At 43.7% G+C, this 72,089-nt stretch overlaps 1 protein-coding gene across 1 annotated transcript; it reads left to right on the top strand.

The window, feature by feature from the left end:
- Positions 1-34,219: 34,219 nt before the first annotated feature.
- TNFSF8 (TNF superfamily member 8) lies at positions 34,220-56,097 on the top strand. The gene is made up of 4 exons (XM_030535564.1): positions 34,220-34,755; positions 42,981-43,026; positions 53,689-53,760; positions 54,298-56,097. Exons 1-4 carry the CDS (start codon positions 34,561-34,563, stop codon positions 54,756-54,758), a joined length of 774 nt encoding a protein of 257 aa, XP_030391424.1. The 5' UTR covers positions 34,220-34,560; the 3' UTR covers positions 54,759-56,097.
- Positions 56,098-72,089: the final 15,992 nt, after the last annotated feature.

Genomic DNA, 72,089 nt, shown 5'->3' with positions numbered 1-72,089 from the left:
TTCCTTAAGCAAGCTGTAACCGAAGGGGGAGGGTGGTTGCTTACAGGGAAGGAGTCAATAAATGGGGGGAGGTTCATGAAGGGGAAACAAACACAGCAGTCACACCCTACCCTAGCCCCTGATGAAACTCATTTTCAAGGCTTCTCTGATGCGCACCGCTTCCTGGTGAGCTCTTCTAATCGCCCTGGTGTCTGGCTGCACGTAATCAGCGGCCAGGTGATTTGCCTCAGCCTCCCACCCCGCCATAAAGGTCTCCCCCTTACTTTCACAGAGATTGTGGAGCACACAGCAAGCAGCAATAACAAAGGGGACATTGGTTTGGCTGAGGTCTGAGCGAGTGAGTAATGTGCGCCAGTGAGCCTTTAAACGGCCAAATGCATATTCTACCACCATCCTGCACTTGCTCAGCCTGTAGTTGAACAGCTCCTGACCACTGTCCAGGCTGCCTGTGTATGGCTTCATGAGCCATGGCATCAAGGGGTAGGCTGGGTCACCCAGGATAACGACAGGCATTTCAACATCCCCAACTGTTATTTTCTGGTCCGGGAAGTAAGTCCCTTGCTGCAGCCGTTTAAACAGAGTAGTGCTTCTGAAGATGCAAGCGTCATGAACCCTTCCTGACCATCCCACATGGATGTTGGTGAAATGTCCCTTGTGATCCACCAGTGCTTGCAGCACCATTGAAAAGTACTCCTTGCTTTTTATGTACTGGGTGCCCTGGTGCTCCGGTGCCAAGATAGGGATATGGGTTCCATCCATCACCCCACCAGAGTTAGGGAATCCCATTGCAGCAAAGCCATCCACTATGACCTGCACGTTTCCCAGAGTCACAGCCTTTCGTAGCAGCAGCTTAATAATTGCTTTGACTACTTGCAGCACAGCAGCCTCCACAGTAGATTTTCCCACTCCAAATTGATTCCCGACTGACCAGCAGCTGTCTGGCGTTGCAAGTTTCCAGAGGGCTATTGCCACTCGCTTCTCCACTGTGAGGGCTGCTCTCATCTTGGTATTATGGCGTTTCAGGGCAGGGGAAAGCAAGTCACAAAGTTCAAAGAAAGTGCTCTTACGCATGCGTAAGTTTTGCAGCCACTGCGAATCGTCCCACACCTGCAAAACTATGGTCCCACCAGTCTGTGCTTGTTTCCCGGGCCCAAAATCGGTGTTCAATGGGGTAGAACCTCCCCCATTACCAGCAGGAGCTCCAAAGCGCAGGGGCCCGCTGTTAGGGAGAATTCAGTGTCCATGTCCTCATCACTCTTGTCACCGCGCTGCCGTAGCTGCCTCCTCCTCACCTGCCTTTGCAGTTCATGGTTCACCATAGACTGCATGAGAATGCGCGAGGTGTTTACAAAGTCCACGATTGCGCTATTGATCTGAGCAGGGTCCATGCTTGCTGTGCTATGACGTTTGCTCAGTTCACCCAGGAAAAAAGGCGCGAAATGGTTGTCTGCTGCTTTCAGGAAGGGAGGGGTGAGGCTGTACCCAGAACCACCCGCGACAATGATTTTTGCCCCATCAGGCACTGGGATCTCAACCCAGAATTCCAAGGGGCAGGGGAGACTGCGGGAACTATGAGATAGCTATGGAATAGCTACCCACAGTGCAACGCTCCGGAAATCGATGCTAGCCTCGGACCATGGATGCACACCACCGAATTAATGTGCCTAGTGTGGCCGCTTGCAATCGACTTTATAATATCTGTTTTTATAAAACCGGTTTATGTTAATTCGAAATTATCCTGTAGTGTAGACATAGCCTTAGAAGTTTTGGGTGTACTCAGTGGCGTATGAAGAGCATGGCAGTAACAGCAAAAATGAAGGCCTCGGTGTTTGTGCAAGGCAATACTCATGGGACTGTGGGTACTATAATCTTCAGGGCTTCTTACTAATGTTCCTAAAGGGAGCAGAATGCACTCCTCTCTGTTACCTGCTACCTTCTGTTCCATGCACACTTGAGGAATGCCCCCGTCCCCAGCCAGCTGATGACACCCACTGCATCTAGCAATCAAGGACGCACTAGTACTATACTACCCTGGCTAGTGTGCTGAGGCAACTGATGTCTACATCTTCTTTAAACATCTGTGCAAGACAGGCCAGAATGTTTCCCAGGTGCAATAATGCAGTGACGTTACAAAAGGTTAAATGAGAGGGGGGCAGGCACAGGATTAAGAAAGCATTAGTTCAAACAGAATAGCCAAATATTGGGGAAGGTGACACATTCCCTCTTTTTACCCAGTGGTTGGACCTATACCATAATGTGTAAAGCACTTTGCAAATAAGAGATGTCCTCAGAATATAAATTCCTCAGTTGTTGTTGCTACTGCTATTATGACTGCTTAAAATTATCAGTACAACTTACTCCAATTCGTATTTCTTAAAAAGCATTACAGAGACAAAATTGTCCTAAATTTCAGCTTTCCTGGTTTGCCTGCTATCCTAGCCAGTACATGACCATGAACCAAAATAGAAGAGCAGGTAGAGTTTACTCATTATTGGAGCTCAGTGGGAAACAGTTTTCCCTGCATAGATTTTTATTTTTTTGAGATATCCAACCATTTTCCTGTCAAGAATTAGGATAAAAATTCAAAATCCCCAAAATATTCATCAACTGAAATTAAAATAAAATAATTTTGGGCCATTTCAATAATTTTAAAAACATTTCCTTATAATTCTGACCCTTTTAATTTTTTGTTGGTTGGTTGGTTACTACACGTAGCTCAAAATTCAAAATGAAACATTGCTTCAAACCGGAAAACCAGATTTTTCTTGTTTGTTTCAGAATGTAAATATGAAACTTTTCAACAATTTCAAAACTTTTCCCCTCAAACAATCTTCAAGTTGAAAAAGTTGTCAAAACCAACCCTGTCTTGTTAGAAGTTTTCAGTTTCGATGAATCAGCATTTTCTGACCAAAAAACTGTTTCATTAAAAAATTCCCAACCAGCTCTGCTTACTATGTCTCTTTCGTTTCCCAGCTTGGAAAGTTCTTCTCCTAATCAAGGATCTACGATAACTCTGACCATTTACCTGATAGGTCTGGCTCTTTGTTACTTTGGAAATGCTTATATAACTTGTCGTGCCAATAAGTCTCACTGCATTGGCACACATTGCCGAACTGTCTCTTTTGACAAATGCTGTGTAGCTGTAGCCGTTTTGGTCCTGGGATATGAGAGAATCCAGGTGGGTGAGGTCATATCTTCTATTGAACCAATCTCTGATGGTTAAAGGGATATGCGTTCAGGTCTGGGAACTGAAGAAGAGCTCTGTGTGGCTCAAAAGCTTGTCAGAAGTTGGTCCAGTAAAAGATATTACCTTACTCACCTTCTCTCTCTTATGTAGCAGTCTGTTTCATTCATCTTTGCATACCAAGCAACAGTCACCAGTTAATACATAGTGTATGTGGGCACTAGAGGGAGCATTTCTGCAGAGCAAATGCTGAAGGACAGATGATGCCTTTGGGAAAGGATTCACGTGTGTTTTTTCTTTTAAAAGCAAGGAAATGAAATTGAAAATGTCCAGCCTGACCTTTTCATCTCAAAGCAACAAAGTCAGGTACAGACAATATTCTAGCTGGAGAAGAAATAATAGGAAGGATAAGCATGGCTGGAAAGCAGATTTTTCTTGATTTTTTTAATAGAAAAGCAGAGACTGAACAAATCATAGCAGCCAGAGTTACTGCTCATATGACCACTGAGATCAAATTCATTCTGGCAAAAATCAGGGCCGCCCGGGGGGGGGCAAGTGGGGCAAATTTGCCCCGGGCCCCATAGGGGCCCCCACTAGAGTTTTTCAGGGCCCCTGGAGCAGGGTCCTTCACTCACTCCGGGGGCCCTGGAAAACTCTTGCGGGGCCCGGGCCCCTGGAGCTTCTTCCGCTCTGGGTCTTTGGCGGCAATTTGGCTGCAGGGGGTCCTTCCGCTCTGGCACCCACTGCCGAAGACCCCAGGGCCCCTGAATCCTCTGGGCAGTCCTGACAAAAGTAGTCTCAGTTACATTATTCAGTGGAGTTGCATGCACCTGCTTGCTGTAGTATTGAACTTTGTTCTGAACCTTACAGATTACAGGACATAACCAACTCTGGCCAAGATTTACAAAAGTAGAAAGTGAAAGTTACGCTTCTAGGCCCAAAAACTCAAAGGTATTTAGACCCCTTACTCCCACTGGTTTCAAATGGGAGTTAGGTGCCTAAATACCTGTAAGGATTGGAGCTCTAGACCCATACTTAAGCACCTAAATCAATAATCCAATTTTCAAAAGTGCTAAACACCCAGTAGGTTCCTTTGGTCTGTTGTGTGCTCAGCACTTTTTAGCTGCCAAACAATGGATTTAGAAACCTAACTGTGACAGAAAGTAACTCTGTGTTCACACCCTACACACGATTGTAATTTTTTTTGTACAAGGAATGTCTTGTAAAGTATCATTTGAAAACTCGTAATTTACTGGTCAGTATCATCCGAATAAAATACATGTGGCAACATTGTATGTAAAATTGTAAGAGTTCCATGTATGATAGTATTAACACGTTCCAAACTCCACAGACTTGCCCAAATAGGGGATGGCAAACTGGTCTATTGTAGACAAAGGAATGTGTGGGCTGCTTAATTTGCATTTAAGCAGTAAACAAAGTCATCAAGCAGGAAGGGGAACAAAGAAAACCCAAAGAGGTGAGAAAAAGCCATCAGGGAACATTCTTTCGTATAGACTCTTTGGCCTTTAGTGCTCTGCTGAAAATATTTTTCAAAAGAGTGACTGAAACTATAAAAAGGAGGGACAAACACACTGAGGCATCCTGCTTTCTTTCCCTGACCATTGCTTTCACTACACTGAAGACATAAAGGAAGCATTTGTTGGACCCTGGAGGAGGAGTCCTGGCCTATAAAGGCTGGTCAATAAAACTGCTGAAAGCATGTGGTGAGAAACTTTGTTTGACTCTAACACAGCGATAGGGAGAAACAGCTGCATTTAAGAGAATGGAGCAGGGAGCAATTATTGCTAAAGCTTGTCTTTTTAATAGTGAATGATGTGTGTGTAAAAATTCCAAAAAGACATCATCTCCTTCAGACACTATAAAAGCAGCAGAGAGTCCTGTGGCACCTTATAGACTAACAGATGTTTTGGAACATGAGCTTTTGTGCATGAATACCCACTTCATCGGATGCATGTAGTGGAAATTTCCAGGGGCAGGTATATATATGCAAGCAACCTAGAGATAACCAGGTTAGTTCAATCAGGGAGGATGAGGCCCTGTTCTAGCAGTTGAGGTGTGAAAACCAAGGGAGGAGAAACTGCTTTTGTAGTTGGCAAGCCATTCACAGTCTTTGTTTAATCCTGAGCTGATGGTGTCAAATTTGCAGATGAACTGAAGCTCAGCAGTTTCTCTTTGAAGTCTGGTCCTGAAGTTTTCTAGCTTGCTTGCATATATATACCTGCCCCTGGAAATTTCCACTACATGCATCCGACGAAGTGGGTATTCACCCATGAAAGCTCATGCTCCAAAACGTCTGTTAGTCTATAAGGTGCCTCAGGACTCTTTGCTGCTTTTACAGATCCAGACTAACACGGCTACCCCTCTGATACTTCAGACACTATGACAAGAAAATGGCAGCCCTTTAACAGAGATGTACTTCTGACAATCCTGGTGCCTATTTCTGAGCTTGTAGTTTGAGGTTCTTAGCAAACATTTCCCACAAATCTATAAGTATTAGTTTTCATTTGTATTGCAGCATTTTTTCAGCCAAGATCAGGGTTATACAAACAGATAATGAAATCCTGGAGTTTAACTCTGGTCTCCTGATTCCCAGGCCAATGCCTTATATAGGTCTGATTGTGATGAATACCCTGTATCCTTAATACACCATCCTTAGGAATACTTGTGCCTATGTTGTTTATATTTCTGTTCACTGGCAACTTTACTGGCCATTGAATCAGCTGTGTAGCTACTGTAGCTCTTAAAAACCATAAAATCAGCCAACGGTTTATGAGGAGGAGGCAAGATTAATGTTGTAAGATACAACCACTAAACAAGCCAACACGGTAGGCACAAAGGCATAAACATGGACATAGAAGGATTCTGAAGTATTACCACACTTGAAGCAAGAACGGCTATCTTTTGCGGTCATCGCACTTTGCCCACAAGAGAAATAAGCTCAGAAAAACAGACAGGCAGGAGCTTACGTAATGGGTCAGGCAAAGAAATAATAAAGGAAGACAGGCAGTCAAAGAGGATTTTAACCACCAGTACTCACTAATCCTCTGACCTAGTTTCTGAAAGGCCTATATAAGGAAGAATATTCTCCACTCAGCAAGCTGCTAATAAGCAGTGCCAGCGTTTGAGATTTGGAGCATATAGATTCTGAGAAGCTTGCTCTCCCTGGAAAATAAAGCTATGCAGGAGAACCCTCTTCAAAGAAAATTTCACCCTACATCTGTAACAAAAGCAACATTGTCTCCCTCCATGGCAACCATGGTTAATGCAACAACCTCATGTGCTTTATTCTGTTCGCCTGTTTTTGGCTGAACCTTAAAATGGATTTCACTGGCAGGGCCGGCCTTAGGGCCCATGCCCAGGGTGCCGTAGCCAGGGGGCGTGCCAGAAGGGGCTCGGGCTTCCCCAGGCTGGCTGTGGACTCCTCTCTTCTCCGGCCTATCCCTTGCACTGGGCCGCGGGCTTCTCCCCACCCTGCCCCACTGGCCCCTCCCTCACTCGCTCCTCAGTAGACTCACTGTCCCTCAAACTTCCCTAACACACAGAGACAGTTTCACACTCCCCAACACACACAATCCCCCAACACACCGTCACACATACACTGTCTCTCTCACACACCGACTGGCTCTCACACCCACATATCCTCTGCCTCTCACAGTCCCTCAACACTGACTGTCTCACACACAAACATACACACACACACACACAGTCTCACACTCCCCAACACACAGTCACACACACACACAGGCTCTCTCTCTGGCTCTCTGTCACACAGTGGCTCTCTTTCTAAGAGTGGCAAGGGGCTGCAGGAGGGCCGTTGGCTCTGGCAAGATGCAGCCCCCATGGGACAGCACAAAGCCTGCCCTGAGCTGCAGGCCAAGTGCCAGGCACCACAAGCCACCACAGCAACACAAAATTAAATGTGGCAGTACACAATATGTCATGCCCCCTTACTTCTGCGCTTCTGCTGACAGTGGCCTAGGAATTTGCTAGTTGTAGCAGTTACTCATTCTGATGCTATCTGATTAAAACATGACCATGTAGGTCATTTTTGCAACCACTGTTATATATTTGCAACAAATCTTGTACATGTGGCATGTAAAATGTCTCTGAAAAGTTAGGATTTGCTGAATATGTTTATGCTATTTGTATGCATGTATCATTTTTGTATTTGAAGTCATGAGTATTGTCTCTATACTTTTATTTCAAATGTTTGCTCCTGGGGTAATGCCTGCAAGGTAGTTACCCAGCACATCTTGAAGGGACTAGTCAAAGTAAATGGCTCATCAAGTGACACTTAACTCACAGTGGATCATGGGAGACGCCCATCTACATTGAATGGACTTTCCTGTGGACATTCCATATGAAGTATAGGTAATGGCCCGGCGGTGATGGGGGTTGGGCAATCCTAGGGTGCCCATAGGATCCAGGGCTAATGCGGAGAGGTAACCAAAATACAAGTTCCCCCAGGGCATCATTTTCACTAAGGCCGGCCCTGTTCCCTGGTGAGTCTCTCATCCATGGTTATTGATCTGCATTGTGCATGTTAGTACAATTCTTACAGCTATATATCCTAGGTGTTTGTACAGCCATCCATCACTATATGATCTGAGAAAATCCCTCCATGTAAAATCAATAGCAATAATGAAGTCCTTAGTCTCCTTCATTGAGTCTCTGGGTCTTCTCAGTTAAAAGAAAGCTCAGGCTGGAGTCGAGAGAGACCCAAACTAGGACCCTCATGGGATCTTCATCCTGTCCAAACTAAAAAGAGCACTTCTGGGCCTTTCACAGTTGGAAGCCACTACAGCCTAAATTTTGAAAAGTGGCCACTGGTTTGGGGTCCTTAGTTTTTGGGTGGTCAATGTAAGATATACTAGAAGTGTCAGTTTTCAGAGGTGCTGGGCACCTCTCATTGACTTCAAATGGAGTTGTAGGTGCTCAGCTCTTCTGAAAATCAGTCCAAATGTGTCTCAGGGTGGGCTCCCAAAACCTGAGGAACCCAAAACTATTATTCAATTTTGAAAAATCTGGCCAGTGTTCACATCTTACAGATCCAACTTCTCCTTTAACTTATATTGGTCCCATCTTTGTATGACTCAATTAATATCAATGGGGCTACTCCTGATTCCTAGTGTACCAAGAGAGAGGAAAAATGAGCTTTCTATATAAGCTGTGAGATTTCTTTTGCATCTTTTTCTCCTCTCCAGAAACACTGTGGATACACCACAGGGTCATAGAGGATACTGTCCTGTTGGTATTTCCCCGTGGACCAGAAATGAGGCAGACCAGAAAATACGCAACACAGCCTCCCCTGATGAGAGTCACAGCCCCTTTTTGCAGACCCAGGTGTGATCCTTGTCTCAGGAAGAAAGTCCACTCCTCAAAACAATGAGATTCAAGATACAGTTGGAGGATGTCCAATAGTGAGGCTTCAGAGGAAGGTAAAAAACCTCCTAGCTAACTGTGTAGTGCTGTGGGTCGCGGGAACAGGGGATATGAACAGAGAAGCCTCTCTGCCTTGGCAGACAGAGGGGCAGGATGATCTAACATCTCTGATTCTCTCCAGCCCCAGGCCCTCTCCAGCCCCAGTCCCACCCCATCCCCTGGTGATCAGCTTATAAAAGAGGCGTAACCTTACATTTTACTTGCATAGCTCCATATATACTGCTCATAGATTTAATCAGGGCTAAAAAAATCCACAGGCACAGTATTTCACTTACTGAGGCAGCGAATCTTTGAGCAGCTCTTGGTTTACGTGGTCTAGGAAAGAATATGTGGGAGAGATTGCTGAGCTTTCACTACAGCCTTCATAGCATTGCTTATCATAATTAGGTCCCCTTAAATCTTCTCCTTTCCAGATTAAAATAATCTCAGTCTTTACAACCTCTTCTCCTACAGAAATCCCATTTATAACACTTTCTACTGGAACATCTCAAAGGCATTTACAAACAGCAGTAAATTAAGCCTCATGAGATAAGTAAGCTATGCATCCATATTTTATCCATGTAAGAACTAAAGCGCGGAGAGGTTAAATGACGTGCCCAAGTCCACAATGCAAATCAGTGTCAGAGCCAGGAATCTAGCCTGCCTTTCTTGACTGCCAGCCCTGCTAACTGTGAAACTGGCTTTAAGCTTTCATCCCTCTGTTTGGGCTCTTTTCAATTACAGCTTTGTCCTGCTTGAGACCAAAATGAACTCTGCACTCCAGCCTCCCATTGATCTCATATAACGCTGCTGTAATAATTTCCATACTATTTTCTGTCCCCTTTAAAAAAAAATCTATCTAATGTTCTTTAAAAATAAAACAGCCAGCCCCAGGGGAACATATGACACCACTGTCCTCCCCCCTTTTCTTTTATCACTGTCTCATACAGAATGTGTTGGCTGTGGGAGGACCTCTGAGAGGAATTTGCCACAAGTGCTAGTAAAAACTAACCACATTTTTCCTGCAGCTTCATAACCTCCTCGGTACATTGAAATTGTTCAGTGCAGCATGTTCGGCACATCCACAAATTACCTCCAAGCAGCTTCAGGGGCACTGGAGAGAGGCCAGGAGACTAATCTGCCCTCTTTCCCCCTCTCTAACCTTTCACAACACCTACCTGTTTATTAGGTCTTCAATGTACTTCAGTACATATGTGGGTTTATGTAACATTGAAAAACAAGCACTGCCCACTGATTCTCAGGAAATCTTACCAAACCACAGTTGAAATATGTTAGTTCTTGTGCAATGTGTTCTGACACTCCTGGCCTAAGCGAGCAGTGGTGGAACTAAAGCAGGCCAGAATAAGAACTGACCTGAAACGTTGCCCAACCCTCCAAAGGAACTGAACATAAACCTTGGCTTAGCTCTGAAAAACTCAACGGATTGTTTTTTTCTTCACGTTGGAGGTGGAACTCTCAAAACGAGGCAAGAAGAGCTCGAAGTTTCACGTACTACGTGGTGGGTATAACGCGAGAGGACTCCATGTGCCCAAAGGTGAACTGATGGAATCGTTCCATTCCAAGAAGCACAGACAGTAACGCCTTTCCACTCGGTGCATATCTTTCTGTGTGTCACGGATCTATTAGCAAGTGGTATGGGCTGCTGGCTTTGCATCTGTGTTCCTTCTGACTCTTTCTGAGGCATCACACTGCAGCTCTAGCTGCTTTTCAGGGTTGTGGTACTTCAGGCCTGGTGCCTCATTTCTGAGTCTCTTAATCTTTCAAATGCCTGTTCTTAGGTCTATGACCATTCCCACGCTGTGTCATTGTATGTTAACTATTCAAGGGTTCCCAGGCTTCTGATAGGTAGGTACAGTAACAGGAAAAGTTAGTCGGCCGTCCTTATGAATTGCTAGACTCCCTTCACATCCTTTGGTCCGGGACTGGCCAGACTCCCTCAGAAGTCACCAGATGTCCAGTGTAGGTGTTTTGTGGGTTCCTTATCAATAGCTTGCATTTACCTAATGGCCTCAGAATGGTTTTATTGTTTGTCACAGCATTTGGGCATATTTGTCCAGTCTTGTATCGCTACTTATCAGGGTTACAGGGATAGTATTGCATAGGGTGACCATATTTCCCTATGCTGAATATAGGACATCTGGTAAAATGACTCATAGTCAAGCGAGTTCAACGGCAATCAATCGTGCAAACATTCAAATTAACATCAAGCCCCTATTAAAAAGAAAGACTGCATGATTGGATTCTTTTTATTTGCCTTCTTATCTTTAAGGCTTTAGAGTTCATATGGGAAGAGATGACACATACACCCCTACTCCCCCCCACACACACATACACGGGAGGGGTGAGAGACATGCACTCCCAGACACCTCTCTCACACAGAGAGAGTGATTGACTGACCCAACCCTTCCTGCCCGGTGCTCCTTGCCTGTCTGGGTCCTCTGGACGGACCCGCATCTCCTGGTATTTGGCATCGCATCTTCCCGAGGCAACACGTGGGAGGAAGGGGTCAGGGTCACTTGCCTCTCCCCAGATTTCTGCCACGGTTCACACCGGAATGTGGCCAGCAGAGCCTTTTGGCACTGTGCGAGAGGGAAGGGATACAAGGAAGAAGGAGGAGGGGAAGGAATGACCTGGCCGGTGTCTTTGCAGAGCTCATCTCTTCCCATTCCCCACCCCCACCACTCCTGTGTGGCTGGATGCAGCTTGTCCCTTCCTCCAGAAGAGTGTCAAAAGGCAGCTAACACCTCCAGGCTGCTGCTGGCCACCAACATAATCCAGCTGCCTCCTGTTGCCAGGCTACTGCATAGGCAGAATGGGAGGAAGCCCTAAAGATGCATTGTGCACCAGGGACCTGGGAACCTGACGCCAGGCCAGGGGTGGGCAAACGACGGTCCATGGGCTAGATCCGGCCCATTAGGGCTTTGGATCTGGCCCACGGGACTGCCCCTCCGTGACGCGGTGGGCCCCACGCCACTCTCAGCAGTGACCCATGGACAGGGGGAAGAGGGCTCAGTGCATTGCCCTGGCCTCCAGCACCATCCCCTGCAGCTCCCACTGGCTGAGGTTGAGGCCAGCCCCATGCACTCCATCTTTGCTCCACCACTAGCCTTGCACACTCACCCCCATCGTCGCTGGTGGGAAAGCGACTGGAGAGCAGAGATTCGGCCAGCTGCAGGACCTGCCAGTACTGATGAGAAGGGAGATGGAAAATACAGAACAATTTGCCTGTGTTTAAGAAAAAGTTGGGATATCTGCAGGATGACTTAAATATGGAACTGTCTCTTTAAAAACGGGAATCTCACAAACAATCCTGTCTCTAACTAGGGAATCTTTTCTGTCTCCAAAATTACATGTGGATGTCAGATTTCTCAGCTCTGGTATGTAATGTATCTACTACTACTTCTTAGTTCTGAGGTAGAGAAACAGAGTATCTCTCTACACATTCTTTCTTTCTAAGGTCACAGACCTCATCAAACACTTTAATCAGCAGCTGTTCCAACATTTCAGGCATTACTCTTGGCAACAGTGTCTCACTGATGTATCATCCTTTCCCTCCCAACAAGATAGTAAAAAACTGTTACTTACGTTTTCTCATCTTTATCCCCCACACTCAGCTCTGGATGCTGACTTCGTTCTTGTTTGCACTCCTTCCATGTTTGTGCGAGGGTTTTTTGTCTGGAAATCCTGCATTCCCAATGGCTTGAGTGCCTCCATGATACCTGTTTGCTCTGTACCTAGGTGCTTCTTTATTTGCCTGTTACTCAAACTCTCTTCCTTGTTGTGGGTCTCAGTAGCACAACCATGTTTCATGTACCAAATGCTGGGTAATAACATGAGAGGACTCCACCTTTGTAAAACTGAAGTGGCTCTTTATTAACAGAACTATTTACAGGAGTGCTGCAACTGCAGCTCGCATTCCAACCATGTGCACACCGAATGATTGCCTGGTGCTTCCTCCAAACTCTTTCCTCCTGCAATCTGTTCTCCTTGCAGGTTGCTACACTTAGGGCTGGTCTACACTACAGCTGTAAGTCGAGCTAAGTTATGTCGACTTCAGTTACGTAATTTCCAGTCCAGCAGATAGCGGAAATCCCATGTAATGTTCTACGTCAGAGATCAGCAGCCTTTGGTGCACGGCCCATCAGGAAAATCCTCTGACAGACCGGGACTGTTTGTTTACCTGCAGCGTCCGCAGGTTCAGTCAATCACAGTTTCTGCTGGCTGCAGTTCGCCATTCCAGGCCAATGGGGGCTGCGGGAAATGGCAACCAGCACATCCCTCAGCCTGCACTGATTCCCGCAGCTCCCATTGGCCGGGAATGGTGAACTGTGGCCAGCGAGAGCTGTGATTGGCTGAACCTGCAGATGCTGCAGGTAAGCAAACTGTCCCAGCCCACCAGTGGATTTCCCTGACGGGCCACGTGCCAAAGGTTGCTGATTCCTTTTCTGCATGCTCTCAATATCCTCGAAGCAGTTTCTAGTGAAAGGTTGAGGTCGCATTGCATATGCTTAAAAACATTTCACTGATGAATTTCAAAGCCTTGAAACTAGATGACTCACTGGATAGCCCTCAGGAATCAAGTGGGTTTGTGTCTTTATATCTTCATAATCACCACAACATATGTGGATATTTATAATCACCATATGTCAGACAGACAATAGCTTGTCAAACTTTCTTTCAGCCATTCCATTTTACCTGGAGGAGCTGCCTTTAATGGTGAGAGAGAATTTCTGTATCAACAGCCCATTCATTCCTCAGCCTCTGCTGAGGCTGCCGACAATGTGACCAATTAGGGTATTTCTATGCTGCAATTAAAAACCTGTAATTGGCATGTGCCAGTTGACTCAGGCGCACTGGGCTTGGGCTAAGGGGCTGTTTAATTGCAAGGTAGATGTTCAGGCTTGGGCTGGAGCCTGGATTGTAGGACCCTGTGAGGTGGGAGGATCCCAGAACTGGATTGCCAATCCTCCAGGATTGTCCTGGAGTCTCCAGATATTAAAGATTAATCTTTAATTAAAGATGATATCATATGATGAAAGCTCCAGGAATACATCCAACTAAAATTGGCAACACTAGCCCAACCATCTCCACTGCAGTTAAATAGCCCCTTAGCCCAAGCCCACATCAGTTGGCATGGGCCAGCTATTGATGTCTAATTGCAGTGTAGACAGACCCTTACTGGCAATGAGGCCTTTTGTGGTGTAGCCATTTTGTTGTGAGAGAACTGGATTTGACATAACTCTCAGCCATCTTTCGACTTAGCCCTCATAAACTAGAAGTGAGGACACCACGTAGGAATAATTTGGCCTTGCTTCGGCAGTGTAGCGAGGAGGTGGGATATCCCACAGCCCCACTGCGGGACGAACCTTTCCCAACCCCGCTGTTGGTGGGGCCACCGGGGCCTGCGCCCGACCCTCAGAGGTCACGGCGCAGACCCGGAAGTATAAAAGCTCACCGGCGGAGCTCAGTGGGGCCCCAGCCGCCAGAGAGACCAGATGTCTGTGACTGAGCTCCCGCTGGGGAGATAGCAGAAGGTTGCAGCTGGCCTGACGTCGCACCAGGCCGGCCAAGCCTATCCCTTGCTCACTACCCCGGGGAGGCCTGGCCGAGCCTGCCCCTTGTTCGTTACCCCAGGAAGGACTGGTCAAGCTTACCCTGCTCCCGCTACCCCGAGGAGGAGCTGAGCCTACCGCTTGCCCGCTACCCCGAGGAGGAGCCGAACCTGCCGCTTGCCCACTACCCCGAGGAGGAGCCGAGCCTGCCGCTTGCCTGTTACCCCAAGGAGGAGCCAAGCCTGCTGCTTGCCCGCTACCCCGAGGAGGAGCCGAGCCTGCCGCTTGCCCATTATCCCGAGGAGGAGCCGAGCCTGCCGCTTGCTCGCTACCCCGAGGAGGAACCGAGCCTGCCGCTTGCCCGCTACCCCAAGGAGGAGCCGAGCCTGCCGCTTGCCTGCTACCCCAAGGAGGAGCCGAGCCTGCCGCTTGCCCGCTACCCCGAGGAGGAGCCGAGCCTGCCGCTTGCCCGTTACCCCGAGGAGAAGCCGAGCCTGCCGCTTGCCCTTTACCCCGAGGAGAAGCCGAGCCTGCCGCTTGCCCTTTACCCCAAGGAGAAGCCAAGCCTGCCGCTTGCCTGCTACCCTGAGGAGGAGCCGAGCCTGCCGCTTGCCCGTTATCCCGAGGAGGAGCCGAGCCTGCCGCTTGCCTGCTACCCCGAGGAGGAGCCGAGCCTGCCGCTTGCCCGTTATCCCGAGGAGAAGCCGAGCCTGCCGCTTGCCTGTTATCCCGAGGAGGAGCCGAGCCTGCCGCTTGCCCGTTATCCCGAGGAGGAGCCGAGCCTGCCGCTTGCCCGCTACCCCGAGGAGGAGCCGAGCCTGCCGCTTGCCCGTTATCCTGAGGAGGAGCCGAGCCTGCCGCTTGCCCGCTACCCCGAGGAGGAGCCGAGCCTGCCTCTTGCCCGTTATCCTGAGGAGGAGCTGAGCCTGCCGCTTGCCTGCTACCCCGAGGAGGAGCCGAGCCTGCCGCTTGCCCGTTATCCCGAGGAGGAGCCGAGCCTGCCGCTTGCCCGTTACCCCGAGGAGGAGCCGAGCCTGCCGCTCGCCCGTTATCCCGAGGAGGAGCCGAGCCTGCCACTTGCCTGTTACCCCGAGGAGGAGCTGAGCCTGCCGCTTGCCTGTTACCCCGAGGAGGAGCCGAGCCTGCCGCTTGCCCGTTACCCCGAGGAGGAGCCGAGCCTGACGCTCGCCTGCTACCCCGAGGAGGAGCCGAGCCTGCCGCTCGCCCGTTACCCCGAGGAGGAGCTGAGCCTGCCGCTTGCCTGCTACCCCGAGGAGGAGCTGAGCCTGACGCTCGCCCGTTACCCCGAGGAGGAGCTGAGCCTGCCGCTTGCCTGCTACCCCGAGGAGGAGCCGAGCCTGCCGCTTGCCCGTTATCCCGAGGAGGAGCCGAGCCTGACGCTTGCCCGTTATCCCGAGGAGGAGCCGAACCTGACGCTCGCCCGTTACCCCGAGGAGGAGCCGAGCCTGCCGCTTGCCCGTTATCCCGAGGAGGAGCCGAGCCTGCCGCTTGCCCGTTATCCCGAGGAGGAGCCGAACCTGACGCTCGCCCGTTACCCCGAGGAGGAGCTGAGCCTGCCGCTTGCCTGTTATCCCGAGGAGGAGCCGAGCCTGCCGCTTGCCTGTTACCCCGAGGAGGAGCTGAGCCTGACGCTCGCCCGTTACCCCGAGGAGGAGCTGAGCCTGACGCTTGCCTGCTACCCCGAGGAGGAGCTGAGCCTGACGCTCGCCCGTTACCCTGAGGAGGAGCTGAGCCTGCCGCTTGCCCGTTACCCCGAGGAGGAGCCGAGCCTGCTGCTTGCCTGCGACCCCGAGGACCCACTGAGCCCACCAGTGAACACTTACCCCAAGGAGCCGATGGTGGTTGACCCACGACGACTCAGGTACCTGATGAGGGGCAGAGTGGAAGTGGCCTGGGGGTAGCCGACCCCAGTCTGGCTGCAACACTGCCAGAACCAATGTCAGTGTGTTGCGGCCAGGATCCCCACTGACAGCAGTGACTCCCTGCCGCTGCTAGGGCCCCGGGCTGGGACGCAGTGGAGTGGGAGGGCCTGCGTCCCCCCTGCCACCCCTCCAGGGGTGGCAGATTCCCCTTTTCCCTGGCCTGAGGAGGCCACAAAACCCCTATTGCCTGCTGTGTTTGCTGCCCCGCCCTGACCTAAGGGCCGGGCGTAGAACTGTTGCTGCTCAGCCCTACCTAAGGGCCCGAGCGTAGTGACTCACGTTGGTTGTTGCCCCGCCCTGACCAGGGCCCAGGGTTAAGGCTACTAACAGCGAGGCGGTGGGATATCCCACAGCCCCGCTGTGGGACAAACCGCGGCCTCGCCGTGTCACAGGCAAACAGAACAAAAACAGCTGCAAACCACAGTTTTACTGACTGTGATCGATAAAGGTAAAGGACAGATTCATGAGAAAGGAGCAATGGTGGATAATTGACCTTGATTTTTGTTGTCTGTGGCTGTAAGTGTGACACCCTGGCACCCCAATATACACCGCTGTCATGTAATTAGGATATGTTTTGTACAAGGTATGCCCTGTGAAGTATCAGTCTAAACGTATTGATCTGCTGGACATTAATATCTCGTTGGATTGTATGTGTTATCATCATATGTGAAATTATGAAGTTTGGCTAGGTATGTGTTACTGAAACATGTTGTGAGGTTGAAAACACCCACAAGCAGCCTTTCCAGTGCAACCGTAAAAAAGGTCAAACAATGTTAATGGATTATTGAGGGAGTGCACATAAGCACAAAGATTACCCCAGGAACCGTGTACAATAGAAACCTGTTAGATAGCACTACACAATGGTAACTGTTTGACCCAGGTCACAGCACAAGAACTTTCCAGCAAGTGGGAAGAAGATATAAAAGGGAGAAAATGCCATCCTGAGGGGACCTCACTCTCCCTACAACAACACATCTGGAAACACCTGAGGACCAAAGACTGAACAGGGCGGGGAATTGATGGTCCCAGGCTAAAGGGATTTCTAGCCTGTGTATGAAAACCTGGGAAACCCAAGCTGCAAAGTCAAGGCAGCTTGTGCCTTAAGAATCTGCCAGCCTGTTTATCACTCAGGGTGAGAATTGACTAATTCATATCCTATCTATCTAATATGTTCAGATCAGTTTGCCATTTTATTTATTTACTAGATAATTTGCTTTGATCAGTTTGCTATCACTTATAATCACTTAAAATCTATCCTTTTGTAGTTAATAAACTTATTTTATGTTTTAATCCAAACCAGTGTGCATTTGACTAAGGTATCTGGGGAAAATCTCAGTTTGGTTACCACAAGTGTGCATGGTCCTCTTCACACTGAGGGAGAGGCAGACCTGGTGTTAAACCATATACTGGCCAGATTTGACCAGGGCAGGACAGTACTGCCCTGGAGTTCTAATCTGGGATACTGGCGGTTAGGGAGCCTGCATGTGACCACAACTGAGTGTGTCCCTACCCACGTGAATGCTGGTGAAAGTGCAAGTTTGGAGGGCATTGCAACGTGTCACAGCAGCACTGTGTGAGAGGGAGCCCAGGCTGGTGGATCAGAGGGCTCAGTGGTACCCCAGTGCCAGGTGGCATCCCAGGGGAAACCCATCATAGTAAGGTTGTGTTTTTTTATTTTTTTTTGCTGAAGCTGCTTTGCTGATAAGGAGAATAATGAATTGTTACTGGCTTTTGTTATGGAAATTGTTAACCTATTAGGGACTATTTTGAATTATCTGCTTTGTTGGGAGAAAATCTAAAAAGAGTTTAGTTAGAAAATATGCTTTGGAACAGTCAGAGGAAGTGTCTCTTTGGGCAAGGATCTGACACCAAAACTCCCCAGCAGCTGAACAGAAGGAGATCCCCTGGAGGGCTGGCTGCTTATACCTTGAAACCATCTTAGACTTTGGTAAATATAAAGGATTAGGATGCTCTGAACCTGCTGTTATAGCATGTGTGTGTGTCCATGTGTACACACGGGCACTTGAGACCTAAATAAAGAGTCGTTTTAAAGGTAAAAGCACTCTTGTTTGTATCAGTCATTTTATCAGATGGAGGAGCTGTGTCCCCATTGATTTATTCCTGCAGTGCCTGGAGACAAATGGTTAATTTACCACTGCTTTGGAGTTTGAAAATTCTGGGCAACAATTTGTCCACTAGGAACTGGGCTGAGGCACCCCTACTGAATAGACTCTTGTGCTGGTACATCAGCATGTGCTCCTGTAATCTCACCAAAGATTTGATCCAGCCAGGTACTGCAAGTCCCCAGCCCCATTCAATGGTTCGACCCTGCACCTTTGATGATAGTGGACTGTGAATGAGACCACAGTGCAAGCTGAGGATTCTCAGCACTTGGCATCTCATTCTTTGTGCACAGAGGTAGACGACTATCAAAACTTATTCCGCTGGAGGCGTGTGGAAAGACTGCAATGTGGGTTACTGCAGTCTAGAACATCTCTTTCATGGCCATCGTGTTCATTTTTGGCACCTACTTCTCTTCCCTTTGATTTAAATTACAGGTGTAGTGCCCTAACATTTATTACTCGGATGCATCCAAACTAGGGCTGTCAAGTGATTAAAAAAATTAATTGCGATTAATCATGCAAATAAAAACATGAATCTCGGTTAATCATGCTGTTAATAATAGAATACCATTTATTTGAATAGTTTTTAATATTTTCTGCATTTTCAAATATATTTATTTCAACTACAGCACAGAATACAACGTGTACAGTGCTCACTTTATATTATTATTTTTATTACAAATCTTTATAATAAAAAAGAGAAATAGTATTTTTCAATTCACCTAATACAATTACTGTAGTGCAATCTCTTGGTCATGAAAGTGCAACTTACAAATATAGAATTACGTACAGAAAAATAACTGCACTCAAAAATAAAACAATGTAACACTTTAGAGCCTACAAGTCCGCTCAGCCCTATTTCCTGTTCAGCCAATTGCTCAGACAAGTTTGTTTACATGAGTTAATGCTGCCCACTTCTTTTTTACAGTGTCAACTTGAAAGTAAGAACAGGCATTCTCATGGCACTGTTGTAGCCGGCATCACGAGATATTTATGTGCCAGATGCACTAAAGATTCAGATGTCCCTTCATGCTTCAACCACCATTCCAGAGGATATGTGTCCATGCTGATGACAGGCTCTGCATGATAATGATCCAAAGCAGAGCAGACCGATGCATGTTCATTTTCATAATCTGAGTCAGATGCCACCAGCAGAAGGTTGGTTTTCTTTTTTGGTGGTTCTGGTTCTGTAATTTCTGCATCAAAGTGTTGCTCTTCTAACTCTTCTGAAAGCATGTTCCATACCTCCTCCTTCTCAGGTTTTGGAAGGCACTTCAGATTCTTAAATCTTGGGTTGAGTGCTGTACTTATCTTTAGACATCTCACATTGATTCCTTCTTTGTGTTTTGTCAAATCTGCCGTGAAAGTGTTAGTAAAATGAGCAACAATGTTCTGGGTCAGCATCCAAGACTGACATAACATGAAGTATATGGCAGAATGTGGGTAAAACAGAGCAGGAGACATGCAATTCTCCCCCAAGGAGTCCAGTCACAAATTTAATTAGTGCATTTTTTTAACGAGCATCAGCAGCATGAAGGGGCATACAAATGGGTCGAAGCATGACGGGGCATACAAATGTTCAGCATATCTGGCATGTAAATACCTTGCAATGTCGGCTACAAAAGTGCCATGCAAACACCCATTCTCACTTTCAGGTGACATTGTAAATAATAAGCAGGCAGCAGTATCCCCTGTAAATATAAACAAACTTCTTCGTCTGAGTGATTGGCTGAACAAGAAATAGGACTGAGTGGACTTAAAGGCTCTAAAGTTTTATGTTGTTTTATTTTGAGTGCTGTTATGTAGCAAACAAAAAAATCTACATTTATAAGTTACACTTTCATGATAAACAGATTGCACTACAATATTTGTATAAGGTGAATTGGAAAATACTATTTCTTTTGTTTATCATTTTACAGCACAAATATTTGTAATAAAAATAATATAAAGCGAACACTGTACACTTTGTGTTCTGCTTTGTAATTGAAATCAATATATTTGAAAATGTAGAAAAACAGCCACAAACATTTAATAAATTTCAATTGGCACTCTATTGTTTAACAGTGCAATTAAACATGTGATTAATTTTTTTAATCATGATTAATTTTTTTGAGTTAACCATGTAAGTTAACTACTATTAATCGATGGCCCTAATCTAAACCTATTAGATATTGATTTTCATGATGCATTAATGAGTTGATTTAGAAGGCTATTTACTGCCAGATTTATTTATTCATTTTCCTCTTGGGTTGTTTTATCTGCTTCAGGTCACAGTGCTCCGAATCAGGACAAAGATTTAGAATGGAAGAGAGCATAAATCATGGCAATCTCCCAGGGCAGCCTAATGGGCCTTCTCCCCTTCATAGAGAAGAACCAGTTGTCCCAAATGCTGCTTCTGTTTAGGACAATGGTTCTTGAAAGATTTATTTCCATAGACCACTTCACTTGAGAGATGTTTTCATGCAGAATTTCCCTCCCCAACTTGATGGTGTGATCCCCACATCCCTTATCTCTTATTATAGTCACTCACTTCCCTTCTAGCCCTGACCACCTTTATACCAACCCACATCTTGCACTTCCTGTCCCAGCCTCTTACTTCCCACCTCCCCTCAGCCTTCCTCAAGTACTTTAATTCAGTTCTCTTTACACAGAATTGAAACTTTCATAAGCCACCTCCACCCCTTTCATATACCTAGCTCAAAACATAGCAGAGACCTCGGGGGAGTGTCAGTAGGAGACATTTTTCCATAATTCAGAATGAAAATATTGTTGAGGTTTTGAGCCACTGATGGCCAGTGATTTTACATAGCGCTGGGCGGGAGTCAGATTTTCAGTATCACAAGATTTTTTTTTCCTCATTCAGAAATGGAACAAAATAAAAGAAATCAAATTTTCCCATAAAACAAAATTTTAAAAATGGGTCTATTGAAACATTTAATTTTGGCAAAATCAAAGCTGCCTTTCATTTCAATTTTTTTTCTATGTATGTTTTTATTTATGTGTATATATATACTATATATATATAGTATATATATACTATATATATATACTATATATATATATATAAAATGGAAGGAATTTCTAAATGACAAGTTGTTTAAAAATGAAACCATTCCATTCCAAAAATGTTGCAATAGAACATTTTGACCTTAGCAAAATGCTTCCCTCCTCCCCGGAAGATAAAATTTCCATAACATGTTTTGCTTTTGACAAATTAGCATTTTCTGGTGAAAAAATGTTCCATCAGTAAAATTTCCAGCATTGGACTGGGACTCAGGAATCCTTGATTCTGTCCCAGGATCTATTATGGATCTTCTGCATGACTTTGGGCAAGTCACTTCTCTGGGGCTTATGTTCCCCTTCCACCTTTTATCTTTCTTGACTATTTGAGACGGAAAGGAAGAATCGGGAAGGCAAACGCTGCATCTGGAAGACTCAAAAACATCTGGCAACTCAAAAACATCTCTCTCAAGAAAAAACTGAATGTGTACAAAGCAATTGTTACTGCCATCACAACATATAGCAGTGAGACATGGCAACTTACCAAGAAAGATATGGAAAAGCTGGATACATTTCATCACAAATGTCTGAGAAGAATATTGGGAATAACATAGAGAGATAGGAAGATGAATGAAGAAGTCAGAAAAATGACTGGACAGAGTACCCTCTCACAAATAATCTACAAAAGAAGGCATCAGTGGCTGGGACATGTGCTGAGAATGGAAAAAGAACGATTACCAAATACCGTCCTTGAATGGAAGCCAGCAAAAGCAAGACGAAAGAGAGGAAGACAGCAAATAACATGGAAACAAACGGTTCTGGACGACATCAAGCACCTCAACATGAAATGGGGAGATTTGGAGAGAAGAGCAGTTGATGGGCCAGGATGGCAAATGTGGGTAACTCAATGAGCAGCAAAGCGTTGGATGGACTGATGTCAAAGGGAACTGTCTCTTACTATGTCTTTTTACAGCATGTAGCACAATGGGGCTTGAGTCTCAGTTGAAGCCACTAGATGCTTCTGCAATAATAACAACTTGTAAATGCATTGTTATAGAGTTCTGAACGAAGCATCCAGGCAGCATGCTGATTATCTATTATCTATTCTATAATACTGCTTTTACAAATTATGTGTAGATAGATAGACACCTGGCTAGCTGACTGATACTGACAAGACTGAAATGTAATTGGGAGTAGTTTACAGTGCCTAGTTTTTTTTTAAAAGACATTGTATTAGCAATGGCCAAGGCTATTGTTGTATCCCTTTGCCCTATCCTCTGCCTATTTGTCTGCAGTTAGATTATTAGCTCTTTGGGACTGGGCCTGTCCTTTCTTTTCTGTATGGCAAATGTCTTGAGATGCGCATATATTACAGTAAACAAACACTAATCACACCTAGGGACTTGGTGGCAGTTCAGCTGTGCTGTGCTTCCTTTAGCATTTAGTTCTTCAGGGACAGAGACTGTTTTAGTATGTGATTGTACAGTGCCTTGCACATCAGAACCCTGGGGGCCATTTTTCATATTGACTAATAATAACTCATTTGCAAGCTCTTTAATCCCCACTACCACGCATTTGTATCCCCAAAAACCCCAGAGGAAATAAAATGAGGTAAAAAGTTGCTCCTATTTATAGCCAGAAAAGGAGGAGTCCCAGCAGTACATCAGATAGATGTTTATCTTCTGCCACAGAAATGTTGAGTCGATTTTTTAAATTACAAACTTGAAGTTTCCTTTGCTTATGTCAGAGCTTTTTTCGTTTGCTTTCACAACCTACACCACCACCTCCTCTTTCTCACTGTCTTCATCCCACTCCTCTTCCTTATTCCTTAGTCTGTCTGGTTGATGGTAAAGATATGAATTTTCAGATCCATAGAGCCCAAATGAAGTTAGAGAAGCACCATCTGCCTTGACAGACCCAGGAGTGACTTCCTGTGGAAATTTCTGTCAGTGATTACATGGCTGTGTACAAACCCAGTAAGCAGTTGGGGATGAAAATCTATCACACCTTCATGGGGAGAACTGATTTCTATTCCTGACTGTGACCTTGGCCAAGTTACTTTGCCTCAGTTTCCCCATCTGTAAAATGGAGATAATAACACTTCCTTTGTGAAATGCTAATGTTAGTTATATTACAGTAGCATCTAGTGGCCTGAGTGGACATTGAGACCCCATTGTGCTAGGTCCTGTACAAATACATAGTAACCCGACAGTCCCTGCACCCTGAAAGTTTTGAGTATACAATGATAGACAAATGAAGGAGTAAAGAATATATTATTCTTTCTCCTATGCAGATGGAGAAACCAAGACTCAGACAGGTTAAGTGACATGGGTAAAGTCACACAAGAATTCTATGGCAGATTACGCAGATCTCCTGACTCTCAGTCCTGTGGGTAACCACCTGTCTTCTCACTAGAGATAAATAGACAAACATACCAAAACAGGAAATGAGTAGGATGTGTCCTCCAACTAGCTAATTGCATTACATTGGCCACAGGGCCAGGGTTATGTTTGTGTGTGTGACCCATATTTTCAATTCTGTTGATCTTTCTTTTAGCATATCTTTATCTTGCAATTTACAGGGTTTCTAGCATTCGTGTTCTCTGGGGAAATGTTCTGTTCTTCCCCTCTAAGAAATTACAGTGGCAAGATGTGATAAAATAATTTGAGGTCTGGAAAGCACACTTTACAGTGGGAGAGTTAAGGAACTTAATCTATTTTGCTGATCAAAGAGAAATTGAAGAGGCAATTTCACCACGGTCTATATGAACATATCTAGAGAGAAGGGATATGACATTAAGGGACACTTCGATTGCTCAAGGAAGGACTTAACAAGATCCAATGGCTGGAAGCTGAAATTAGAAAAATACACATTGAAAATTAGATGAAGTTTCTTAACAGTGAAGATAGTTAATTGGGGGCAGCTTTTCAATCGTATGTGGTAAGTTCATCATCACTTGAAGTCTTTTAAATGAAGACTAGATCAATTTCTAAAATATGTCCTCAAGTTCAGTCACAGGTTCATGGGTTCATTAGTATTTAATGGGATGATTCCTATAGAATTCCACAAGAACCACTGCTGTTCATTGGCAGGCAACATTGGCTCCATTTCAATATCTGAGACCTTGTCTTCATAAATACTGTCATGTATTTACTTCCGTGCCCATTTACCTTACACTCACAATTACATAGTAATTTTGGCCAAACTGTCTACACTTAAAAAAATCCTTTTCTATCCACCAGCTGTATAGATACAGTCAACTTTTATGTTAATAGTTCTATTGTTTGAACATGCTTATACGCATGATGGATCCCTCTTTCCCACCTTGTGCTCAATCCCCAACTGCATCATGGGTCATCTGGGGCTGAAGTAGCACTTGGCCAGGCACGCTGGAACAGTTTTTATAGGGCGGGTGCTGAAGGCAGAAACCATGTATTTGAGATGTTATACTTCAAGCCAGGGGCTGCAGTAGCACTGCCAGTTCTAGCACCTATGCCTTTGGCATAAATGAGAGCAGTTACAAAGCTGCTTGCTTTCCCCCACCCCTCCATGTCCTGAGCTGCGCCCTGCACCAAGGGGGCAGAGGATGTAGAGCTGGCTACGTCACCTTAACACTGCTCGTGGTTTCCCCGGTGACAGGCGGAATCCTTCATTTACTTCCCTGGGGATAGCTCCACTTTCCGCTGCTGAGGCTGTGCAAAGCAGCCAGAGCTGAGCCCCAAGATTGAGCCTATTGTGTGATGTTCATCCCTCGCCCAAGGGCCCATTCGAGGCCTATCAGGCATGCTATTCCCATTTAGCATGTGTTTGTGAGGCGTAAATAGTACCTAGTGCTAGCTGGATGCATTTGTACTGGCCCCCCGGCAGAAGGATGAATTTTCACCCATTGCATTACAAGAAGACAAAAGCGTATATATAGCAATTCAATTTGCTTTGGCACCTGTGCTTCATGTGTTCTATTTCAGGAGCTATGCAAATATCATAGTGAAACCCCAAACTAGGTAAAATATATGGTTTGGTCTGGAAACCATGAGCAATTCTGTGGTTTTTGCTTTGGGTTTGTACTGAAACTAGGCAAAAGTAGGTAGTTGCTTAGAGGAGTTTGAATTCATTCATACCTGAAACCGAGAACAAACTTCAGGGGGCATGAACCCATACAATCTAAAGAACAAAAAAGGTTTAGTCTGAAACCGCAGGCCAGGTTTGCAAATTGAATTTCACACCACTTTGAGCCATGCTGCTGGTTGCTGAGCCTCTGTGCCCCTCTCCTCTAAACTCTGCACCTATTTCTGACTTCCTGAGCCCTTTTGATCTGAGCTCTTTGTGGACTGCTGTGGCCTTTGGTCGTGAACGTGGTGTTTGAGGCTATGTTCCTGTTGTAAAAGTAGCCCCTTCTGCCAAGTTTAGAATCTTGCAGCATGCCTTCTGCTTTTTTCCAAGCCACTAGACATTCCCATTTTAGCTGGCATGCCTCCAAGACACTGAAAGACTTTGGAGAAAATGGGGTACTAAGTAACACTGCTAGAAACACCTTGGCTGTCTGGAGCAGATGTGACTCAGGGGAGGAAACTCTTGATGGTGTTCCCCTTGACTTGACTCTGCATTCTCCTTGTGCCTTTGCCTCCAACTTTGCTGGGAACAGTGAAGTCCTTGATTTTCCATCAGAAGTGTCCTCATCCCTCTTCTTTGCCCAAAGAAGGAAGAGCTGATGCAAATCCTGAGACATTGGTCTAAAGGTGTCTAATTTAGAGCAGAATTTGGGAAAAGAAATCCCAGAATCCTCAAAACATTGAAATCGACATTATTAAGGCGCCTAAGGTTTCATTAACTCAGAAAAAGGCTAAAGTAGAAAATATCTGAAGATCAATGGAAAAGTGAAAGTCTTTGTACCCTGTGCTTGGCATCAAAGAAAGAAATAAAAAATTAGTCTTGTTAGAGTTGGTATGGCAACACCCATTTGTTCATGTTCTCTGTGTATATCTATCTTCCTACTGTATTTTCCACTGCATGCATTCGATGAAGTGGGTTTTAGCCCATGAAAGCTTATGCCCAAATAAATGTGTTAGTCTCTCAGGTGCCACAAATACTCCTCATTCCTTTTACAGAATTAAAAATAACTCATGAGAGGTTAGATTTAGTATGATTCATGTTGGATAGCTGCTTCTGGTGAATAAAGTATATGGCATTGATAAAAGCTCTGGGTGTTTCTAGAGCAGCAGTTCAAGTGAAAAATCTTGGTGAGTCAGTTCAAGGTAGTGTATTATCTGTATTTTACCTGTGCGGGCACATAGGGCTTGTCTACACTGCAAAGTTGTTGCCAAAACTTTTGTTTTTCATGGGTACTTTAAAAAGCCCCCCCGCGAAGGACAAAAGTTTTGATGACACAAGTGGCAGTATGAAAGTGGCTTTGTCAGCAGGAGGGCTAGCAGGGCTGGAAATATTTTGCCAGCAAAAATGCCAATAAAATACCAAAAAAGAGCGTTTACATATGCTGACTTTTAGCAACAAGCCTGTGTCGATACAGCCTTGTTGCTAAAAGCTGCATGGTGGAGACAAGCCTCAAGAAAGAATACTTCCAAGACAAGATTTTTTTTTTAATCTCAAACACAAGGTTCATGTGCATGGAAGGTGAGATTGCTCAGTGCTGGCTTACCTCTGCTCCATTTGGTTGTGATTTTTCAAAGGTGCCTAAGTGACGTAAAGACCCAAGTCCCATTGACCTGCAATAGAACTTGTGCACCTAAGTCACATAGCTGCTTTTGAAACTAATTGCTTGTATTAAAGTGAATGCAAGTTTTGTTACTGACTGAGTTAGGCCAGTTCTGAACATCTTTGCAAACCCAGAGCAGAATTGCTTGTCTGGCATTATAGACTGGACATATTGGAATCTGGGTAGCCTCACACAGGAGCTCAGGCAATGGAGTTCAGTGCTGCCAACCACTAGATTAACCCAGCTGTCTTGTCAATATCTCCCATTGGCTAATTTAGGTGCCTTCCACCTCTGCTTGGTGGCTTCTGTGAACACCATTTGTAGGCACCTAACTCTCCCCATGCATTGCATAGAGAGCCTGGGCTGTGAATTCCACTGGATGGCAGAGTGCTTAAAAGCCAGGCACTGCAGCATTGTAGCACCAACGTCTCTTTGTGAATCTAACCTTTAAGCCCTTTGTGCCTCAGTTCCCCAACTGTACAATGGGGATAATAGCAGTGCCAGCCTCTCAGGAGTGTTGTGAGGATTAAAAATTGAGAGTTGCTCAGTGCCCATAGTAATAGGGGCTTGATAAGTAACTTAGCTCATGATCCAGTTTTTGCAGGTTCTTTTCTTCCCCGGCTGACAGTGATGCAAGAAATAAAACAAAACAAACACGAACAAACAACAACAAAAAAAACTTCACAATCTAAAATGATATGTCTCCTCCCTCCGAAAACTTTGATTGATTTCGACCATTTTCTGAGGGTAAAACCATTTCTGCTGGCCAGATTTGTAAATAGGGATTTGTCCTGTGTCCTTTCTCCTCCCTTGATGTATAGTTTGCCTTTCACGTTAGATGTGACTTTGTCTTTTCCCTGTCTTGCATTATTTCCCAATTAGTTTAATATATTAATCCCACAGTCAGCAGATTGAGTATTTGGTTTCCTTTTTAATAAGATATTCAGAGCTTTATTAACAGTCTGTGCTGGAATGTAATTTTTTCCTGTGACCCTTTATTATAATGTGGATGCTTTACTGTATCCAGAACCCAATTCATGTCTGCAGTAACTCTGTTGCTTTGGTAAGATTAAAACAGGGCTAATTTTGGCCCTGTGTATGTTTCATTATTTGCTTTTCTGTTTACAATCTCCAGTCCAATCACATTTCTTTAACAAGTCTTTTAACAGCATTTTTAACCCAATTTGCTTGTGTGTGGAACACAGAAAAATAGAAATTGCCATACTAGAGCAGACTAATGAGTCCTCTAGCCCAGTATGCTGATTCTGCAGTGACCAATAATGGATATTTCATAGGAAGGTTCACGGAAACATAATATGATGGAATAAACTACCCGGAAGGATGTTTCTTCCTGACTCCAGGCCATTAGCTATTAACTGAAACCTGAGGGTTTGAATCCCTCATCAATATTAAGCTATCTCATTTAACTCTGACTGACCTGCCAGGTGCGCAGGTTCGGCCGATCGCAGCTCCCACTGGCCACAGTTCGCCATTCCAGGCCAATGGGGGCTGTGGGAAGCGGTAGCCAGCACATCCCTCGGACCCTGCTGCTTCCTGCAGCCCCCATATGCCTGGGACGGCGAACGGCAACCAATGGGAGCAGTAATTGGCCGAACCTGCAGATGCAGCAGGTAAACAAACCAGCCCAGCCTGCCAGGGGGCTTATTCTGGTGAGCCACGTGCCAAAGGTTGCCAATCCCTGGTCTATATAATCCCTTTTCATATCCAGCTAAGTTCTATCAGTAAATGTTATGGCAATGAGTTACACAGGTTAATAATGTATTGTGCAAAACACATGGTTTCTTTCTTCCTCTCCTCTTTCTTATTCTTATTCTTCAAATTGTATTGAGCACTTTCTGTTGTGAAAGCAAAGGGTTATCCCATTCTTTCTTTCTTTGGTCATTGATTTATTTGCCTCCAGTCATATTTTGTCATGTGTGTGACTTGCTTCAGTCAAACACAAGTTATTGGCATACTATAGGGATAACAGGATGAAATGCTAGGGGCTGTACAGGACGTCACACTAGATGATCTAATGGTCTTTAAAATCTGTAGTTGTGTCTTGCACTGTGAGCCCAAGATCTTTTTCTGTGAGTGGTTTGAGCATTGGCCTGCTAAACCCAGGGTTGAGAGTTCAATCCCTGAGGGGGCCATTTAGGGATTTGGGGCAAAAATCTGTCTGGGGATTGGTCCTGCTTTGAGCAGCAGGCTAGACTAGATACCTCCTGAGGTCCCTTCCAGCCCTGAGATTCTATGATGATTCTAATCCTTGACCAAGCAAATATTCCTTTAATCAGCAAATTCTGGGCATGCATAATACCCCTGATTTCAATGCAAGCTCACCTCATGTGGCCTCGTGTCAAGATGATGCTCTCTGTGGGGCACTTCCAAAGCCCAGTATGGTCAATGGGAACCTTCTCCATTCACTTCAGTGGGTTTGGGATGAGGGCCTTTTTTGTGTGTGAATTTGATTGTTCCTCCCAATCAGCTGAGTCAGTTTATTGTTGCCCGTATTTGACCCTCGTTCAGTGACTTGAAACCATTCCACTGACCTTCCTAGGCCAAGCTTTGCCGAAGTGTCCTGAGATTTTGGGTGACTCCAATCTTGGGTAACCAGCTGCGGAGACCCTGAAGAGGCAATTTGCAGAAAGCATTCAGCAGCCGCTCTCTGAAAATTAGCCTTCTTTCAGGTGTCTCAGATTAGGCACTCAGAAATTGAAACGCCCCAAATCACTACTAGACATCTGAAAAATCTGGTCTTGGGCTCATGCTGTATGTTAATCTTAACCTTCCCTTTTCTCTCAGCTTCATAGTTTCCCTCTCACCCTCTCCATTCCATCCTCCAGGTCACTGATGAGACTATCAAATGGTATCGGACCCAGAAAAGAACATTTCCATCTTTATTAAATCTTACCTAATGCGTCCTGCTGTGAGATACCAAAGACTGTCAAACAGCCCAGACGCATCCCCTCTTTGGAGAGGATGCTATGCAGACAGAACTATTACAGTCCATGGCAGACAATAACTCCAACTGAGGGAATGCATTACCTGAAAAATCGATGTGAGTTATTGCACTATCACCACCATTCCGTTTGTATTGGCTTATTATTGCATTTTATTATCTGCCTTAATGCCACTAGTTTCAATAGGTACTGTACTTTGAGAACGATGGATGATGCACATCCCCTACTGTTATAAAAAGATTTTTGTTCCCTACAGGCAATTTACAGCTAATTCGATATACCTGCTCTGCTATTGCCTTGAAAGGCTGACTGATGTGTTGCCTTTGAACAGGAGAGCTGGCTGCACAGCAAGAATAAACACTGTGCAGTTTCCCGGGGAGATAATCCCGCACAAATTGCTAATTTAACCTCTATTTTTTCTCCCTGTCTTATGTTTAGTTTGGTTCAGTAATTTTGATTGTTTTTTTCCTCCCATCTATCCCAAAGGAGGAAGTCTTGGACAGGAGCTCCACAGCACTCTCTGAAAAAGAACAGCGTATTGTAACAGCCCCAAATATTGTCGTAACAGTAATAGGTGTGTAACACACCCGGTATCATTAACTTTATTTATTTGCCTCAGTCACCAGCCAGGATCAGAACCATATGATACATGGGCCAGGTTCCAATTATGTCAACAGTTATTGTTACAGTAACACTTACGTTCCTATGTCCCACTGATTTTTCAACTTTGTCTCAGTTGGAATAATTGACTTTCAGTAGGACTTAGGCTCCTAAGTCACTTAGTCAGATCCTAAAAGGTATTTAGGTGTCTAACTTCCATTGATTTCCATGAGTGTTAGGTGCCACAATACCTTGGAGGATCTGGGCCTTAGGTAGTTTTTAAATTTATATTCAGTGTTTCCCAGCCTTTTCCATGTGGACACATCCATTTCTGTACTGGAAACCTGCAGCTCTGGGACTCCTCTCCCATCAAGCTGGATCAACCTGCAGCCATTTGTCAATCTGGGAAGGGTAGAGCGGATGCAACCTATTCAGCTCCCAGGGCTGAAACCCTAAGTTTTAAAGCAACAGTGCAGAATATGGTAGTATCCGCTGAGTGATGCATCAGAGCGCTCACGGTGGAAAGGTCCCTCACAACGGCATCCTTGTCCCAGAAAGGTCTGAATGCATTACTCAACCCACCCAGGCCCCGATCTAGACTATAATGTAGGCCAAAGAGAGATGCGAGAAAATGATTCACTGTGGGAATTTTAAAAGGTGTGACTCATCTTGAGCATACATATTTTCAATAACCTCAGTTTTCTGATTCTGCATTTCCGGTTTCCAATGCTTTACCAGTGTAATCGTAAGGACGTGTGGGACAGAGGTGCAGCTAAGTCTAAAATGATGGGCACTGTTTGTTGGAGGGGGCTGTCTGAGTGGTTCAATGTGGAGATGAGTCAGAGGCCCCCTCTCCTAATACCAAATATTTGCTGTGTAAGACCATTTATTCATTTTTCATCTACATTCCAGGCACCATTCTGACTCATCAAATGTATGTTATGTTTCATGACAAAAATCTGCCTGGAGATAAGTTAGTTGTTCATAAACTATGGGCCAGATTCTGGCAGGAGGGCTACAAGGGCATAAATGCAGGGGGTGAAATTTACATAAGCCATGCTGGATAGCTTGAGCCCATTCAACAAGTCTGATGTTTTTCCTTTCCACTTGAAACTAGTGCAGTGAAGTTAAGTTGAAGCTAGAGTTTTTTTGCTGTTTCCCTGTCAGAGGAGTCACTTGTGTACTCTGCAAAGAAATAATTAGCATTGCTGGTTTTGTGGTTCACTTGTTTTCTCCCTTCTTGTCCTTTCACACAAAGGCAGAGAAAAGATCTGTGCTGCAGTGTGCCACATTCCGTGTATTAAAGAGTCAGCGCAAAGACCTGGCTATACTCTGCCTTTAAGCCTCTACAGCCGCAGTGTGGGAGAATGCGTTCATATGAAGCTCCTTGAAGCTGTATGCAGCACACTGACCTGCAGCTCTGCATTCCAGTCCGTCACTAGATAACCAGGGAGATGACAGGGGAAGGACTCCAGGACTGATGACAGAATCCACGGGGTGATGGAACATCACCATGGAGATGTGTTTGAAAAAGTTTAGTTGTATCCAGGCCAGTGTTTATGGGACACATAAGCCTGTTTTTAACTGTAGTGACACCTCTCCCCGCTCTCTACACACAGCACTTGCCACTCACACCACAGGCTCACCTTGATTTGATTGGCTAATGAGGTGCAGTGTCTACTACTCAGTTATGGGGGAATTTATGAAGCATCTGTTCACCCTACAATGGAGACCATTAGAAAGTTGCTAATGGCTGTAAGATAAATGTCTATTAGGGATGGTCTAGACAGTATTTGGTCCTGCTATGAGGGCAGGGGACTGGACTAGAACCTCTCAAGGTCCCTTCCAGTCCTAGAGTCTACGAATCTATGAATAACCACACAGCTTGTTACCTCTGTAATGCAAGATATTTCCTACAGTCCATATGGGGATGCAGACAGGGCTCTGCAGACACTTTAGATAAATGGAGAGTGCTGCCTAACACAGGAATGCACTTTTCATATGAAAGGGGAAGTTGTGTTTGCCCCAATGTTTAAATTGTTGTGTCTGCTGTCTTTAAGTAACAGCCTGCACTCATGAGTGACACAGCTGTGAGACTAAGGCCACGTCTACACTACAGCATAAAATCGAAATTATTAAAACCGGTTTTATAAAACTGGTTTTATAAAATCGATTTTATGCGTCCACACTAGGGACATTAATTCGGTGGTGTGCATCCATGGTCCTAGGCTACCATCGATTTCCAGAGCGGTGCACTCTGGGTAGCTCAGTAAAAGAATGAGACCAATAACTTCGATTTCCGTCCACACTAACCCTAAATCGATATAGTAATATCGATTTTAGGGTTACTCCTCTCATTGGGGAGGAGTACAGAAATCGATTTTAAGAGCCCTTAAAATCAATTTAAAGTGCCTTGTAGTGTGGACGGTTACAGGGGTAAATCAATTTAAAGCTGTTTAAATCGATTTAACGCTGTAGTGTGGACCAGGCCTAAGAGCAGAGTTCTACAAGAAATTGCCAGAGGTTGAATGTGTACCAGGAAAAGGAACGTTCATAGAGGAAGCTGTTTCTCTTTTATTCTATTGGACAACTGCTGAAAAAATCTTGGAGACGGAATGACTTGGCCAAATAATGCAGTTGTTTAATGCCAATGTAAGGAGTGGTTTAAAAGCCAATGTTCACCTCAGCGCAGAAAACGGTGGGGAAACAATTCAATGAGCATTGCGCTTCTTTTCACCAGGGCTGAATTTGACCTAAGATGTCCCGCCATTTTCCCCACCAAACTTCATTAATCTATCTACTTATACAAGCGTCACCAGCATCAAATCTGTGTGCCCGCCTATTCGAATGATTATATGTACTACGGTACAGCTGTATTACTCTTACTCACATTTATTACAGTGGTGCCTAAAGGCCAACCAAGACTGGGGCTTCATTGTGCCAGGTCCTGTACACAGTAGTAGCAAGTCTCAGTGCAAACACCATGTAGTCTAAATAGACAGGCTAGCAAAAAGGCATTATTGTCCCCATTTTATAGCTGTATAACTGAGGCACAGATGGACTGTGTGGTGTGCCACAGCTCACTGGAATCAAAACTGGCTTTGCTGAAACACAGTCTACTTCATTCAACACAAAAATACCCTTCTTTTCTAGGCAGCCATCTTCCTACCTGAGCTATTTCTCTGGATTCCATCATGAAAGGAGTCCATCCAACAGTTCCTCCAAGCTTCTGTCAGGCCGTAGCAAAGTCTTTTCAGCTCTGAATCTGCTGTGCCACCATGCTGTAAATGCCACACTGCTATTTTTAGCATGCTAGCTCAGGCAGAGCCAGTGTGTGTGTCTCTCCAGGCTGGGAGGCACGCTTCCAACTGCAGTGTAGACATGCCTAAAGCGATTGAGGAGCCGGAATCTCACTGATTTTAATGGGGCTTGTGTTCCTAAGTCATGTAGGCACTTATGACAATCCCGCCCAATGTTTCCAATGTCAGGACTGATGTTCACCAAGCTCGTGTTGGCTCAATCACACCTGGACCCAGATTTCCAGAAGAGCAAAGGAGATCACAGTCCTACATCGCTTGACTAAGAATGAGAAGGAACTACACTGTGAAACAGGAAGATACCAGCCGGGGTGATTTACTGTACTGAACTGTCACTGTAGTTGAGTAGGAAGTGAAACAGCATTTGCCTTGCACTCAGTTTCACAGAAAGAGGATGGAAGGGGAGGGGGGGACCAACCTTGGTTACCATTCACCTTCTGACATCAGAAACCTCCGGTGCAGCATGAGAGGCTGCCTTCACAAAATCCCTGATCAAGAACATGAAACTCCTTCCCCTCTTCACAGCTGCATCCTGCCTCACGCCCCCAGGTCCCTTTTTCTTCGAACGACAAATGATGAAGCTTTTTTTCCAGATCACATGAGCCCAGGATGAAGGGGGAAAATCCTGCTAGGAGTGGAGATGGGCTGCGAATGAGAATCTGATCAAGGGGAGATACGGAGTGATACACTGAGGACTATATAAGAATGTGCTCCGCACCAGAGAAAACACTTTTCCAGGTGAATGATTCTCCTGAAGCAGCCATGACCATGACTGAAGCCAGTGTTTCCAGGAGGCTCAGTGCGAGTAACAAAACATACTTCTATTTCACCACAGCTTCCCTCACAGTGTGTCTCGTCTTTGCTCTAGCAACCATCATGGTCTTAATCATTCAGAGGAAGGTAAGTCACTGCCAGCTTTTCTCCTTCAGTCTCTTTTTCCTTCCTGCTCTCTAAAAGGGTTCTTGCAACTGGAGATTCAGTCATCACCCCACAAAAAATGTAGACTAGGAAGATAAAGGCAAAACAAACTAAGAGAAAGAGAGCAACGTTATAAAGAAATTATTTATTTTCTCTAAGTAAAATACTAATTTCTTGTGCACAATATCTTCCACACAAGAGAAATAGAACACCTCATGCTCCAGGACATAATCCATCAGGAGTGCCTAGAATGAGGTTTTTACTGTGTGGTTCTCATATTTTCCTCTAATCTTTCTGGTTCTGGCCACCATCAGAGGCAGGACACTGGGTTAGGTGGACTTGTGGTCTGATTCACCATAGCAGTTCTTATAGTACTATGATGCTTTGCCAAAATTCTTTATTGATTGACGTGATAGAAGGAACCACTGTGTATGACACCATGTATTTGCAATTAATGGTAGTTTGCAAAGTGTGTGGCGTGGGGAGAAGCAATTCTTCAAAGGCATTGCATGGTACATTCCTGCAAGCATTCAGATTTCAAGCTCATTAACGGACGGAGAGAGACATAAGGGGACATAAGTGAGGGAGGAGGATAGATGTTTTCAGATTGGCTTTGGAAAACAATTGAGAGGACATTGAGGTAGAGGGATGCAGAGAAGCCGTTCCAAACTAGCATAAGCTGCAGAGGATAAGGCTCTTGAACCTCGTGTCAAGTTTGAGGGAAGGAACAAGAAAGCAGGTTAGTGCTAAATGCAGATAAGGAGCAAGAAAAATGAGGAACTCTGAGGTAGGTTGTCAACAAGCCTGCGGAGTATTTGAAAAAAAAAGAGAACAGCTCTGAGCTGGATCTTGGAATGAATGGGGAGCCAATGGTGTATTTCAGGATGGGGCGATGGGGTTATATTTCTCTGTACAGCTGGACATAGTGAATAAAATCTTGAAGCTATTGAAATCGGTGAGAGTTTTGCCATTGCCTTCAGTGGAGCCAGGTTTGCACACAGTTGGGTTAGAAATCTTATTAAAAATCCAAGTTCTGAAGATGCCCCACTGCACCTATTAGAACGGAAACTACAGTAAGTAGCTAAAGACGCAGATTTATGGGTGAAAGCTGGACTGAAAAATGCTATCCATCTTGTTCTTGTCTCTTGATTTACTAAATTGAGTGTGTGTGGAACTATCTGGAATTTACCTAAAAATGAAACCTCAGGGTCTGTTACATCAGTGTCCATAAGATGTCACCTAGTTGAAATCAAGGTTGTTACACTATGTAAAACCAGTGTAAGCGTGGTTAGAATGAGACTCCGGTATTTTAACATAATAATCAACTAATGGGACACTAAGGAAACACCTACAATCATGGATTAGTTAATTACTGCAGAGATCCCACATAAGGTTGGTTCCAGTAGTGCTTATTACCACTAAATTTAACCCTGCTGTTACACTAAATGACAGAGGAATGATGCTGAAGGATTAAGGTTGTTCATTTTGGAAACAGAGCTTGCAAAAGGAGAAAGCAGCAAGCTGATAGCTCAGGCGTGTGATGCAGAGAATCATGATGCAATTTTGTTCTGCATAGGGGAATTAGGGAGTAAGGAATGTGTCTCCTGGTCTTGCTTTCAAGATACTGATGAACTCACATGCCTAAATCATCTCCCTGTGGTCCCTTTACTCTCCCTCTGACTAACCTTCAACCCAAATGATGAACTGTGCCATCCCATGAGCAGTTCCTCAGTGGGATGCATTTCTCCTTTGGAACATGCATCCTCCCTCGTGGTCACACTCAGTGTAAGAAGGGGCAGGAACTCCTCTGAGAGCTAAGTTTGTTGCTGTTGAGTTAGGCGATCCTCTAGTCTAGGTGTTTTCTTTAGTGCACCCCCACAATGCAAGTGTTTTTCGGAAGTTCTCATCATCGGACCCACATGGCTCACAGGGCTCAGTCCTGTGACACGCTGCACCCAACCATGCTGCTGGATCAGACCTATGAGCTGTTTTGATTTTCTCTAAAGTCTTTTTCAGCTGGCTTGATGGGTGATTGCCAAAGGCACACAGGGCAGTTAGGTAGCCAATGCCTGTTGACAATCAATGGAAGTTGGCTGCCTATCCCTCATTTATGCTGTTGAAAATCTCCCTCTTAACAAATTTCCACTAAAAATTTAAGACTTAAGGCTCTTACATAAGGTGAAATTCAATAAAAAAAGCACAGGAGCTCTGCAGACCTGAAAGCAAGATGCCCTGAACATTGATTATACAACATGGAAGATCACAATAAACAAACACCCATAAATCTAATCATCTCTCTGGAGCTAATACAAATGCCGTTAAATAATAATCCATCCTAGTGCATTTCATAGTGCACCAAAAAAAAATCATCTTCACACCCACTTCTCTAGAGGCAATGGCTTAGCAGTGTAAGTTTAGACTCCATGGAACTATGTATTGGGACAGAGTCAACTCAGTTCTTCATGCTTCTGCTAGAGATACATTGACCATCTTCCAGTTTATTGTATCTCGCTCTTTTAGGTGAGATCTTGTTTTTCATAAAAGTGGAAGGGTTTGCCATGGCAGGGCCTTGGACAAAATTTCCCTTTCTGGTTGCAGCTGTGAGAGGCTGATGCCCTGCACCTCAGAGATGTCTCCGTTTCATTGCAGCTGTAGGTATATATTCATTGATGCACACGGGCAGAGGGTGTGATGTAAACAATAATTATTATGGAGTGGCAGCCTTAAATTATGAGGTTGTAGCAAAATGTTGCCATGAACATGGCAATAGTAGACTCCATTTATCCCCACGCTTGTATTTTATCAGCCATCGTAACTACACACAGGGAGAGGACATTTCAGGGGTTTCTAAATGCTCAGGTTTCTAACCTGATAGGATTTGGTTTGGCTTTTCCCCCAGAGCTGTTCAGCCCTATTACAGCAATGATGTAAAGTTTTATACGTATATGCCCAGTAATTATACGGAATGATCTAGTTTTGAAACCTGTTATATTTAAAATTCTAGAACAATTTCACCAGCTGGAATCCAGCCCAGCTCAGTACAGACCAAAAGTCATTCCTATCCGATGGCTGTTTAGTACACTGTCCAACATGATTTCTAGAAATGTCACTCTATTTCCTACCTGGACATGTTGCAATTTGCATTAAAGAATGCCCTCTGGTGGGCAAAGTTGGCAGAGACAGCAAGAACTGCATACTATGGAAAATGAGCCATAGACTCCTAAAATAGAACCCTGCAAAACAGGACTAAGGCATCTTGACGGGAGCAAGACCCTTCTGCTCAAACCCATGCTGTAACCTTTCTATGGTTAAACAGTATCCTTCACTATCCTAGGCTGGGAGGCTGGTACCGTTCACCAGCACTAAAATCATTCCCTTGCAGTTATGCCTGCATTTGTAATGATGCCCCGTCTCAGGTCAAGTGTGAGGCTTGAGCCAGGAGATGTGGGTCATTATTCCAAGTTCTGCCATTGACTATGTGAAAGGCAGGGCAAGCTGCTTAAATTGTCCCTGCCTCAGTTTCCACATCTGTAAAATGAGAGTAATGATGCTCACCCACTTTGAGGTCCTCAGATGATAAGTATGAAGAATTATGATGCTGGTGCAGCCAGGATGCAGATTTTACAGCCTCTGCTGTAACAAGTATATCCAAATATTAAGAATTAGGTAGCTGTTTATAGGCCCTGTGGGAATATAGGGGCTAGCTGTAATGGCTGGGACTCATTCATTAATTTTCCTATCAAGGCAGAAAAATGCGGAACTGTTGTTGTTTTAATAATAGATTGTTTAAGTAGGGTGGCATCCTAGGGCAAAACTCCCACTGATGTTGATAAGCCCAAGATTTCCCCCCGGAGCCTGGTTTTCAGAGCTGCTGAGTGTGCATGACTCCAGTGGCGTAGGCTCAGCACCCCACTCCTGATGCTGTCCTGATGTCTCTGTATAGCACTATGTTAGTTAAGTGCCTTTACATGGATTTTATAAGACCAATCCCACACTTCAGTGAATGCAGGTAAAATGGCCTTTCAATCCTAAGGGGGCTAAAGATATTCAGCCTGTATTTTCACAATTCAAGGGTGAATCTCAAATGGGGCTTCAACGCATGGCTTCAGCTAAATCAATAGCAAACCATCCCACTAAGGTCGAATGCTCAGGATTTCATCCTGGGGATTTTGGAGTTAGGGTGAATACCACACCTGTAAATAGGGATGCTTAGCTGAATCTTAGCCCAAGTACTGAATTCAAACAACTTGGGTCTGCAAATGTAGGCCAAATTGCTTATAACAATAGATTTTCTCTCCAAGTGTGGGCCCAGATGGGAGATTTTGGTGACAGTTCAGTGTGGTAGGTTCTGGTTGGCAGGAGCAGCGCCAGGGTTTTTGGCGCCCTAGGCGGGGGTCCTTCCGCGCTCCCGGTCTTCGGGGCACTTCGGCGACGGGTCCCAGATTGAGTGAAGGACCTGCCGCAGAATTGCCGACGATGACCCAGAGCACGGAAGGACTCCTCCGCCGCCGAATTGCCACCGAGAGTGGCAAAATGCCACCCTCCCAAATCCTGGTGCCTTAGGCGACCACCTAGGTTGCCTAAATGGAAGTGCCGGCCCTGCTGGTTGGAGTCTGGATGTTGAGATATTCACAAGTGGCTGAAAAAAGTTATCTGAACAGAAAGAAAGAAAGAAAGAAAGAAAGAAAGAAAGAAAGAGAAAGAAAAAGGAATTTCAGAACAGGCTCATGGCAGTGCAAGTGCACTGAATTCAACAAAGTGACACCTATTTATACTAGCTGAATTTGGCCCTGCATTCAAATTCAGTTTTAAAAAGAGGCATAGAATCTGGCAAAAGAGTGCTTCTTTTTCCAAGCTCATTGGTCCATCCCTACTTATATCTTCTGCAGGCCATGTTCTGAAATCTGATGCAACAGTAAACCTCACACCTTGTTGTTTGTTATTACGTGGTTGTTTAATTATTAAGGGTATCGTTCCTTTCCAGTCAGGGGATATGTGACCTTTGCAGGTTTTCTCCCAGGGAAAGGGGTCTGCAAAAAGCCATTTATCAAGATGATTTTGATTAGATGACAAATGAGACATCAGGCGGATTTGCTTTGAGAAGGTTTTTTCTTATAAAAGCACTTTTTAAAAGCTGATTTTCCCTGGCACAGGCTTATCATTTTCTCTAATGAAGCAAATGCAAATCAGTCTGCTTGTTATGACTGAGACCATTCATCACCCGCACACACAGCCATTGAAGATTTATAATGAATTTTTCCCAAGCCTGTACAGTACAATTTCATCTCTTTGAGCACCTAGACGGGAATGCTTTAAATTTCAAATTAGAGCATTAAACTGAATCTTCTTGCTGTGGGAAAGGAAAAAAAACCTGTACCCAATAACATTTAGAAGCAAGCACTAAGTTTTATTTGAGTGTCTACTCAATTATTCTTGAAATAAAATGCATTAGTATCTGTTATTTTCCATCCATTCTGACTGCATTTTAATTTCACCCCATCTGCACAGCAAACTACGAGTTGCCAGATTTATAGACTTTTTCCCCTAACCTCCATTTCAGAGGAAGGCTTGAAAGGTGAATGGCTCGCTCTAATGCTAATGATTCAATTGCTTTGCAAAACACTTCTTTATAAACAGCTGTGGAACCGTTGCCTGATTCCATTTAGTGAAAAGGAGGATTGTCAAGCGAGTAAAAAAATTAATTTTGATTAATCGCGCAATTAAAAAACTTAATAGCGATTAATCGCACTGTTAAACAATAATAGAATACCATTTATTTAAATATTTTTGGATGTTTTCTACATTTTCAAACATATTAATTTCAGTTACAACACAGAATACAAAGTGTACAGTGCTCACTTTATATTTATTTTTATTACAAATATTTTTTAAAAACAAAAGAAATAGTATATTTCAATTCACCTAGTACAAGTACTGTAATGCAATTTCTTTATAATGAAAATTGAACTTACAAATGTAGAATTATGTACAAAAAATAACTGCATTCAAAAATAAAACAATGGAAAACTTTAGAGCCTATAAGTCCACGCAGTCCTACTTCAGCCAATTGCTCAGACAAAGGAGTTTCATTACAATTTACAGGAGATAACGCTACCCATGTCTTGTTTACAATGTCACCTGAAAGTGAGAACAGGCGTTCGCATGGCATTGTTGTAGCCGGCGTCACGAGATATTTACTTGCCAGATGCACTAAAGAATCATATGTCCCTTCATGCGTCAACCACTATTCCAGGGGACATGCGTCCATGCTGATGGTGAGGTCTGCTTGATAATGATCTAAAGCAGAGCAGACCGACGCAAGTTCATTTTCATCATCTGAGTTAGATGCCACCAGCAGAAGGTTGATTTTCTTTTTTGCTAGTTTTGGTTCTGTAGTTTCTGCATCGGAGTGCTGCTTTTTTAAGACCTCTGAAAGCATTCTCAACACCTTGTCACTCTCAGATTTTGTAAGACACTTCAGATTCTTAAATCTTGGGTTGAGGCTGTATCTATCCTTAGAAATCTCACCTTGGTACCTTCTTTGCATTTTGTCAAATCTACTGTGAAAGTGTTCTTAAAATGAACATGTGCTGGGTCATCATCCAGGACTGCTACAACATGAAATATATGGCAGAATGCAAGTAAAACAGAACAGGAGACATACAATTCTCTCCTGAGAAGTAGGCTGAAGTAGGACTGAGTGGACTTGTAGGCTTTAAAGTTTTACATTGTTTTGTTTTTGAGTGCAGTTATGTAACAAAAAAAGAATCTACATTTGTAAGTTACACTTTCACAGTAAAGAGATTGCACTACAGTACTTGCATGAGGTGAAGTGAAAAATACTATTTATTTTGTTTACCATTTTTACAGTGCAAATATTTGTAATCAAAATAATAATATAAAGTGAGCACTGTACACTTTGTATTCGGTGTTATAATAGAAATCAATATATTTGAAAATGTAGAAAAAACATCCAAAAAAATTTAATAAATTTCAATTGGTTTTCTATTGTTTAACAGTGCAATTAATTGTGATTAATTTTTTTAATCTCAGTTAATCTTTTTGAGTTAATCGTGTGAGTTAGCGGCAATTAATCGACATCCCATGTGAAATGTAATTGTAGATGCAAAGTTTCCTTCTTCACGTGGCAAAAATGCGCCCATCTCTTCTTAGAACTGAGTATATTGCACTGAGATTTAATGTTCTGACTCCTTGGTTGTGGGGTCCCATAGTGGGAAAGATGGTCTAATGGCTAGGGCCCTGGATTGAAGCACAAGAGACTTGCATTTAATTCCCAGCTCAGCCTCTCTCAGTGATCTTTGCCAAGTCACCCATTCTACCTCATGCCTCTGTTCTCCTGCTGTAAAATGGAGATAGCATTTTTCCCCGTCACACAAGGATCCTTAGAAGGTAAAATCCATTAATGGCTGTGAGTCACTCAGGCTAAGATAGTCAGAGGCATTTAGGCACCTAACTCCCACCGGTTTCCTTTGGGAATTAGGCACCTAACTACCTTTGAGGATCTGGCCCTCAGATATCACAGTATGAAGGGTCATATAAGTACCTAAATAGAGCTCTAGCTGCATAGTACAAACTTCTACCATTTGGACTAAAGGAGGAAGTGCCTTAGATGAGAGCAGTAGCAGCTGATCTGTGGGTCAGTCACAGAAGGGGGTTACAGGCACCGTTGGCCAGGGTGTTATATTAAAAACATTCATAGATATTTCGGACTAGCACCTCAGGACTTGGAGGAATGGATGGGATCACAAGGCTGATCCTTGTGCTTCAGACAGATTTACAGAATCAGACCAAGTAATACCATTTACTCTTGACCTTTCTTCCTTCTCCCCAGCTAACCATTGCAGGACTCACCAGACTTTAGCCCACTGTCAAGTATGTTCCCTTGACATTTTCAGGTATTCCCCCCTTGTGGCCACTGAGTGAAGAGCCTTTCATTTCAGCACTTCTGGTTCTAGTCGCAGCCAGAATTGGAGGACAGACAAATTAAAATTAGAAATAAACTACCTCTTGCTTGTAGGACATCATGGGACATAAGTGAAGGATAAGGCCTTGTGCTGGTCTGCTGCTCAGGTTGAATTTCACTCTTCAGGGACAGAATGTGATAGAACATAATTTGAAACCACTCTATACCTTGAACACAAATATTCAGAGGCCCTAGAATAAATATCGGCTCCCTTTTCTTTCAGGGTCTGGCTCCTCCCGAGGATGGAATTACAAGTACACTCAGGAAAGGTAAGACCTGTAACTGACTATCAGTATAATTTGCCTGTTTATAATGCAAATGCCACCCAGGGTGATGAAAAGCTGTTTACGCAACTCTTAATCATTTACCCAAACTCTCCTCTTGTTGTAAAAGCCGAGCCAGTGGAAAAAGTTTACAAGTTACTCGGTACCTCCGGAAACCAGTGCACAGCTAAGCAAATAACAAGCACATCTTGTCTTTGGTATATATTTTTTGCCAGAGGATGTGAACATTAATCTGATTATAAGGTAGCACGTGGATGGCTCAGTCCTGCATTCCTGCATGCAGAGACACATTCTACCCTGTTTTTATTAGGGATGGGTCATTGGCACTCATGTCAAAACCACTGGGACAAAACCACTGGGTTCACAGGACTGATATGACTTCAAACAATACTGGGTTCACATTCTGCTTTGGAGAGGACGCAAGAAAGAAGGAGAGTTGAGGTGGAGGTAGGTGGGAGGATGGTGAAAAATGGGGCATCAAGGGAGGCAGAGGGAGAAATACGTGGGGAAAAACAGAGCACAGAGGGGGAGACAATTCTAATGAGAATAATGTATACAGTGGTCCAAGAGTCTGCTTTCGCTCAAACCATCGTAAAACTGGAGTAATTGCTGGTTTCACTGCAATTATCCATCTGCTTAGATGGGCCCCCATCACCAAGTGTTTCAGCATCTCACAAATATTAATGAATTTATCTCCATTTCCAAGGAGAAAGAAAGCATCATTACCATTATCATTTTACACATGGGGAAACTGAGGCCCAGGTCACACAGAAAGCATGTGGCAAAGTCAAGAGTTTAACCAGGAACACCTGGGTGCTAGTCCAGTTCCTTAATTACAAGATCCTTGAAGTCCAGATTCTGCTCTCAGTCACCCCAGTACCAATCCAGAGTAATGGCTTCAGGGGAGCTACCCTGGCTTCACACCAGAGTAATTGAGGTTGATATCAGAACCTGAGTAAGCTTTACAAATGCCCTCAGAAGCTCTGCAAAACATCATCAGCCAAGGCTGGACCATTTCTAAACTTTATACCAAGAGAAGGAAAGGCAAGCCCTGGCAGTGTGAATATAGGGACTAAAAAAGACACTGAGAGGACCAGAGCCTTGGCAATTGTAAGTTGACATGGCCTCGCTGATGTCATTGGAGTGATGTTGATTTACAGCCATCTGAGGCTTTAGCCCTAATTAGTAAGAGGCAGAGGGACCTGCAATAGTGGATGCTTACCATAGACAGAGGAATTGATGAAAATCAGGTGCAACAAAACCGGCGACCAATTAATCCAAAGCTAATGGTACGATACAATTCTCTGTGGCGCAAGGTAGATTTCTCACTTATTCTTGTATTAGCAGGAGTGTTGTATGCAAGACACAAGAAGTAATTCTTCTGCTCTACTCCACGTTGATTAGCCTCAGCCGGTCTCTTGTGTCCAGTTCTGGGCACCACATTTCAGGAAGGATGTGGACAAATTGGAGAAAGTCCAGAGAAAAGCAGCAAAAATGATTGAAGGTCTAGAGAACATGACCTGGGAGGGAAGATTGAAAAAACTGGATTTGTTTAGTCTGGAGAAGAGAAAACTGAGATGGGGCATGATAACAGTTTTCAAGCACATAAATGGTTGTTACAAGGCAGAAGCAGATACATTGTTCTTGTAAATCTCTGAGGACAGGACAAGAAGTAATGGGCTTAAATTGCAGCAAGAATAGTGTAGGTTCCACATTAGGAAAAACTTCCTGTCAGGGTGGTTAAGCACTGGAATAAATTGCCTAGGGAGGTTGTGGAATCTCCATCATTGGAGATTTTTAAGAGCAGGTTAGACAAACACTTGTCAGGTAGGTAATACTTAGTCCTGCCACGAGTGCAGGGGACTGGACTAGATGACCTCTCGAGGTCCCTTCCAGTCCTATGATTCCATGATTCTAAATAAACACACTGAAACCTTGATTCCTTCCCAGCCAGCTCCTGCCAGTTGCTCTCTCTCAGCACGAATAACTGGGGGACTGTCAGACAGAAGGAATGTGCATTCTCAGGGAGCTTACAAGCTGTCATTTCATTCACTCCCATTTACTCCCTAGACATACTCAAAGTGGGATTTGTGTGCACTTTAAAGCCCCTTTCCAGGACTCAATTGGAGTAAAGTGGCTTTAGTGTAAATATACATTCTATAGAGGGGGTGAAATGCCACGTATATGTATTACATATAAAAAGCTACATTCAGATACTGTTAGTTAGGTTGTAAAGTCAAGTATTCAACAGTTAGGAAATGCCAGATTTATGGTTGTCGGTGCAACCTTAATTCTACCCCTCTGTGTCCCGAAGGAGGCAGGAGTGCAGTGGAAAAAATAGCAGATCAAGTAATTAAAAAATGTATCATCAGGCAACTTCACAATGGGATAGACATATGCTACTTTCTAGAGTTAATTGAATGATACTAAAAACATGCATTACATTTTCATCTCATGTTTCATTTAGAGTTTACATCCTATTGCATATTATTAACTAAATACCATTGGGTACTTAACAGCAAATTTATTCAGGTGTACATATTCCTTACTCAGCTGTCAATCCTCCAGGGATAGGTTTGAAATCATCTAATGGCATCTAATTGAGAGAGATGCTTTGCCAGCTAATTAAATGTTTGTTTGAAAAAGTGCCAAGGAAGCATTGCTAAATCGCTTTTCCATATTCGATGGAATGGCACAAGCAACAGAGGGAAAAATATAAGATCACCATAAAATAAATCTTTCCTGAAATGTAGTGTGTGCAGTTGTGAAATCCCTTCCACGGTTCTTGGCATGCATTTACCATTTTGCTTAACAAGTGATTTCTGCCTGTCAGAAGCTGTTCGGTGAGAGTCAGATATTGGGGCTCCACAAACCTTTCCATCTATCATTCCCCTTCAAGTTCTGTGTCTCCAGCTTGCCGATTCCTCTTGTTTTTCTCTGGATCATGAAGACACAGCACCAAACTCTGCTCTCATTGACCCTGGGGTATACCAGGAGATACCTCATTGTTTGCCTGGAAGTAAGATGTTGAAATTCATTAGCGGCTGAGTGATTAGAGACCAGAGGACATATTTTGATCTCTGCTATGCCAGAGTAAATCAGAATAAACTTGAAGTCAGTGGAATAATTCCTGATTTATACCAATAGAAGTAAGAGCACAATTTGGTCTTATGGGTTTGAATCTGGTCTCTCTTACGCCAGAGTAAATCTGGTACAACTTCACTGAAGACTCTGGAATTGCACTAGGGCAACAACAATGTAAGAGGAAGCAGAATCCAGTCTCATGATGGTAGTCAATTACTAAGGAGTCTGTCTGGACTAAGAGAGATGGAGAGACTGCAACTTTACTGATCTATCTTTGCAAGTCATAGTCAGTGACTTTGTATATGTAATGTGGGGAGGAGAAAGCTACCTTGCCAGGACTTTAGTATGGAATTTGACAGACAGGTTTGGTATTGCCCTCTGATAGCTTCCTCGTCCCCAGTTATAGGTTTTGTTTGTTCCTCTGTTTGCTTTTAGGAGAAAAAATTGGGTGGTGGCAAGTCTGGGCTTGCAAATGCTAAGCAGGTCCTACAGTTTACCTCCAAACCAGGTGTCCCTACATGACCACCAATGCAATATGTCTGGCATAACATGAACAAGTGGCTGAAAGTTAAAGCCAGACAAATTAAAATCAGAAACAAACCACCTCTTAATTGTAGTGAGGGTGATTAACTATTGGAACAAACTACCAAGGGAAGTGATGGATTCTCCATCTCCTGATATCTTGAAATCAGGACTGGATGCTTTTGCAGAAGAGATGTTTTCGTCTAAACCAAGCTACTCGGCTCAATATTTTGAATAGCCTGTGATATACAAGAAGTCCCACCAGCTGGGATGCTGAGGAGCCTGGGGAGCTAGGCAAGAAGCTCAGATAGCAGGAAACCAAGCAAACAGACTGCCTCAGCCAGCTTAGTTTCTGGTGAAAGTTTTGACTGAATCAATGTGTTCCTATGAAAAGTATCCATTCCACAAAGTCAGCATTTTCCAGCAAAAAATTGCTACACTGGAAATTTTGCCACCATCTCTCATTCGTCATGATTATTTATATTACAAGAAAGCCTAGAGATCAGGGCCCCCTCGTGCTAGGTACCACGCAGGCACATAATGAAAGGCAGTTCCTGCCCTAAAGACAGGACAAACAAAAAGGTGGGAGGGGAAACAGAGGCTGATTGAAGCAATGAGGACACCCAGCAGGTCATTATATGTAGATCTTCCTACCGTATTTTCCACTGCATGCATCTGATGAAGTGGGCTTTACCCCACAAAAGCTTATGCTTAAATAAATTTGTTAGTCTCTAAGGTGCCACAAGTACTCCTAGTTCCTTTTGCTGATACAGACTGACAGGACTATCACTCTGATACCTAATCAGGGTAAACTTCATCTGCCAAGACATCCTATTTAAGTGTCTTCTCCTGTTTACTTCTTGATCCTGTTGCCAGAGGGCTCCATCTGGTGGCTGGATTCACCATGATCTCTGTGTGTGAGACAGAGGGCTGGTCTACACTACGGGGGAAAATCGATCTTAGATACGCAACTTCAGCTACGTGAATAACTAAGATCGAATTACTCACCGTCCTCACGCCGTGGGATCAATGTCCGCGGCTCCCCCTGTCGATTCCGCAACTCCGTTCTAGTTGGTGGAGTTACGGAATCGATATAAGCGTGTTCGGGGATCGATATATCTTGTCTAGATGAGACACGATATATCGATCCCCGAGCAATCGATTGCTACTTGCCGATACGGCGGGTAGTGAAGACGTAAAGAAAGAGACTGAATGCATGCATATGGCCTTCAGATTCTTCCTGTCCTGAAGCTACAGTCCACTGAATAACATTGGGAACCTGTTATAGGCACCTTCCTTCTTGCATGACTGGTGGAATCTGAGTCAGGTTCTCAATGTTACTGCAGATGAGGCTGTTGCCTAGCTGAGACACATGTCCCACAGACATAGCAGCTCTATTGGTCATGTTAAACAGGGAGCCTCCTTTGATCTGGACCCCAAGGAGCTACACTAGGCTTGTGTGACTCTCTCCATGTCTTTCAGCATGCAGACACCACATCCCTCAGGAGAGGTTCCTTTGGGAGCCACATGTAACTTTCTCCAAGCAGCCGTGGCAATGGCATACAAATATTAAGATGCTCATGACATAAGTAGCATCTTCAGGACAGAATAGTCCGCGCACCTTCCTCCTAGGGATTCTTTCCCACTGTCAGACACTCCTCAAGTTTGCAGTGTATTTGACCTTCAGATACCACACAGCTTAGGGGACAAGAATGCAGCCAGCAAAGATTCCCTAACCCTTGTTTCCAGACTCTGGCGCTGGTTTTCCTCATACTTACTGTGGTTTAAAACTGATGGAACCCAACTGACTTCAGTGGTGTTACTCCTGATTTACACCATTGTGTGTAAGTGAATTAAGAGCTGCACACACTGATCTTCCCATGTTTATGATCACACACACACTAGTTTTACATTCATGGAACTCCTCTGATTTGCACTGGGCCAATTGCTCAGAATAACTAACTAGAGAAGCAAAACTGAAAAATGGTGATAAGCAACCCTAGTGGCAGCTTGAGCTCAGGAAATGCTTCTCTACAAGCAGATTTTTTTTTCCATGCTTGGTTTTCTCAGAAACACAGCTGATGTCACCAAATAAATGCTATTAAAACTTGCTGACGTCAATGAAAGCTAGTTCAGGCTTACAAAGGCCAGGTACACTCATGTCAGCTCAGAGCTGATCGTGGGAGATGCCTTTAATGTCCTGAGATTTTCTAGTGAGGTACTCAGCTCTTTGCAAGATCATGCTCTTTTTCTCAAGGCACCATTCTTTGCTTGATCAATAGAGCCTGCAGTGCTGGAGCTTTAAATGCTACAGGGGCTTTTCTGATGTGAAGGGTGAATTTCTCTCCATAACACTGAGTTTCCATTAAAAAAAACAAACAAAAAAAACAAACAGACTCTACCTTCCTGCAGGATAGATGAAGTTTTAAGGGGCCAGGGGTATGAATGCATCTTACCAAAACCTATTTTTCATCATGATGCAGATTTTAAGTACCTAGGATAGGTCATAAAGCTTTCTCTTCTCTTCTCTTCTCTCCTCTCTTCATCACTGTAGTCTCTAGGCAATTTCCAGTAGTGCATGAAGCAGTGTGATTAAACCTGTGCTTTGGTCTTTCTTTGACTAGGATGTTCAACAACAGAGGAGTTGGGTGCCCCACTCTCACAGACCTTCCGTGTATAACAGTCATCTACCTTTGGCCCTTTTGAAAATCTCAGCCTCAGTCCTATGTTTAGTGTTATCTAATTTCATTCATTCCTGTGTTTGTCACCTGCCTGACCAATGGTGGCATGAGTACAAAGATTGCAACATTACAAATGGCCAGCCAATAGGGTTAGCTATAGCTGCTCAACTGCTCCCCTGTTTGCCCACCACTTCTCACTTAAAAGCCAGGCTGTTCTTGTAAGCAAATGTTCTAAGACCTAGACATTAAGATCTCTTGTCTTACACTTTTACACAAAACTTTATCTGAAAATCTTAACTAGTTTTACCCAGAGGCCACATTTTGCTCTCATTTACACTGTGAAAATGAGTAACACTCTTGATCTCATTGGAGTTACTCCAGATTTAATACTGGTGTAACTGACAGCAGAAGCAGGTCCTATCATTAACAAGGCCTCATAAGAACTCTGTGAGGTAAATAAGTATTATGCCAGTTTAACACAAGGAGAAACTGAGGCACAGAAAGGTGGAAATGACTTGCATATGGCTGCATATCTTGAGCCAAATTCTTTGCTGGTATAAACTGATACAGCTCCATTAAAGCCCATTTACACCTGGAAAATTTGGCTCTGTAGTGTCAGATCCAGATACAAAACCCAGGAATTCTGACTTCCATTTCCCTGGTTTAGCCCCTAGACAACACTCCCTCCACATCTGGATTAAAGGTCAGAGGTTTTACTTACGCCCTGTGTAATTTTGTGTGACTTAGTCAATGGGGCTTTCATGTACATTGTGAAAGTAGCATTCACCCATTTGGAGGAAGTGATTAGTGGTGCACTGAAATATATTTCCTGACCTGTGTGCTCTAGTTTATAACACCCAGTTTATAAACAAAAACAGTCAGGGAAACTATGGCGGGGGGGAGGGGGACGGGACAAGGGATTTTTCTGTCTTAATAACAAAGTAAGGGTTATTATTACTATTTATTATTTGTGTTACCATAGTGTAAGGGAGACACGGAGTAAGATCCCACTGTGCTAGGGGTTATACAAACACAGAACAAAAGACATTCCCTTCCCTGAGAGTTTACAATCCCAGTGTAAAACAAGAGACAAGAAACAGTCATAGACAGAGGGGATGAGTGCAGGGAAACAATGAGACAGCATCGGCAGTGGTTCCAGCACCCCAGCTGCTGAAATTGTGTCAAGGTTTTTTGTCGATATCACAGCAAAGGAGATTTTTGAGGAGAGATTTGAAGGGGGCTAAATGAGGTAGCTTTGTAGATGTTAATGGGGAGCAATGCCCAAGCACAAGGGGTGGCATGGGAGAAAGCCTGAAGGGACTTGTTTGAAAATTGAACCAGTCCAGTGGAGGGTTCAGCATGGGTAGACTGGAGGCAATCATCCACAGTGAAGGAGAGCTGATATGTAGGGTGGAGTAAGGCTGTGAAGGCCTTTGGAAGTGAAGAAAAGTACCTTTTATTTGACGTGATAAAGAAGAGGGAGCCAGCTGAGTGATTCAAAGACAGCAGCGGCTCCCAGCACCAGCGCTCCAAGCATGTGCCTGGGGCGGCAAGCCACGGGGGAGGGGGTCGCTCTGCCGGTCCCTGAGAGGGCAGCAGTCAGGCTGCCTTCAGCGACATGCTTGCGGGAGGTCTGCCGGTCCCACAAATTCAGCGGCAATTCAGCGGCGGGTACGCTAAAGCTGCGGGACCGGCAGACCTCCCATAGGCATGCTGCCGAATCTGCAGGACCAGGGACCTCCCGCAGGAGCGCCGCCAAAGGCAGCCTGCCTGCCATGCTTGAGGCGGCAAAAAAAGCTCCAGCCGTCCCTATTCAAAGAGAAGCGTGACATGCCCAAAGCGACGGGCTAGGAAAATGGTCTTTGCAGCAGCATTCTGAATGGATAGCAGTGGGGTAAGATTGCATTTATCAAGGCTAAGGAGAAGGCTGTTGCAGTAATCAATAAAAGATGGAGAATTGGGGAACAGGTGAGTAAGAGGCTAAGAGCTGATAGGATCATTGGTTAAGAAGAGTGGAGGTTTGGCTTACAAACATCTGTATCCAAACTGTGGTAGAATGTGGAATTCACTCCCTGCTGTATTGACAGAATTCAGCTATGCTGCACTTTTTTGCCCAGTAGAGGGACCTGTTCTGCTTTTGAGCAGCGGTAAAGCAGCCACAGAAATAGATTGCCCTACTCACTGCAGCATATGGTTCACACGCAGTATGCATGAGATCACCTCTCCATTGCATAATTTGAGTCGCTCGGCTTCACGATTGCACGTCACCCATTTCTCATTGCCTCATCATCAGAGAAAAGGATGTGGGGGAAATGCTTTGTGCATAATGGAAATAAAACCTCCGGAAGGGTATATAAAAGGAGCAATTGTTTCATAACGTTCAGGGAACTATTGCAAGAGTTCATGAACCACCAAAAAAGTTTTAAATCCTCTTTATACAGTCCTTCTGTCCTCTGTCTACAGCTTGATTGTGCTGATAGGCCAGTGATTAAGGATATGACAGTGAGCAAATAGTAGTTCCAGGCTTAAGGATAGCAAAGGAGTCTGAGGAGCTAATGGTAAAATTCTCAAGTATCTTTTTTTGGGTTTTACTGACTTTCCCTGTGCCCCATTCCTCCCCAGCTTCAGTTCCTGGATTGATTGAAGGTGTTTGCATTGTGTGTACCAATTCGTCTTTCATTATTGTTATGCAGGAAGAAACATCTGCAACAATCAAATTGTTTTGTATGACGTAACCAGCAGCCTTCAGATCTAGAAGGTCATCAAACTCCCCTGAACTTCTTTGAGCCCATCTTAACGTTTCTCTAATTATAAAGAAATAGGGTAAAATCATCAAAAGTGCCTGTGTGAGCCTAAATCCCCTTTTCAAAAGCAAGGCCTTGTCTACCCTAGAAAACTGTGCCGCTTTAACTACATTGGTCTAGTTAAAGCAGTGCAACTTGCTAGGATGGTTAAATGTGCGTATACTGTTATAACGTAATCCCATGGGGGAGGGGAAAGAAGGGATACCAGTGTATGTCACCTTTATACCAGCGTACCTGGGTCCTAAGGCTTGCACCTGTATAACTATATCAGTTAAAAAAAATATATATATATGCCTAAATGAAATAGTTATACTGATATGAAATCTGTGTGTGGATCAGGTGTTAGTTGGAAAGTTAATGAGACTTAGGCTATGTCTACATTTGCAGAGTTTTTGCGCTGTCTGTTTCACTGGTGACTGGGACCCGGTGAAAGAAAAGTGCTGGTTTGTGTTCTCACTTCCACAGGCATCAGAGAGTGTTCCCATTTGCAGCACTTCCATTGCTGATAAGAGCAGCGCACGGAGAGAAGCTATCCCACAGTGCAGCTCTCTCCATTCTGAGGATAGGTCTTGTGGGAAGTGGGGGCATGATCGTGGACTATCCTGGGTCCCTGCACAGCCCCCTTTCTCCAAGCACTGATCAGCTCCAGTAGCTCAGCACTGCTCCAAGTCGGGGATCGTTTTCTCCCTGGAGCAGGTATTGTCACCTGGCCAGATTATAAGCGAGCCCTTGCCAAGAAAACAGGAAGGGGAGTTTCTAAATTCCCAGGCATTTACAGGAGGAGGGGTGGGCATCTGTTTACCTGGCATCAGAGCAGCAGAGCTGCTGGCCAGAGTGGTCACTTAAGCACTGTGGGATATCCTCCGGAGGCTAAACAGGAAGAACATATCTTCACTTGCACATCACTGCAAAAAGCATCACTGGTAAGAGCTGTACGGCTCTTGTGGAAGTGGTTTTCTTTTTGCAGTGAAACTTCTGAGTTTCACCGCAAAAAGTCACTGGCAAGTGTAGATGCTCCCACAGTTTTTCCACAAAAAAGGGACTTTTTGCATTTTAAATGGCAAGTGTAGACATGCCCATAGAGGCCGAGTCTCTTCTGAAAATGGTACTTCGGCTAAGTCACTTGCAGTACAATAGGGACAATTATTGCAAAATGTATTACAATAGGAACAATTATGTTTCCAGTACATTGAGTTATTAACTCCCAGTAAATGAATTTCTGGGATAATATTTGGCTTATTTTCCAGTTCTATCTCTGTTGTCTTTTACAGACATACTCAGCTGACAATTATTCCATCTGGGTATCAGCGGAATGAGTTTAAAGCAATACTGAGCTAAAGTCATCCCTGACTTCAGTAATGTCAAATCAGGAATGAATTTTCTCCATTCATTAAAAAGTGAAATGAAGCTAGAATAGGACTATGCTACACTGAGGACCATGGGACTTGGACTTTTTACTTGGGACAGGGAACGGTTCATGATGGTTTGGGTTGGAGATAGCAAACCCTCTAACGGAAATGAAACTGCAATGGCTGTTTATCTTTTGTTTCCTCCAGAGAACGAATTAAAAGCTGTTATTACAACCCTACAGAATGCTTCATTTATGAAAGCAGCTGCATACATGACAGGTCAGTGAATGAGTCCAGCTAATTCAAGTTTAGGCGAGCCTATATCTCAAACTGGCTGAAGATTTTCAGTCAAAAAAAAAACCTGGTGGAAAATGGCCTTTTGACTAAATTGACATTTCCATGAAAATAGTGCTTGTTTTGTGGGGAAAATGAAATAATTTTTTTAAAGTTTTCAGCAACCAAATGTTTTGTTTTTAAATGATTAAAACAAAACTTGAATGAACATATGTCTTTGTCCCACTATTTCCCACTACATGTTCCTGACAACATTTTGACTACATCTGCTTGTGCTGGGGGGGTTTCTGCCTACCTGTAGATAGCAGCCAAGTGGTTTAAGTTGAGAAGGGAGGTGTTCAAAATTCTCAGCCTCAAGTCTAGTGGGCCTAGGACAGTAGTTGGTGTCTTCTATGGAAGAATGACAGAATATTTGGCTACCATTTGCCAGCAGATAAGTCCAGCAAGCTCTCACTTGTGTGTTTAAATAGACTATACACCACATTGCTATATTGTATTAACTCATTCTCCTTTTCTTTCTAGTGTCAAAGCCAATAAATAGTCCAAAACTGAAGTGGACAAACAATCGTATTCTCCAAAACATCACATATAACAGCAAAGGCGATCCGGTGATCCACACGCCAGGCTTGTACTTGGTCTACTGCAACTTGCACTTTCATCTAACCAACTTCTCAAGCAACACAATCTTCCTAAAGATGGAACTGCTTGTGAATAACATCACCAACAAGCAAACGTTATTCACACCCTGTTCCAGCACCAACCGGCAAACAATATTCAAGCAGTGTGCATCAGTTACAGACAATGACAGGATATTTCAGGAGCTCTCCATACTCCATCTGGTGAACCTAGATGCAGATGACTGGCTATCAGTAAAAACTGAGCATTACGAATATTTGGATTTAGATTTCTTGCCCAATGACAATGTTCTTGCAGTCCTCAGGTACAGTGATAAAAGTAAGGAGTGCACCGACTGCTTCCTGTAGCTCAAAGTAACCTATCTTCAGTGACAATGCCTCTGCTGGACAATACCTGGTCTTAGTTGACATACCTTACCTCATCCTTAGGGGAAAATAAGGAACTTTCCAAGCATCCAAAAGTGAAATCTAAAACACAGTAAAACATGCACCCGACAGACACAGGGAAACACTCTGCTTTGGCTGAGAGTGGGATTGCCGTGATGCCAGAAGACTGTCTGCCAGGAACTGGGCCAGCAACTGATTCGCAGACCCGACAATGGCGCCTCAAAACAAAAACAAAACCAACCAAATTAGGAGAAGAACTTTCCATTTGAGAATGATCATTTATCTGATATCTTCCACTTACAGAAGCAACAGGGCAAGCATGACTAGCTTGGGGGGAATGGGGCCTCTTGTCATCTGAGGATTTTGGAATTATACATGATAGTATTTTGAGCTAGTTTTTCCAAAAACTAGCAGTCAAAGCTGATACCTGATGCTTTCGTTACAACTAGAGCAAGCAACTGTAAATCTGTGAGAGAGCCTGTGGGCAGCATGACTGAAAGCAGAGGTGGGAAGAAGTTAGATCATGAGAGGCAGTGTGGCCCAGTAGTTAGGGCACTGGACTAAGACTTGGGTTCTGTTCCCTGTTCTACTACTGATCTGCAGGGTGGCTTTGCCCAAGGTCTTTCACCATTGGTCCATCTTTCGTATTTAAATTGTAAGCTCTCTGGGACAGGGACTATGTATTTGTACAGTGCCCAGCATAATGGGATGCTGATCTCAATTGGGACCTTGAGGTACATGCATAATACAAATATTAAAAGTAGTAATAATAATCTAGTCCGTGTGCCATGTAACAGGATTGTCCCTTACGGTATATTTTCAAGTGCCTTGTAAAGTCAAGTTTTAAATGTAATCTGAATGTCACCACAGCATATATGCATATAAACATTGCTTTTAGGGAGCTCGGAGGAGGAAGGAATGGCCCACACTGCACTAAACACCTGCAATTTTGTGACATTTTCAATTGAACTCTGGTGTTTTAGCACCCATATTTGGGAATGTTTGCATCCGGAGTTTTGATGTGGCCCACTATCGAGCTCTGGCATTTCGCTCAGTGTCTGCTCTGTGCTTTTGGTTTGACCTTGCATCTGTTACTTCTGAGTGTAAGGGGTGGAGGATACGACAGGAGAGGATCATCCTCTAAAGTTATGAAGTTATTTATCTATAGTACAGTAAATCAGAGCATTACCTGAAATTCCAGCTTCCCAAACATGTTTAATTAAAACGTAATTCCTGTAATACCGGTGACAGCAGAAAATGTAAAATTAAAAAAGCAAGCACTAGATCATACTCTCTTTTCACCATCAAGAGCCTACTGATATAATTTTTTTTTCATGAGTACCTATATTTTGTTTTAGCCACGTGATTAGAGCTGGGCGAACTGTTCACAATGGATTTTTTTAGTGGATATAGCTCCCACTAAAAAAATCCATTTTTTTTAGTGGATATGGCCTCACATGAGAGAATGAAGGGCCACCCACCTAATTAGTGGAGCTGCGCAGGCATGGCTGCACTAATTAGATGCCTGGACCCTGGAGAAGACGCACATGTAAGGTGAGGTGGTGGCCGTGGGGGGAATAGTGGGTAGGTGAGAGCGAGCAGTGGGGTGATCAGAGGGGGTGAGGGGAATTTGGGATGTGCAGGGCTGTGGTGGCCAGAGAAAGAGGTGACTTTCCCCAGCTCCAGGGCTGTGGCTGCCAAGGAGAAACCCTCCTCCTTCTCAGTCCCAGTTCAGGGGCTGCTGCAGTGGGGAAGAGAGGGAGAGACACAGTCACACCTCGGGAGCTGTCACAGCAGGGAACAGAGGGCACATCTATCACATTAGAAAAGTAAGACTACTGGGATTAAAATATGAGTTATGTGCTTTTATTTGTAGCACAAAAAACATTAATTATTAGTAAGAGTTTTTTTTTTTATACAGCGCTTTTATCCAAAGCACTTTACAATAGTTAGCTAATGGTATAAACAACATTTGGAAAGATCATTAAGTGGTCCACCGAGACCCTCAGCCATTTTCGAGTGGTCCACAGAAAAAAAGTTTGAGAACCACTGTTTTAGATCATTCACAATAATTCCTGTTTTGGTGCCCATTTGTGTGAAAAATGTTTCACACACATATACACACTTGCAAAAAAATGAGTGAAAGGGATCACAGATGCCATGGAAACAAAACCATTATTTTTTATTTAAAGGAATATATATATATATATATATAGATATATATAGATATATATAGATATATATATATATTTTGCAGCATTCACCTAACTCTATACATTCAGATCCTCCGTAGGGTCAAATCGTCTCTCTGCACTTAAAAATCTATAATGGTCTATGAATGGCTTTCTATCCAGCATCAGCCTGCACTTGTGTGTCAGATGAGTAAAGAGGCTCATCGCTCTTAGGAACCTTTAACAAGGGCTGATTTTTCAGCGAATATGAATGCAGGAGCAGCATTGACACACAAAAAAAGGCTTTAAATTTGAAGGGCAAAATAGCTCTTTTTTAATTAAAAAAAAAAATCCCCCTGCATACAGGGCCGGTTCCAGGGTTTTTGCCACCCCAAGCAGCAAAAAGAAGAAGAAAAAAAAATTAAAAGCTGCAATCACGATCTGCAGCAGTACCGCTGCCACTTCAGTCTTCGGCGGCAATTCAACGGATGGTCCTTTGCTCCGAGAGAGAGTGTGAGACCTGCCACTAAAGAGCCGGACATGCTGCCCCTTCTCTGTTGGCCGCCCCAGGCACCTGCTCTCTGGGCTGGTGCCTGGAGCTGGTTCTGCCTGCATAGGATGATATGTCTCTATTCTTTCAGCAAATGGAAGAAATAATGGAAGAGTGGAACTTGACCGATCAGCCCCTGGCTTTGCATGACAGAACAATCTGGCCCTTACCATGCCACATCCAAGAAATAAGCATAAATTACAGCCAGAAAGTCGGATCATTCAGAGGGCGCACTTTGGCCGCTCAGCTAGATGTGTGTCAAATGGCTTTCATTAAAACAAAGCCCTGGGCCAGGCACCAGACTCCACACTTCATTGCAGAGTCCAAACCACTTTACTATTTCATCTTCCCACAAATTCTTCTCTTCTCCTTGTTTTTGGCCATGTTTATAGAATAATAAAAGCCCATTCCAGTCCTTTGCACTACAGCATGTCATTTCAGCATGCCATTTCAGCCTTTGGAGGACACATCATTCCATGGGCCTAGATGTCACATGTTGCAGAAGACCAAATTCTCAATGAAGGCTGCTTTTCAGAAGGTTGTTGGTCTCCTGTATTAAATCTGCCTCGCTTGGTCTTAGTCTCAGGGCACACTGGTTACACAAAGTTCATTTAGTAAGAGTGGTAGACCAATCCACAAGTTCTGGATGTACCTTCTCTGAGATTCCCTCAAACAATAGAACAACCTTGGACCATTGAAAGAGCCTATGTCACATAGACACTTTTGACTATCCCTCCCCATGTCCTTAGATGTGGCAGTCCTGTGGTTGCCTGTGTGTACGCTACATTCCTAACTTGACCAGAAATGGGAAGCAGCAGAAACCTCATGTGGAAGTCTGATCTTTCTGGGTTTCTGGTCCATTTTCAGAAACCAAAGAAACTAAATTCTCTGAATTTTTTTATGCTTTCTTGGCTGAGTCCACAGGTGTTGGAAGATTTGTCCATCACTGACAAATATAGGCGAGATTTTCAAAAGTGCTCAGCATTGGTCTAACTCTGTTCCTGTTGTTTTATTACTGATTTGAATAGGCACAGAGATGTGTGCTTTTAATAATCCCACCCTCTGATAACTGAAAATCAGAGGGCTGAGCTGGAGTTATTGATTTCAGAAGTGGACCTGAACTTCCCCAAAGGAGGAAGGCTTGGGAGCCAAGCTTTTGACTCAGACCATTATAAATCTTGGGGTCACCTATACAGTTCTGTTCTTGATCCAAACTCTCCCAAAATTCAGAGGTGGCCAGATCTGGGGGATTTAGTTGTGTTCTAACTGCTACATATTCTCAGCATAGGCAATAGGTGGTTTCTTCAGGTGACATGAAGTTTCCATCTCCATTTATGTCCAGTCTTCAGATCTTCCTGGGCGGTGCTCTGGAGGCAGATTCTAGACAATCTGGGTGAAATCTGAGGGCTGGCACAGATATATGCACCATATAAATCCCACTGATGCCATATTGTGAGGATCCAAGTTGAACATAAATGTTATATAGGCCTTGTTCTGGTCCTCCGCAAAGGAGTTCCTACAGAGGAAACAATAATAAAGATACAACTTCCACAAAAGAGACTGAACTAAGCAGTTTGAATAAGGCTACATTTACACTACAGCTTATGCTGGCATAATTTACGTCACTCAGGAATGTGAATATTCCACCCCCATGAGCAACATAAATTACACCGTCATAAGCACTCGTGTGTGCAGTGCAATGTCAGCAGCAGAGCATCTCCCGGCAACATAGTTTCTGCCACTTGTGGGTATTTTTATGCCAACAGGAGAGCTCTCTTTGATCAACATGTAGCATCTTCACTGCAGCACTGTAAGTGTAGACGTGCCTTAACGTAGTATGAGCTCTGGGGCCATAGAGACTTGGAGTATAATTTTGAAAGGAGCCTGAGAAATTTAGGTTCCTAGGCCCAGATCCTCAAAGGCATTTGGGTGCCTAACTCCCATTGAAATCAATGGGATTTTTGAGAATCTGGGCCAAAGCCCAATTTTCCAACAGGGGCTGTTTACATGGGTGCAATGCACACTACAGGGTGAGAGTTCTAAAGCGCATTAATTGGTTCATGTAGGCCCTGCTGGTGTGCAAAAAAGGTTTGAAACAGCACTATGTTAAAGCACCCTAGGGAAACTTCAGTGCACACCGGCATGGTCTACACAGACCTATTAATGTGCAACACGTTAGTGAGCTTTAGACATCACACCCCCATACTGCACATTGGCACACCATGTAGACACGCTCTAAGTTTAATATAAAGTCAGTGGGACTTGGGTGCTTTTGGAAAATATTACCTGTAGAGACCCCACCCACTCCCCATGCAAAGAAATGTCATGAAGAAATGTCCAGGGCTACATTTTCAGAAGCAGTTGATTTTGATGGCCCAACTTGACACCTCTTTGAGAGTCCTGCTTTTCAGAGGATGGGAGTTTATCACCGTCTGAAATTCATGTCTCTTTAAGGTGTTTTAATCCGGGTGCCCTTCAGAACACCTAGCACCACTGGTGACTTTTGAAAATGTATTATTATTTTGCCTAGGTGCGCTGGTCATGGACCAGAATCTCATTGCGCTAGGTACCATGCAAACACAAATGTAGACCCTGTTCTTTGATGGGACACTACTAAATCAAGACATGATCCTTCAAATGCAGAATAATGGAAACAACTTTTGATTCCAAGAGGATTACTCATGAGCATCTCATTTAAGTGAGGATAAGCACACGTGTAAGTGGCTGTAGGATCAGGGCCCATGTATTTGCAGGATTAGGCCCTTAACTAGTATCATGATAGTGTTCTACCCAACAATAGGCTCAGATATCTCTGCAGCATCATATTCCAGGGTCCTTGTCTTCTTCAGTCCTGTTTAATACAAGATTATTATGAAGTATTTAGCCCTGACATGTGATCATTTCTTACAGTAGAGGTCCAACAGAAGCTTCCTTGGCATTAAGAACATAAGAACAGCCATACTAGATCAGACCAACGGTCCATCTAGCCCAGTATCCTGTCTTTCGACAGTGGCCAATGCCAGGTGTCCCAGAGGGATCGAACAGAACAAATAATCATCAAGTGATCCATCCTCTGTCTCCCATTTCCAGCTTCTGGCAAACAGAGCCTAGGGCACCATCCCTGTCCATCCTGACTAATAGCCATTGATGGACCCATCCTCCATGAATTTATCTAGGGAAAATATGACATTTCAGAGCAGCGGACAGTCCCACATCTCCCCAATGGCATCCACTTGTGCAGCAAATCATTGATGCCAAGTGCAGTGCAGTGCTGGAGAATATTTAGGTAGCTGTGCTTGCATTCCTGATTAGGACATGTTTAGACTTATTTTTCCAGTACATGGAGGGGAAAAAAGGAATGAGAGTGGATCCTATTGCAGTCAGTGGCCTGAATCTGATTTCACTTTTAACAGTTTACACTCATTACCAATGGTCAAAAATGAGGGGTGCGGAGAGAGGGGTGGAGCCCAAAAATTTGAAAATGTTAATTCTCCAGATTTTGACGAGGAATAATTTATTGTTTACTCTACATTTTCTTGAATGTTTTTTGTTTCTCCAAACATTCATTTTTGAAATATTTCACCTTTTCAGATTTTTCATTTCTTTGTTTTCCCCCTTCTTCCCTCCCCCCTCCACCCGTTTCCTCCCCATTTTTTCTTTTTTCCACTGAAAAATGGGTGGGGGAAAGGTGGAAGAGAGGGAGGGGAAAGGAAAAAAACAACTAACCCTCCCCCCCATGCAGTAAAAAGCCCACTCAAAAGACTTTTTTTTTTGTTTTCCAATTTCTAAAAATACATTTTTAAAATGAAAACTTTGAAAGCCAATATTTTTTTCTTGAAAATGTTCAACAAAAAATGTTTTTGTTCAAACAATTTCAATTCTATTGCTGTTTCATCTCCACTGACTTTCATTGAAAATTAATCCCAGTTTAGGTCACTATCCTGAAAATAGGTGTCCCTGTGCTTGAACTTGATGGGACTATTCACATGTTTAGGGTTAAGTACATATGGAAATCCTTAAAGGATGAGAGTCTTGCATTGAGCTAACTCCGCTGATTTTAAAGGAGTTCATCAAGATTGATGCTGATCAGACTCAGGTCCCATTGTGAGCAGGATTGGGCCGAGTGTGTCAAAGCCTTTACAGTTAAGCGCTATTTAAACAAAATATGTATTAACATGATTGTGTTCAGTGAGATAGTGTAGCCAGGGACTTTAGCAACGAACACCAATATAGGACATCTAAATAAATGTCATGTAAACAAACTAAAATCAAGCAGACTTTTTGTAAATTGTTATCTTCATTTTAGAAATCTGAATAACTAGACCCGGTTTGTAACTCAGTGATGGCTTGTTTTTAATCTCAGTAAGTGTCATAGATAAAGATACAAGCCTCAGAGTACAAGCAAGGATTAGACATTCTGGTTCAGACAAGGTTGTGGATCTCTATTCAGCTGACTTACGCTCAGTTTTGGTTAACTCAATACATGTAAGTGGTTTGGGGGAAAAAACACATTTGTGTGCAAGTGTAATTGTCATGGCATTGATCCTAGCATTCTGTTTCCACTGATCAGAGGTCCAGAGTCAATGGAACTCACAAGAACGGCCATACTGGGTGAGACCAAAGGTCCATCAAGCCCCGTATCCTGTCCTCTGACAGTGGCCAATGGCAGGTCCCCCAAAGGGAATGAACAGACAGGTTATCATCAAAAACAACAAAGAATCCGGTGGCACCTTAAAGACTACCAGATGTGTTTGGGCATAAGCTTTCCTGGGTAAAAAACCTACTTCTTCAGATGCAGGAGTGAAAGTTACAGATGCAGGCATTATTATACTGACACATGAAGAGAAGGGCATTACCTCATGAGTGGAGACCCAGCGTTGACAAGGATAATTCAATCAGAGTGGATGTAGTACACTCCCAATAATAGATGAGGAGATGTCAATTTCAGGAGAGGCAAAGCTGCTTTGGTAATGAGCCAGCCACTATTCAAGCCCAAATTAATGGTGTTAAATTTGCAAATGAATTTTAGTTCTGCTGTTTCTTTTTGAAGTCTGTTTCTGAAGTTTTTTTGTCATGAGGTTACCATCAAGTGATCCACGCCCTGTTACCCAATCCCAGCTTCTGGCAAACATAGGCTAGGGACACCATTCCTGCCCATCCTGGCTAATAGCCTTTGATGGACCTATCCTCCATGAACTTATCTAGTTCCCTTTTGAACCCCGTTATAGTATTGACCTTCACAACACCCTCTGGCAAGGAGTTCCAGAGGTTAACAGTGTGCATTGCATGAAAAAATACTTTCCTGTGTTTATTTTAAACATGTTACCTCTTAATTTCATTTGGTGGACCCCTTGTTCTTGTATTATGAGGAGGAGTAAATAACACTTCCTTATTTACTTTCTCTATATCACTCATGATTTTATAGACCTCTATGATATCCCCCTTTAGTCGCCTCTTTTCCAAGCTGAAAAGTCCCAATCTTATTAATCTCTCCTCAGAAGCCATTCTATACCACTAATCATTTTTGTTGCCCTTTTCTTAACTTTTTCCAATTCCAATATATCTTTTTTGAGATGGGGCTACCACATCTGCATGTGGTATTCAAGATGTGAGTGTACCATGGATTTATATAGAGGCAATATTATATTTTCTGTCTTATTATCTATCCCTTTCTTGATTCCCAACATTCTGTTCACTTTTTTGACTGCCGCTGCACACTGAGTGGATGATTTCAGAGAACTATCCACAATGCCTCCAAGATCTCTTTCTTGAGTGGTAATAGCTAATATAGACCCCATCATTGTATATGTATGGCTGGGGATTGTTTTCCAATGTGCATTACTTTGCATTCATCAACATTAAATTACATCTGCCATTTTGTTGCCCAGTCACCCAGTTTTGTGAAATCCTTCTGTAGCTCTTTGCAGTCAGCCTGGGACTTTACTATCTTGAATAGTTTTGTATCATCTGCAAATTTTGCCATCTCACTGTTTACCCCTTTTTCCAGGTCATTTATGAATATGTTAAATAGGATTGGCCCAAGTGCAGACAACTGGAGGGGCACCACTATTTACCTCTCTCCATTCTGAAAACTGACCATTTATTCCTACCCTTTGTTTCCTATCTTTTAACCAGTTACCGATCCATGAGAGAACCTTCCCTCTTATCCCATGACAGCTTATTTTGCTTAAGAGCCTTTGGTAAGGGACCTTCATCAAAGGCTTTCCGAAAATCTAAATACACTATATACACTGGATCTCCTTTGTCCGCATGCTTATCGACCTCCTCAAAGAATTCTAGTAGATTGGTGAGGCATGATTTTCCTTTACAAAAACCATGTTGACTATTTCCCAACAAATTATGTTCATCCATGTGTCTGACAATTTTGTTCTTTACAATAGTTTCACCAATTTCTCCGGTACTGAAGTGAGGCTTACTGGCCTGTAGTTGCCAGGGTCACCTCTGGAGCCCTTTTTAAAAATTGGCATCACATTAGCTAGCCTACAGTCATTTGGTTTAGAAGCTGATTTAAATGATAGGTTACAGATGTCAGTTAGTAGTCCTTCAATTTCACATTTGAGTTCCGTCAGAACTCTTGGGTGAATACCATCAGGTCCTGGAGACTTATTACTATTTAATCAATTTGTTCCAAAACCTCCTCTAATGACACCTCAGTTTGGGACAGTTCCTCAGATCTGTCACCCAAAAAGAATGTCTCAGGTTTGGGAATCTTCCTCACATCCTCAACAGCGAAGACCGATGCAAAGAATTGGTTTAGTTTCTCTGCAATGACCTTATTGTCTTTGAGTGCTCTTTTAGCATCTTAATCGACCAGTGGCCTCACTGGCTGTTTAGCAGGCTTTCTGCTTCTTTTACTTTCTTGTTTAACCACAGTGGCTCTTTTCTGGTTCCCTTACTATGTTTTTTAAATTGGTGTATACATTTAAGTTGAGCCTCTATTCTGGTGTCTTTAAAAAGTTTCCATGCAGCTTGCAGGGATTTTACTTTTGGTGCTGTACCTTTTAATTTGTTTCACTAGCCTCCTCATTTTTGTGTAGTTCCCCTTTCTGAAATTAAATGCTACAGTGTTGGCTGCTGTGGAGTTTTCCCCACCACAGGGGTGTTATATTTAATTATATTATGGTCACTATTTCCAAGTGGTCGAGCTATATTCACCTCTTGGACCTGATCCTGTGCTCAATTTAGAACTAAATTAAGAATTGCCTCTCCTCATCTGGGTTCCAGGACTAGCTGCTCAAAGAAGCAGTCATTTAAGGTGTCAAGAAACTATATAAAAAGAACAGGAGTACTTGTGGCACCTTAGAAACTAACACATTTATTTCAGCATAAAAGAAACTTTATCTCAGCATCCCTTCCTGAGATGATATGTACCCTGTCAATATGGGGATAGTTGAAATCTCCCACTATTATTATCAAGTTTTTTATGTTATTAGCCTCTCTAATCTCCCTGAGCATTTCAGAGTCACTAACAACATCTTGGTCAGGTAGTCAGTAATATAGTCTTATTTTTCAAGCATGGAATTACTATCCGTAGAGATTCTATAGTACAATTTAGTTTATTTAAGATTTTTACTTCATTTGATACTATGCTTTCTTTGACATATAGTGCCACTCCCTCACTAGCACAACCTGTTCTGTCCTTCTGATATATATTGTACCCTGGTATTACTGTGACCTATTGATTTTCCTCATTCTACCAGGTTTCTGTGATGCCTATTATATCAATAGCTCATTTAATACTAGCCACTCTGGTTCACCAATCTTATTATTTAGACTTGTAGCATTGGTATATAAGCATTTTAAAAACTTGTCATTTTTTAGATGTCCTCTATTGCATGACATAATTGAATGGGACTTTTTTTCATTTGACTGTTTCTCATCAGATCCTCCCTGAATTTTTATCATTTTCCATCCTCTCCTCCTTATTAGGACATAGGGAATCTCCATGTATAGATCCTCCCCTAAGGGATGTCCAAATCATGTGCTCGTCCCCACCTGTCGGCTTTCCCCCAGCGCTTAGTTTAAAAACTGTTCTACAACCTTTTTAATTTTAAGTGCCAGCAATCTGGTTCCGTTTTGGTTTAGGTGGAGCCCGTCCTTCCTGTATAGGCTCCCCCTCTCCCAAAAGCTTCCCCAGTTTCTAATAAATCTAAACCCCTCCTCCCTACACCATCGTCTCATCCACGCATTGAGACCCTGCAGTTCTGCCTCTCTAACTGCCCCTGCACGTGGAACTGGAAGTATTTCAGCGAATGCTACCATGGAGGTCCTGGAATTCAGTCTCTTACCTAGCAGCCTAACTTTGGCCTCCAGGACCTCTCTCCTATCCTTCCCCATGTCTTTAGCACCTACGTGTACCATGACCACTGGCTCCTCCCCAGCACTGCACATAAGCCTATCTAGATGTCTCAAGAGATCCACAACTTTTGCACCAGGCAGGCAACTCACCATGCGGTTCTCCCGGACATCACAAACCCACGTATCTATGTTTCTAATGATTGAATCGCCCATTGCTAATGCCTGTCTCTTCCTAATAACTGTAGTTCCCTCCCCTGGAGAAGTATCCTCAGTGCAAGGCAAGAGTGCCCTCTAGAGACGCTCCCCATCCTGTATCCTGCAGTGCAGCACAGCACCCCCTAGCAACACACTGGAGTAATGGAAACTCTTCAGTTAGCATAAATCAAGAGACAATTGAGTTAAACTGGTATAAGGGAAGGGAAAAATCAGACCTCATGTTTCTAAAACACATAATTTGGTTCTATGGAAATGAAACAGGATTCAAAACAAATTACTCTAGTGACTCGCAGGGCCTGACTTTGCGCTCACTTACACCGGCAGAAATTTGGAGTAATATCATTGAAAGCAATGCAGTTCCATGGCTGTTACACAGGTGCAAGTGAGAGGAGAATTAGGCCCATAGAATTTAACTAACATGAGATCCCTGCTAAGGAATTTTAAAGATTGGATTAACCTTTCTGCAGAAAGGTTATACATCTCTGGGACGGCTATAGGACATTTCTATCAGTAAAGGGTCTGTAGCAAGACATAATGGCTTGCTCACGGTGTTTTAGTATATTCATTGCCTTTTTTCCACTGGCTTGATCCAGCAAGGTGTTCACTAACCTGGCCCCAATGCAGAGAAAAACTTAAGTGCTTGTTTAACTTTAAGCACATGCTTACATCTTATTGAAGTCAGTGGGTCGTAAGCACATGTTTAAAGCTAAGCGTATGTTAAGGGCGCTGTCTTGAATGGGGCTGGACTTAAGTGCAGCTTGGATGCTTTCCAGAGCCAATGCCATTTCAGCTTATAAGGTGATTCAATCTTTGTACCTTTACCTTCTGCCAATACTTTAAACGATTGCTCAAGCACTTTGATTCCTCATTATCATATATATTAAATGTTAAAAAAAAGAAAAAGCCCTGAATAACTTTAATGCAATTTTAAGGTTGTGAAATCCAATAACTCAACAGTGAATTCAGTGTGAATTTTGTTTTACTATTCACTGAAGCCACGTAAAGACTAATAAGAATTGAAGGTTGTGACGTTTCCCTAGGCAAAGAGCTCAGTAGCCTTCAGACTGGATAGTTTTTATTGCAGAGTAAGAGAAACCAAGAAAGAAAGAACAAATATAAAATCCCCATGAGAGACAACAGTGCGAGTGATGCATTCTGTAAATGTACCCATCTTGAACTCCATGTTGTAAATAGGCTAGGAGTGCCAACTTACTCTTAAAGGTTCATTACTTAGGAAATAGCTTTCCAGATAGGAAACTAGAGCCTTTCAACCTGACTCAAACCCCTTGGGACCCAACTACAAGTGTCATATTCAGGGCAGGCCTGAAAAAAAACCAACCCGCTCATGCTCTGGTTGGGTCATCTCTGATCACTTCCTCCAGCCTGTGGGGTTGGCATGGCAAAGGATGAGAGCCCTGCTCCTGCTGGCCGCTGCCACCTTCCTGCTCTGGGTGTGTGCAACCTAGTGAGTGTGTCAACAAGTCACAGTGCCTCTTGCTCCACAACACAGAGAGCATTGAAGCAGCAGTGGCCATGAGGAGAGGGGCATGCAGCTGCTGCCACACCTATCCCAGGACAGGAGGCAGCTGGAGCTGGAACAAAGGCAGCGGGTATTGGGAGGGAAGGGGTCCCTTTGGGAATGGAGGGTCATCCTCACCCTCAGAGATGAGGCTGTTGACAAGAGTTTGTTGGTGGGGAGATGTTACGTCCAGGTTGGACTTTAAAATCTATAGTATACACCACAACCGTTATGTGTGTGTAATTATGAAGATAATTCTGCTAAGGTCTGTGGTTAGATGTGAGATTTCCCAGTAGTGTGACCTTACTATCATGAGGATTTACTAATGCTACTGGTTATATAAAAGGAAGATCTGCTAGGATTTTATTAATTGACAAGGCTATATTTCATTAGAAGTACTAGCTAAAGAGATGCTATCAACTTAACAAAAAGCAAGTTAAAAGTAGTCTTGGGTACTTTTGCAGAAATCTAGGAATTTCCCGATTGAGTCAGACCCAATGACTATCTTGTCTCCAGTAGTGGCCAGTACCAACTGTTTCAGATAAAAAGAATCCAGAAGGCAACAGATGTGGGATAATCTGCCAGGTGCTCCCCCACCCCCATTAGAGTCTCATACCAACTATCAGTTATAGAAATCGGTTAAACCATGACGCATGTTTATATCCACTTCAAAATGATTATTGGTATTAAGTAGAACACTGGATATTCATGACATCCCTATAAATGACCAATTCCTTTTTGAACCTTGCTAAATTCTAGACCTCACTGATTTCCAGTCTAATTATACAGTTGCGTTCAAAAGTATTCCCTTTTATTGGCTTTTGAACTGGGCTGTTTTACAATCACATAGCAATACGAGAAAGAAAAACATTTTTTGCAATGTGAAAGAACTCCATAGACAACAAGGGATACTGACTATAGAGGGGAAAGAATGAAACTGACTACTCCGAGGGAACGGATTGATTAAGCAGAAGAAACAAATGCTACACAGAGGGCCAATTTATCAAAATATCACAGCTTGTTCAGCACTGAGCATTTTCGGAAATCTGCCCATCAGTGTGAGTGGGAAGGTCTGGTGGCTGAACTTTTTTGAAAATCTGGCTTTACTCCACACATTTGACTGGAAAAACGAAGTGTGTGTGAGGAGAGGGGCTACTTCTTTGTCTCTAGTCTCTTTCAGTAGCAGGATTCATAGGGGTTATTTTGTATTGGCAGAGGTGACAATTTTAATTGATAGTGTGATTGTTAAGTTTATAGGCTCCCTTTCATTTCTAAAATGTAACTGATGGTGTAGCCCAAGTGACACTTTAGGGCAGGGGTCGGCAACCTTTCAGAAGTGCTCTGCTGAGTCTTCATTTATTCACTCTAATGTAAGGTTTCGCATGCCAGTCAAACATTTTAGCGTTTTTAGAAGGTCTCTCTCTCTCTAAGTCTATAATATATAACTAAAGTATTATTGTCTGTAAAGCAAATTTTTTTAAAAAAATGTTTAAGAATCATCATTTAAAATTAAATTAAAATGCAGAGCCCCCCCGGACTAGTGGCCAGGGCCCAGGAAGTGTGAGTGCCACTGAAAAGCAGCTCGTGTGCCGCCTTCGGCATGCATGCCATAGGCTGCCTACCCCTGCTTTAGGGTCAGATCCATCCAAGTCAATTACACTAATTTACACCACCTGAAGATCTAGATCTAGCTTTTTAAAGCAGTCCATACCGATTGGTCATAATTCCCAGGTTAGTCTGCAAGTTTGCCTTTGCACTCCAGCACTGCATGGAATTGGAACACTTAACTACATACCAGAGGCCCTTTACTGATAGTGAAGATTCTCCTTTAGTTCAGATCAGAGGGAGCTGTGTTTTCAGAGCAGGAAGCTCTGAATTTTATCTTCACCGTCAATATGAAGTTCCAACGGGGCAGCCAGGGTATGTAGCCGGGAGGTGATAGATCAGTGGTAGGCCACCAATGGCACGGGTGCCAAAGACGGCACGTGAGCTGATTTTCAGCGGCACTCACACTGCCCCAGTCCTGGCTACTGGTCGGGGGGGGGCTCTGCATTTTAATTTAATTTTTAAAAAAAGCTTTTAAAACATTTTGAAAACCTTATTTAACTTTACATACAACAATAGCTTAGTTATATATTATAGACTTAGAGAAAGAGACCTTGTAAAACATTAAAATGTATTACCGGCACGCGAAATCTTAAATTAGAGTGAATAAATGAAGACTCGGCACTGCACTTCTGAAAGGTTGCTGACCCCTGCTATAGATTGATTACAATAGGGCTAGCTAGAAAACAAGAATTCCATTTTGTAAAATAGGTTGAGCTCTCAGAATTTGGTTTAATGCCATGTTGGATCCAAAACAAGACATTTCAATATTTTCAGGGGGGGCGAAAGAGAGAGGCACACATCTACCCTAGCCATAAGCCCAGTGGTAAAGGCACTCACTTGGGATATGGGAGCCCCAACTTCAAGGCAGGGACTTGAATCTGGCAGTCTCACAGCCCTGGTGATTACTCTAATCACAGAGCCGCTAACTACTCTGGAGTTCTGCCCAGACTCTCTCCCCCGTCTCTCAATTTCATCCTGGTGCTGCAAAAACCTTCTCAATTAACTGGCACTTTCCAACAAAAAAAATGTTTGCCATAAAATTTCCTGACATTTCAAAATACAAAAGCAGTTCCCAACACAATGCTTGAACATTCAGGGGTAAGCAGTTTGCAGAGCAAATGTTTACAGCCAGGCTTGAAAAGTCTGGAAAATAAAGGGTTTATAACAGAAGCAGCAACCAAAGTGATAAAGAATGAAGATTTCCCTACACCTACTGGTACCCACCTTCATATCTGGACACTTCTGAATAATATCTGCCTGGGATGGTGTTTAGCCCTGGCTCATAATAATACAATACTTCTGATTGGATTTCACGTAGTACCTAACATATCTAAAGAGCTCATGGCCAGGTTTCCAAAGGTTGAGCACCCACAACCAGGGCTGGATTTTCCAAAGAGCCGAGCTCCTATGTAGACACCTAAACAAAAGAACCAGATGTTCTCAGCAGCTAGTAGCTCCCCTTGAGATATTCAAGGACAGATTCTCAGAACTCCCTGCCCAGCATGCTGAGTTCTTTAGGAAAATCTGGTTACTTCTGTGGATGCTTAGAGGGGAACTGAGCTCTTGCATTCCTGGCTGCCAAGCCCTTTTGTAACACTTTGATCCTAAGTGGCAGGATTGTTTTAAAGTTCCCCAGAGGAAGGAAGGCCCCAATTCCCTTCCAAAGGCTTTGTCCCCATTCTTCAAATTATGCAGAGGGAACACTGCAAGGGATAGTTGACAAGAGTCCCAATACCAGTGGCAGGGAACATGACAACATGCAAGGGTAGGTTTTTAAACTCCAGTTCCTCTTCCCTTTTGAGAGCAGATTGGTAGTGGTCACAGAGATCTTTGCTTTCCCAAGAAGGGTTTCCAAAGAGTGTCCCAGCACTGCAGCCCCCTATTTTCCTCAGCCATGAAGGAGGGAGGAAAGTTTGAGCAATCTTTTTTGACCGTCACTTCCTCTTTCCATTTCCTTGATTGTTTTGTTCTCACCCTTTGCTCCGCTCATGCCAGCTGCTGAGTCTGCCACCTTCCACTCCCACATAGGAGATATTGCTCAGACCAGATGTTCTGTAGGTTGGAAAGCGAAAGAAGCAGAAATGGAAGATTAATGGAATTCTTAAGCAATCATGCAGCGTGTGCACGAGAGCATAGACCTTCTCAGTGCCTGTTTCCTGTTATTATAACAGGTCAGTGCCGATGTTACAGATAAAGGCAATGTTTGTTGTGGGTTACAGCAAGACACTGGAGATCAGGAGATCTGAATGTTGGCTGGGGTCTTGCAAGGAGCCTAAAAGGTAGTTAAGTGCTCAAGTCCCATTGAAATTCAAGATTTGGGTTCCTAAGCTCCTTAAACTCCTTTGAAACTTCCAGCCTCTCCTCCCAGCTCTACCACTGACTAACTTTCCCAAGGTCACATAGTGAGAGTCAGGACTATGTTTTCAGAAGTGACTGATATTGGCTGTCTCCATTTTCAGGAGCACAGCACCCAGAAGCCAGGAAGACCCAAAATCCGTGCTACTTCTAGACTTAATCCTACCAGTGCCCTAGGTCCTCCTGCCCAGAAAAAAAGGCCATAACAATATTTGCCAACCATACCTGTTGGTCATCTCAATCAGATATCACTATAGTATCAGAGTGGCTGAACATTGTAGAAAAACCTAGTGAGTTAATGCAATTCCAGTGAAGTAGGACACTTTTTGCAGAGCCTGGTTTCTGGACCTGAGGGTTGTAAACAGGTGTCCACACAAAAAAAAAAAAATTCAACCACTCTTCCCTCCCTTTCCTATACTGCTAAATGGGGTCCTGGCATGGAAAACATTGACATCAGCCTTTGTAATGTGATTCACTGCTATCCATGTAGCAATGCATCTTTGTTCTTTTAGTTTGAGAGTTGCTTGAATTAAAAAAAATCTGTGATCTAAAGA

Source organism: Gopherus evgoodei, chromosome 16 (assembly GCF_007399415.2).
Source record: "Gopherus evgoodei ecotype Sinaloan lineage chromosome 16, rGopEvg1_v1.p, whole genome shotgun sequence".
In the NCBI taxonomy this organism is placed as follows: Eukaryota; Metazoa; Chordata; order Testudines; family Testudinidae; genus Gopherus; species Gopherus evgoodei.
Note: the sequence above shows the minus strand (reverse complement) of the source record. Positions and strands in the feature narration are given on the sequence as shown.

Coding starts and splice junctions, on each gene's coding strand:
- TNFSF8 (XM_030535564.1), top strand. CDS start 34,561: ATGTGCTCCGCACCAGAGAAAACACTTTTCCAGGTGAATGATTCTCCT. Junction 34,756..42,980: donor TCTTAATCATTCAGAGGAAG/GTAAGTCACTGC, acceptor CTTTTCTTTCAG/GGTCTGGCTCCTCCCGAGGA. Junction 53,761..54,297: donor AGCAGCTGCATACATGACAG/GTCAGTGAATGA, acceptor TTTTCTTTCTAG/TGTCAAAGCCAATAAATAGT.